Source organism: Triturus cristatus, chromosome 8, assembly GCF_964204655.1.
Source record: "Triturus cristatus chromosome 8, aTriCri1.1, whole genome shotgun sequence".
In the NCBI taxonomy this organism is placed as follows: Eukaryota; Metazoa; Chordata; class Amphibia; order Caudata; family Salamandridae; genus Triturus; species Triturus cristatus.
In genome coordinates, this window is record NC_140591.1 from 617,389,209 (window position 1) to 617,461,297 (window position 72,089).

Here is a 72,089-nt window from a genome sequence, read left to right on the forward strand (position 1 = left end):
CACTGGCCCTATGGTTACAGGTACAGTTACAGCTTCCATGTTTTTAGTTAACTCCCTAATCTTTTCAGTTAGTTCCAGAGTAGTTCTAGCTAGTTCGGCTGAATTTTCATTTTCAGTCCTAACGGGCTGTGCTATTTCAGAGTCTCTAAATTGATTATTTTTCCCTAAATCAGGTGGCGTTTGCTCAAAACTTATATTTCGCAGTGTTTCCTTTACTGGCGCACTAGGCATCAGCAATGTAGAATTTGGTTGATACGGGGGAGGATTTTTATAAAACATGTCCTCTAGCACATCATCCTCCGACTCATTCACACCATACTTATAACTTTCTGTCCCTGTATTGTTTCTCTTCTCAGTGCACTTTCTGCCACTTGTCTCTTCAGTATTTCTCAAAGGAAGCATCCCATCAGTCATGTTTGCACTCCGCCATCTCTTCATTCTGTCATCATGCCTTTCCTGCCCACACGGTCTACCAAACATGTAGTTATACCTTCTTCTACTCCGATGTCGTTACCTTTCATACATTTCTTCTTCCCATTCCGTCAAAGCCTCAAACTGAGTAGGTCTAGGTCTTGGTTCTAACCTCATCATTCTTTCTCTGAAGTTCCTTAATACAGCTAAACTAAATGAAGCACTTTCTGGAAACGCTAAGACTCCATCTTCTTTTGTATACTTTGCCCAATTATCTAACCAGATACATGGATGGTACCCATATTTTGCTACCATAAAGGATGCAGGCAATTTCGGTGGAGGAAGTATCTGTCCTTCCCTAGTGACAATTAGCTTATCCTTTCTGAATAGACTTTAAATTTTCCCAAACCATGACTTTTTCTCCTTTTCCTGTGGATCATAATACATCATTTTTTTTTCTTCTTAGTCCTGAATCACTCGACTTCTCAAATCACTTCTCTACGACTATTCTGTTGGCTGTACAATCCCAGCCCGACTCACACCAACGCACCAATCCTGCGCAACTACGTCACACTGTAATTCTCCACTCCTAGCGCGTCTCACACTAACACACCAATCCGTGACAACTTCGTCTCTCTACAGCTGGCCAATCCCAGCGCGGTCTTTCTGACATCAGCTTTTCTCGCTACTCCTGCTTCTGCTGACCCCTCCTTTACAAAATTTATCGGCAAATTTTCTTTACGTTTTTCTTCAATCAAACTCTGTTAGTAACGACATAAAAACACCACCATTGCCTGTTCCGCTAAACTAAAGAGATAGTTTTGTTCATTTACACAAGAATTCTGTATTTACAGTAGGCAGCGCGTACCTCTACCCTACCACAGAATTATTCAGTTTCGCCGATAAAGTAGCACTTCCCTCTACCTTACCCTTCTAACAAGCAAAAAGGCTAACCGTTTCTCTGGGGATAAAACACATGTGGAGACTACACTGCTCCTGAGAATTAAGGCCAGAGTTTCACGAGAGAACCTGTTGCTATTTCACTCACGCACTTTCACACAGAAATGTCCCTAACGATAACACACGACAATGTTATCAATTCGAAACCAGACAATGCGTTGTGCGACTTCACTTGCCACACATTTCACCGTGTACCTGCAGGGCATCCAGAGAATACACCGTGCGACTTCACTTGCCACACGTTTTCCCCGTGTACCTACAGGGCATCCAACTTCCTACATCCTGGAAGTCTTCAAAAACAACATAAAACACGACGCGACTCAACATAGAATGTTAGTACATAAATCAATTGTCAATCATCAATAATCAATAATCACCAAACCAATGCAATAAAACCATCAATCTGCTACCAGATAACTGCTCCAGCGGAAGAAGTCAAATTTACATATCCTCCCTGCTTCACAGACCCACAGACCCGTCATCACACTTCCCCATTTATACATGCATTCATTGGTGTGGCCCATAACACCAATACTCATACGTCTCATACGAATCTGCGCACAGGAGGGAAACAAGCGCTGGACATTTGGGGTACCTTGTTCCCTATTGGTGGAAAATTTTACATTATATACATTATATACATTAGTACCTATAGAATACTAACTTTAACCTCAAGGCACTCCACCACTTGGTCAATGGACCAATTAGTTGGACTGGTTGATGGTGATTTAGAACTAGCTAAAACACATTAAAGCTTCGGAACCTTTTGATCAATCAATACCTTGTTAAAAGAATCACAGACTCATTTTGTTAATCAATGCTTGGTTCATCTAATTAATTCACTCTCATTGGCATATTCAGAATTGTAATCAAATCGGAATTTTCAATGAATATCTTTGCCACAAATTTACATACAATTATATTTACCTAAATCTTTGGCACTGGTGACCATTTTCAGAAAACCCGTCAGCCCTGCATATATCAAAATCCCTTCTGGTAAAATCGTCCAATCAAACGCAGGTTAAGACCCAAATAAGTCCGGGAAAGTCCTTTAGCTCAGCACGACACAGTCCCAAAGGTAGTCTAGGGACCAGGCAATCGTGCTGTCAAATTCGACCCTCCTCACCATCAGTCACCAATGGAAATTTTGAACACACACACTGTACTAAATACCCCCCTTTTATATCTTTTCCACTTACTTTTAGACCAAACATGCAACAATTTTAAAGGCAGAAGTGTCCTGATTGGCTAAATCCCCCTGAATTTGCAAGAAGTGGTGATTTTCCCATGTGTGTTTGCTTCCCATGGGACGGAGTATGACATCTCCCAAAATTGACATTTTTCCTCAGGTTCTCAAGCGACAGTTCCGAAGTAACAACATGTAGAACTCCGGGTATAGGTCTCTATTGTCTTCCAGTCATTCACACTGGCTGGGTCCTGGCAATCCTCCACGTTCCTATCCTTGCCAAGGAGCACGTAGTTTTGTAGTTAGAGGTCGCCTGGAGATCTTCAGAGCCATCCGAGTCTGCGCAGTAGGCATCACGCTCAAATGACAGTGGCCACTTCCGAACTCCACTTTGAATACCGCGGCCTAGTAGGCCCGAATGCCAACTTAAGCAAAACAAACATAAAAGTAATTAATATATGGAAATGAAGATTTTACTGTTTAAACCCACACTAATCCCAATATATATTAGTATTTGCCTAGCTTATAGCAACATTGAAAGCAATAACACTCACCATTCTGCAACACTGGAAGCACAAACCATCACAAAAGCAACATAAATCATGCAATTTTCTATTTCAACACATCCTATAGTTAGTTTGCGTACCACCGTTAATCATTAAATTTATTAGCCATGCACTTAGCTTTTTAGTCCCGCGTGTATCTTGTGTTTATCAAGGTGCAAAAGTTGGTTAGTCATAACACTCCAAACGATTAATACATGTAAATATTTAGAATGATTATGTAATTAGTATTTTCATGCAAATAGATAAGGTATACAAAACATTTTTTGCTTTACCTGCTCCACCACTATCAAAAAGGCCTTTTACACACTGGAGACTTTTACTGGAAGGCTCTCATCCTCTCTTAATTGTCTGGATCTATCATAAAAATTATAATTCCTGAAGTCCAGTAAATGTGCCAATCCTAGACATTCAGGATGCCCATTATTTTTTCATGCTTCCATTATTACCTTATAACATCTCTTACAGACCCAGGCACCATCACGTAAAGGAAGATGCTTTCCCTAAGCAGGGAAAAGAAGACGGTCTTTCATACTCATCCACAACCATTTTAGTTACCATTTCCAACATGAATAGGTCTACGTTTGTGCGGTTGTACTAGCTCAAAGAAATCTCAATCAAATTGAGGGGCTTAAGGAAGAACCTAATGGATGGCAGTGCAAGACATGATATTATTTATAAAAGATATACTATTTGTTCCATTTTACTTGTTACATCCAGAGATGGTGTCATAACACTCCTAAAGCAGACCATCCTGGAGCGAGACAGATAATAAACTTATTTAAGCAATGTGTTTGGTAGCTAGGAATAGAGAAGCGAGTCAAGAAATAGGTGAAATTGTGCTACATTTGAAGCCAAGCGAAGATGGATGTATTACAGCCTCTTCCCACATCATATAGATCTTGGAATGTCCTATTGATGAACTTAATAGTTGAACGCCCGCCATCGGTAGACCACACAATGACATCAGCTGTGGTTGAATGTTATGCTTAAGAAATACATTTTGTTCAAGGAGCAATATTACCCACATCAAATTAATTGATATAGATTTTGCTCCAGAATATCTTCAGGTTATATGGTGTACCCAGTGCTATTGATGGAGCAAGGACTCGTAGAAAAGAGACTTGCTCGGATGTAATCCGCTCCTTTAACTTACTAACAAGTCACTAAAAGTTTTACGTGTAAAACTAATGCGCACCACACAAACATGCGGGTTAGTGAAGCTTTGCTTATGTGTTTAATAACGTTAACAACATGAACGAAGGACTAAAATAGCTTTTCATGGGGAATCTTTACTGCGCATGCGTCAACTGCATCTACGCAGTACGATGAGCTAAAGCTTAGATGGAAATTCTTGCGCAAGAGCAGAAGGCATTTAACATGGCGTCTTGGAGACTCGCGTGCATGACATCTGCTTTTCTGAAAAGAAAACAAGCTATTTTATTAAATGCTAATGCAGGGAAAGTATTAATAAATAAAGGGGAATAGAGTAGAGATGGGTGGTATACAGTGAAACCATTTATTTTTTAAAGTAACATTTGTCTTTCTGACTTTATAATTAGTGCACATTTGGGCCTCTCGTGTATAACTGAAGAAAGCTGAGCCATGCGATAATTGCGCATGTCTACTGAAAGTGAACCCGGAATGACGACTCTGAATTTGAACAAAAGCCAAGGTCACAAAGTGTCCTAGCCTGAGAACGGATGGTGAAAAGTTCAACGGAATAGACTTACATGTTAGACTTTTAAAAAATGTTGTAAATGAAATGTGAATGCGGGTGGGAAATAAAGTTGTGAATAAAAATTAAAGGGATGGATTTGTGAACAATGGTTTAACTGAATTAGATGACATGTAAGCATGGTGTGATGATCAGCCCCCCCTTGCCTGACCAATTAGATTTAGTATTTTTACGATATTGAAACTTTAGTGGGTGGAACATGAAGAAACAAAGGTATAATTAAGGTAGCTTTAGTTAGTTAGTTAGCGAAATTGCTGAATGCTGCAGAGCTTGTGATGCTGTCGGTGTAGCGGGTGATGCTGATGCTGGGAGAGATGGTGTGAGATGCCAATGAGGAAGCCGAATGCAGAAATTTCTATCGTAATTAAATTGGGTTAGATCAGAAGATTGCGGAAGAATCTCGAGGAAGAAGGGAGTGTCAGAGAGAGGTGCGGCGCAATCATCAGTATTCTCAAGAGGTCAACTATCCTGTCCTGAGTCCTGTCCTGAAGCCTTTGTCGCCTGACCTATCCCACGGGACCCTTACCAGCTCCTTGGCCAGGGGGTTGGTCTTCCCAGCATCCTTCGTAATTATATTTTCTCGTTATTTGCAGATGTTCTTTTCTCTCTGTCCTCTCCCTTTCTGAGCATTTGTCATTGTCTAAGTCCAAAGTATACGCTTGGTGTTTAATCAATTGAATTGTCTTTCCTGGTGATTGAGGGTGACTGTACTGTATTTTTTGAAGTGGCTCACATGCAACTTAATTTAGATGAAGACTTAAAACTTTTCCCGAGTCTGTGGTTATTTACTCTGAAGTATAGAAAAGTTAGGATTATGTTCATTATCACCATCAATTAGTTCAACTAATGGTCCATCGACCAGAGGAAAGAACTTTTTGATCTGTGAAGGGTTAGTAAAGGAATTTTAGACTAATCCTAAACCTTGTGAAAAACGTATAAAAAACCTGTCCAGCGGTTTACTCGACATTGTGTCTGTATATGGGCGCAGGTGAGTATATGGTTGTATAGTATCTGTTGTTGGGACGCCGCTGGATCAGTTTTCTGGTAGCGGAGTTATGGTTATTATTGACTAGTTTGGTGATAAATATTGATTATTGATTTATGTTTAACAAAAGAGTTAGCGTCTTTGTTGTATGTTGCCCAGAATTCCAGGGGAATGAATAGCGGGTGGTGACAGAAGCCACACTGCAATGAGGTTACTCCTCTGTTGGAATAGCACTGAGAAGCTACGCAGGGCTGGCAGTGTTAAATTAGGGACTATTTTTGTATAAAAGTAGAGTGTGAGTAATATCAGAGAGATCGCTGGTGAAACTTTGGTCTTATTTCCTAGTAAGGGTAACACTGAAGGAGGAACAGGTTCTTCTGAGTTGGAATGAAGGGTAAACAGAGGTTTTTAGTCGCAACAGAAGAGGAGCAATTCTGAGACTCCAGAATAAGTCAAAATCTATCCTTTGTTTAGTGGGACAGACAGAGTAGCGAATGTTTTTATGTTGTTATTAACGAAGAATTTAATGAAAAGTATTAAGAAATACTTTTTTGTATTACCTTATGAAGTTAATCAGTTGCTGGAGTTGTACTGACGTCACAGAGGGCCGCGCTAGGATTGGTTGAAACAGCAGGCGTGAGACAGAAGCAGATTGTAAAGGAGGGGTCAGTAGTGAGGAGTAATACTGACGTCACAAAATTCTGCACTAGCATTGATCAGACCACTAGCGTGAGCCCTGAGTCTGATTGGTTGAAAAGATAGAAGCCGCGCTAGGATTGGTCGAAAGAGAAATTGTATGTTGAATTCTGATTTGACTGCTGGTGTGAGTCGTACGGATAGTAGAGTTCAAGGGTTTTTTGGAATATTCTTTCATTTATCGTTCTTCCAGAATGTATGGAGAAAAGAGAAAAATGTTGTTAATAAAGAAAATTAAGAATTTCTTTAAGAAAGATAAGCCTGTATTGACTAGAGAGGGAATTCCTATTCTGCCACCTAAAATGCCTGCTTCCTTTATGATGATGGAAAGAGGATATCATACTTGTGTATGGTTGGAGAATTGGATACAGTATACAAAAGGTGATGGAGTGCTAGCTTTTCCAGAACATGGTACGTTTAATGGGAGAATTCCTAAGAATTTGAGGATGAGAATGAATGATTTGGAACCGAGACCTAGGTTAACCCAGTATGAGGCTTTAGCGCAATGGGAGACTGAATCATATGAATGAGAGAAATGCAGAGTTGGGAGATATAAAGGATTTTTCCCCAAATATTTGCATGAGTCACTTGAAGGTCAGATGAAGCAATGGAGACAAACTATGGTATTAGAAGGATTATGTCCAGTGTTAATGGCTGAAGAACAGTCAGGGAGCAAGTGTACGGAGAAAACAAAACACTTGAATGGGACAGGATGTGTTGAATAAGATGACAAATTGTTAGAGGATATTTTAACTAAAAATCCTCCACCGTATCAAGAAGGACCCAGTAGAGTCACCCCAAGTGCACCGGTAATGGGAACATCCTTAATACCTCAAATCTTACATGATACATCAGTTAATAGGGTGTTTCAAGATAAAGAAAAAGAAGCATTAAATAGAAATAGAGAGGAACTAATACAGAAAATAAGTCAATTGAATTTAAACCAGCATTGACAGGACTAGTAACTATAGGTCCTGTTATCCCATTATATGGAGATAAAATGAGTTGCCCAAAACCCCATGCTGTAACAACTCCTTTGAGTAATCCAAGAAAAGAGATAGTAATATCTGATGATCAGGCCAGTGAGTGCGATTCAGTCATTTCATTAATGGACCTTCCAATAAGGGAATCTTTAACTGAAATCCCGAAAAGAGCTACACCCGGTCATTCAAAAGAAAGAATGTCTATGGTACCTTTAGGAACTACAAGTTCAACAGCGGTCACTCCAGAAGATTTAGAGAGATGGGCCCAGGGAATAGAAAAACAAAGCTCAACACCCAAGATTTTAGATATTTACAAATTGAAAGTGGAGTTGGAAGAAATGATAGCTGGAAATGTGGGAATAGACAGGTTGAATCTTTACAATGAGGAGGAGTTGTTGTTTATATGTAGGAGCATAACCAGAAATGCAAAATTGTTTTATGAGAGAATGACAGAGCTTGCTTTAGAAATTGGAGTGGATATGGGGAGATCAAAATCGTAACAGAAACCCTATAGAGTGGAGTTTACTGATAAGGATTTGGAGAATATGAATGTGTCTGGTAAGAAACTAAAGATAAAAGAGTTAATGAACATTTTTCAGAAATGTGGAGACATTGACAAGTGGAGAACTAGGTGGACCAGAAAGAAGGAGGAAGCACAAGCAAAGGAAGCATCATCTGCATTCTTGTTAAAAGAATCAGAAAAGGCAGAAAGATTGTGTCCCATGAGAGAAGTTCCTGGTGGTGGATATGTTCATGTTCCATGGAGTAGACAGGATTTATTTTCATTTATAAATGATTTTCCGAGGTTAAGGGAGAAGCCTGTTGAATGGTACAAACAGGTTGAAAGATTTGTGAAAGTTTCGAAGGTTCTGTTGAAAGATCTGGATGGTCAGTTTGATATAGTGGTACCTGCTGACTTATGGAGAGAGTGTAAGATCACAGTTGACTGGCCTAGTGAAGAGTATGCTAGAGACTCGAAAACAGGAGCACCCTCAGATGAGGTGATGTAGAAATATCACCAAGTAATTAGTTTTCTGAAAGGGAAAATCCCTCCTGAAGAAACCGATTGTGTAAAGATACTCAAGAGCCAAATGAGTCTGTACATAACAGGTGTATTTGTAAAGCACATGATTACCCATAGGTGTCCTGGTGCTGAATAACAGATGTTTATTGTTACCCAATTCAATGGTACTCATTTTATCGACCTCAGATGGATGAAAGGCTGAGTGGACACGCCGGGATTTGAACCTGTGACCGTGAGGTCGAACACAGGCCCCTGCAGTGGCTGCTTTAGTCCACTGAGCCACCAGACCCGGCTACATGCATACTATGAGCGCTTATTGCAGGAGTTTAAGCAATATAGTGGTTTTGAGAACATTGGTGATAAGGATACAGGACATTTTGTGTATCAGTTTGTGTATGGTTTGAAATCAGAGATTAGTCAGATGATTTAACAGCACATGTTATGCTGGCAGAGTAAGACGATAGATGAAATTTTGAAATATGCAAAATATTGCGGAGATGACAGTGAGGCAAAGTGTAGAAAGTTAAAAGAGAAAATTATGTGGGCACAAGTGAAATTGGCAGAACAGCAGGAAAATAAATTAAATACCCAGACTGATAGTCAGGTGAAACAGCAGAATCAGAATGATCAAATGGCGAATGGTGGTAAAGTAAGAGTACGAATGAATAGAGAGGAAGCGAAGAGGAAGTTTCATTGTCATGCGTGCGGAAAGCTTGGACATTGGAAGAACGAGTGTAAGAATATTCAGAATAATACTGGGCCAAACCAAAATTTAATTCCACAGAAGCAGAATGAAGTGATTATGAATCAGCCGCATCAGGTAGTTACTCCACAGTATCAGGTGTCACCAGCTCCTATGCCAAACTTTGTGAACCCATAAAAGTACAGTACAGACGCCGGATTTCACGGAGGAAGTGGTAAGAAAAATTCTGTGGTTTCACAATATTTTTTAGAGAATAATAATAACAAAGTGGACTATTCGCAATGACGGTGCCTGAGGGGGGAGGAAGAGGAGTGCGTGCTTAGCGCATCCTTGCCGGTAGATCAGTCAGGTCCATTTATTGATGGGAAAGTGGAAGGTAGTGATATCACTTTTCTATTGGATACTGGTGCTACCCAGTCTACTGTGAGAACAACAGACATCCCAAACCTACCCCTCTCTCGGGAGAATCAATCCAAGTTGTGGGTGTTTCAAATCAACAGATTAGAACCCCAATCACAAAGCCAATGGAAGTACATATTGGAAATTTTAAAGACATGCATCGATTCGTAGTTTGTGATTCCAGTCCAGTAAATCTATTGAGAAGGGATCTACTGTGCAAAATGAATTGCACAATCTATTGTAAACCGGATGGTGTCTCTTTCCAAACCCCTGATGAGGACGTCGTATACAAAATGATGCTAGCTAAGCAAGGTACTGAGGTAGATGAGATGTTTTCATTGATTACCGAAAGTGAATTGCCAGAAGAGTTGAAAACTAGAGTAAACTCAGAAGTGTGGGATTTCACAGGAAAAGATATTGGGTTAATGGCAAATGTAGATCCAGTGAAAAGTGGCGGTGAAGGAAGGTGCAGTTTATCCAAACACACGACAATACACAAGGAGTCCAGAAGTGAAAGCAGGAGTTGCTCCAGAAATTGATCAAACAATTAAACAAGGCATTTTAAAAGAAATAATGATTAGTCCGTGTAATTCTCCAATAATAGGACTCAAAAAGCCTAGTGGAAAATACAGGACAGTGCAGGATTTGAGAAAGATTAACAAAATTGTAGTGCTTTGTTGCCTAGTAGTGCCAAATCCAGTAGTGATTCTTTATCAGATACCCTGGAATGTAGGCTGGTTTACAGTAATTGATTTGTGCCAAGCCTTTTTCTCCATTTCTTTGCACCCAGACAGCCAATATGTGTTTGCATTTAAGTTAGAAGATCGTGTCTTGGCATGGTGCAGAGTTTCTCAAGGGTATACAGAGAGTCCCTCAATTTTTAATCAAATCTTGAAAAAGTGTCTAGAAACATTGGTCATGCCCAGGAATTCAGTTCTGGTTCAGTACATTGATGACCTATTGGTGGCATCAACATCACGAGAAGATTGTGTCACTGATACAATTGCATTACTGAACCATTTGGCCGATGGAGGACACAAAGTGTCCGCAGAGAAATTGCAGTTTTGTCAGCAAGAAGTAAAATATTTAGGCCACAAAATAGAAAGAGGAGTGAGAAAAGTTACCCTAGAAAGAATAAAAAGAATAAAGCAAATGCAATTACCCCAGACGCAAAAGGAGATGAGAATGTTTCTCGGAGTAGTGGGGTATTGTAGGCAGTGGATCATAGGATTTTCCCTCCTGGCAAAACCATTGATTCAGTTGACAGGTAAGAGAGCAAAAGAACCGATTGTTTGGGATGATGAGTGCGTGGAAGCGTTTGTGAAATTGTGAAATAGTATGTGCCTTAGGCATGCTTGATTATACAAAAGAATTTGCATTGTTCTGAAGTGAGAGAGAAAGTTGTGCACTCTCAGTTTTGACACAAAGACATGGATTAAGCCGACATCCAGTAGTATATTTCTCTGCTACTTTAGATCCTGTGGCTTCAGCATTACACGGCTGCTTAAAAGCAGTAGCTGCTACTTATATGAGTCTGGAGCAAAGTGAGTCAGTTGTGATGGGACATCCAGTTAAAGTTTATGGCCCACATTCAGTTGAGATTCTTTTGACAAGAACTCGAACACAGCACCTTATCCCCAGTCGGATGACGAAGTATGAACAAGTGATTCTGGGAGCAGAAAATGTGACAGTAATAAGATGTACAATAATGAATCCTGCCTCACTATTGCCAGATCCATATTGTGAATAAGTGAAAGATGAAGTGGATCATGATTGTCTGGATGTGACTGAGATGTGTACCAAGCCCCGTCCTGACATATAGGAAGTACCCTTAAAAGAACCAGATCATGAACTATTTGTAGATGGGTCATGCTTGAGAACAGAAGGAGGAGGACTTAGTGCAGCCTATGCTATTTGTAAAATTTCTGAGGTCATTGAAGCATCCTGTTTACCGGGAGTCAAGTCTGCACAATTAGCCGAATTGGTGGCCTTAACAAAGGCATGCAAAATTGGGAAAAATTGGAGAATAACCATATTTAGTGATAGTCAATATGGTTTCGAGGTTGTGCACAACTTCGGCCAGCTCTGGATGCAGAGGGGATTTCTGACTTCTTCTGGATCTCCAATAAGAAATGGCAAAAATGTAAAAGAATTATTGGAAGCAATACAATTGCCAAAAGAAATAGCCGTGGTTAAATGTGCTGCTCACCAATCAGGAAATGACTATGTTGCGCAGGTAACAGATATGACGCCCAATTTGCTCAATATTTTGCAAGAAATAACATGGCACTCAACAGAAAGATTGAAACAAGTGAAATCAGCTGCCAACTTATGTTTTTCTCAGCTCTAGAAACATGGGATGAGGTGAGACAGTTACAGGATGAAGTTGAGGCAAAAGAAAAGGAAATCTGGATAAAGTCAGGTTGTGAAAGAAGGACAGAAGATGATGTATGGGTGTACACTGATGGCAGACCAGTCATGCCAGACTGCTTACTTTCTCAAATGGCAAAAATGTATCATGGGGACACACATGTTGGTAGGGATGCCATGATTAGACTATTCAGACAAAATTGGTATACTCCAAAGTTTAGGGTAGTCGCAGAGAGTCTTTGCCAGAGATGCTTAATTTGTCAGCAGCTAAATCCAGGCCGGAAGACAGTGGTCAGTTGGGGAAAAATTGGAAAGGCAGAAGGACCATTCGCAAGATGGCAATTAGATTTCATTGAGTTGCCTTCGTGCCAGGGATTGAAATATATACTTGTCATAGTGTGCCTGTTCTCGAGATAGGTAGAGGCGTACCCCACTAAAAGAAATGATAGCCTTACAGTTGCAAAATTACTGTTGAGGGAGTTGATACCTCCTTTTGGTTTTCCAGTCACTTTGGAATCAGATAGAGGACCTCATTTTAATAATGAGATAGTTCGATTAATCTGTGAAGCATTCAAAATTGAACAAAAACTGCACTGTGCATACCGCCCAAAGGCTTCTGGAGTCGTTGAGCAATTAAGTGGCACAATCAAGTCAAGATTAGGAAAAGTGTGTGCACCCACATCACTGAAATTTCCAGATGCATTGCCACTTGTGTTGATGGGAATCTGAAGTATTCCTGACAGAAAAACAGGATTGAATCCACATGAAATACTCATGGGAAGGGCAATGAGACAAGCAATTATTCCTGGACATAAATTGCTGAGTATAACTGATTTTTTTGTTTAATTTTGTTTATTAGATTTTAACAGTTTAGATACAGAGAAGCATAGGTTCATACATGAAATATATGTTGAAATAGACTGACATTAATGTGGCAGTAGATTATACATTAGTGGTGATCTTCAACCATAATAGCCTCTTATCATTTGTATTGTCCTGGAAGTAAATGCATATTAGGGCTCTCCGCATAGTCGAGGTGTTTTAGATATGATGTTAGTGTCGCTAGGAGCCTTGGTTTTCTGACCCCAGAGTAGGGCTGTATATCTGCTCGCCAATTTGATGAGTATAACTGATGATCTGATATTGGATTATTGCAAAGGATTGGCTGACCTAGTGCGTTCTGTCTCTCACCAGGTTGGAGAAGACGTAGTTGCCAGGCAGCCAAAACAGGCACATGATTTGAATCCTGGAGACTGCGTGGAAGTGAAGAAACACGTCAGAAAGTCGTGCTTAGCACCCAGGTGGGATAAACCCCCTCAAGTCATACTGGTCACTGCTATAGCAGTGAAGTGTGCAGGTTTACCCAATTGGATTAATGTGAGCCATACTAAAAGAGTTCCAGGCCCCACTGAAGAAGAACAACAACTAATTGAACCAGTTGAGATTGCTGAAGGCTGTGATGTCGGAGAATCTAGAGTGATAGATTCTGAAGTAATAGACGAGGAACAACTGAGCACAAGTCAGGGGAAATGATTACCAGTGATTGACATACCTCAAGTTGTTATTTAGACGAGAAGAAGAACCAGATTAGAGAAACAGGAAAGTAGTGAGGACCAGATAGTTGTAGAAGAATACGCTCTGGTAGAAGAGAACAAAGCTACCCGAAACCTTGAGCAGGACCAGACAGGGAGAGAAGAACATACTCAGGCAGAGGTGAACAGATCCATTCAAAGACCTGAGGAGGGACAGCAGGAAAAAAGAAGAACATGTTCAGGCAGCAGAAGAACAAATTGCAGTAAGACCTGAACAGGACCAGTTAGGAGATGAAGAACAAGTTTGGGCAGAAGATCAATTTGAAATAAGACCCAAACAGGGGAAGAAGAACAGGTTCAGGTGGATAAAATAACAACAATAAGACCTGAACAGGAACAGTTATCGAGTGACTCAGATCAAGAACAGATTGTGCCTAAACACTTTGAAAATAAAAGAACGTTAGAAAAAGATGAAGAGGGTGAAAGTGCAGTTCAGATTAAAAGGGTCAGAAAAGGTGACAACTGGTCAGGTGGAGTAAAAAGATTGAGATACTATCTGAGAAAAACAAGAGAAAGACCAGAGCAAGTGAATGAGGTCACTAGTCAAACTCAGTCTAAACAGTCAATTGTGAGAAACACTTGAAGAAGCCCAAGACTGAGAATTTTGAACATCAAATACAAGGGCCCTGGGTGGACTTGAATATTAGAATAATTTGAGACTTTAGATTTAAGTAAGGGATCAGAAGACGTAGATGCTACATAGATTTATGAAAGAAAATTGAGACCACCTTAAAAGCAAGAGTCTGAATTTCCAGGTGAAGAAAGACAAGAAGAGAAATCTTCTTAACTTAAAATGGCGAAAAATTAGGTCACTGAACAACCAGAAGGAAGTTTAAAACGAAGATACTGTAGAGTTTGCATATGCAGCATTTTATTAGTGATCGCAGTATGGTTATTTCTAACAGTATTGGTACCATATTTTATGATAACAAATAAGAAGAATGATGCAGATACTAATGAGAAAGCAGCTACACTAAAGGGAGATAGCGTAGAATTAGAAGCAGCAGATGAGACAGATTTACATCACACAGTATTAGATAATGATACATGTTTGAATGTTTTCACGAAATTGTTGTTTCAGTATGTAGCAATGGAGATTAGTGATTGTTATGTCTGTATGAAATTACCAACGTCAGTGTCAGAGGGAGTCACATATCACCATTTACCCTTAACATATGGTATATCATGTAGTGTACTAGCAAGTTTGTTTTATAGAACCGGAAAACATCAGTATTATTATTCAAGCTTAGATATAGTATTCTCAGAACTTCCTATTCGAAAGAACATGAATCCAGTACTTAGTAGTCAAGATGCACAGTTTATGGGTGAATTTTTCCTAACAATGAAATCAATAGACATAGTAAAGGCACACAAGACTAATTTAACATGTATATTGCGTGAAGAAGAGAAAGTGTTTTTGAATTTAGTTGTGGGAAGGAGACAGGATTTCCAAAAGAAAGCTGTTGTACAGAAAACTCATGTACCACCATGGGCTGGGAAAGAGGGAATTTACACAGCTGGCAAGGCTCATGCTGCGATGTCCCTACACTTTGTGAAGAAAGGGAAAATTTGCCCCCATAGATTAAAGACAGATTATCATAATGTATTTATTGGTTCCAGTGAATGTGAACATAACTTTCTAAATTTGGGAGGTTGGGGACTAAAAGGGGGAACTGATCCAGTATTTCCTGCGGTTTATTATATTTGTTGGAATAATGCTTATTATAAGTTACCTGCACGGTGGTACGGAAGCTGCTACTCTGGGATAATATTTCTAAAAATTTGTCATGTAAAAAGAAACACTGGAAGCAATGAAAACACTAATGGACTAACACGAAGAAAGAGAGCTAGTTTCTTAGAAATAGTAGGTGATATATTTGGTGCATTGATACCCTCAGTGGGAGTCATTCTAAATTCACACAGAATTTGCCAATTGTCGACAGTAGTTGATCGTCTCTTGACTGCTGGGGGTTTCTTAATGATAAATACAGAAATGGTTGCAATTAGGTCTATGGTTTTACAAAATCGACTTGCGCTTGATATCTTATTAGCAAAAGAGGGCGAAGTCTGTGGAATGCTGAAAGTTCAACATTGTTGCACTTACATTCCTGATAAAAGTAAGGAAATCAGAGAATATTAAGAATATTACGGAACTTCATGAAAATTTGAAACCACTGGAGGTTGATAGTGTATGGGAAAGACTAACAAAAAGTATTTCTTCGATAGGGACTTGGTTTTCTGATTTAGGGAAAAGTATTTTAGGTCAAATAATTCTTCCGATAGTTGGTATAACAATAGTAGTTTTAACAATAATGATTTTGTGCAAATGTTGCAGAAACAAAGGGAAGGGAAGCAAATATGAAGTTAATAGGAAAATAAAGAGGGAATACAATGAGATACAGATAGAGGAAATGAAAGGAAGGATATATAAAAAGATTAGAAAACAAAGATGAAAATGAGAAAGTAAAGGAGGACAATGAGAATGAAAAATATTGAAAGTTGGCATCTGGTTTGGCATCTGGTTTGGGATGGGTAATTTTGTGATGCCTCAAAAATGCCACCAGAGAGGGGATTGATGGAGCAAGGACTCGTAGAAAAGAGACTTGTAATCCGCTCCTTTAACTTACCAACAAGTTACTAAAAGTATTACATGTAAAACTAATGCGCACCACACAAACACGCGGGTTAGTGAAGCTTGCTTATGTGTTTAATAACGTTAACAACACAAACGAAGGACTAAAACCGCTTTTAATGGGGAATCTTTACTGCGCATGCGTCAACTGCATCTACGCAGTATGACGAGCTAATGCTTGGAGGGAAATTCTTGCGCATGAGCAGAAGGCATTAACATGGTGTCTTGGAGACTCGCATGCATGGCATCTACTTTGCTGAAAAGAAAACAAGCTATTTTATTAACTGCTAATGCGGGGAAAGTATTAATAAATAAAGGGGAATAGAGTAGAGATGGGTGGTATACAGTGAAACTATTTATTTTTTAAAGTAACATTTGTCTTTCTGACTTTCATCATTAGTGCACATTTGGGCCTCTCATGTATAACTGAAGTAAGCTGAGCCATGTGATAACTGCGCATGTCTACTGAAAGTGAACCCGGAACGATGACTCTCAATTTGAACAAAAGCCAAGGTCGCAAAGTGTCATAGCCTGAGAAGGGATGGTGAAAAGTTCAACGGAATAGACTTACATGTTAGACTTTTAACAAATGCTGCATATGAAATGTGAATGCGGGTGGGAAATAAAGTTGTGAATAAAAATTAAGGGGATGGATTTGTGAACAATGGTTTAACTGAATTAGATGACATTTAAGCATGGTGTGATGATCATCCTTCCTTCCCTGACCAATTAGATTTCATATTTTTATGATATTGCAACTTTAGTGGGTGGAACATGAAGAAACAAAGGTATAATTAAGGTAGCTTTAGTTAGTTAGTTAGCGAAATTGCTGAATGCTGCAGAGCTTGGGAAGCTGTCGGTGTAGCGGGTGATGCTGCTGCTGGGAGAGATGCTGTGAGATGTTGAATGCAGAAATTTCTATCCTAATTAAATTGGGTTAGATCAGAAGATCGAGGAAGAATCTCGAGGAGGAAGAGAGTGTCAGAGAGGGGTGCGGTGCAATTGTCGGTATTCTAGAGAGGTCAACTATCCTGTCCTGTGTCCTGTCCTGAAGCCTTGGGGATTGGTCTTCCACACCATCCTTGGTAATTATATTTTCTCGTTATTTGCAGATGTTCTTTTCTCTCTGTCCTCTCCAAAGTATATGCTTGGTGTTTAATCAATTGAATTTTCTTTCCTGGTGAATGAAGGTGACTGTACTGTATTTTTTTAAGTGGTTCACATGCAACTTAATTTAGATAAAGACTTAAAACTTTTCCCGAGTATGTGGTTATTTACTTCGAAGTATAGAAAAGTTAGGACTATGTTCATTATCACCATCAATTAGTTCAACTAATGGTCCATCGACCAGAGGAAAGAACTTTTTTATGTGTGAAGTGTTAGTAAAGGTATTTTAGACTAATCCTAAACCTTGTGAAAGTCGTATAAAAAACCAGTTCAGCAGTTTACTCGGCATTGTGTGTGTATATGGGCCCAGGTGAGTATATTGTAGTAGAGCATCTGTTGTTGGTACGCCGCTGGATCACTATCATAACAGATAGAGGCACATAATTTATGGGTAAGTTTGGGAAAGTATTATTACAGCAATTGGGAACTGTTACCTTTTATTCCACCAGTTACCATTGCAAATGGATGGCTTGACTCAGGCCGCTGAATAATGTTTATACTGTTTCCTCTGGAAACATCAAGAACACTGGCTTTCTATGGCAGAATTTTCTTATAACAAATCACTCCTTAGAATAGTCTCCTTTTTTGTTTGGTTTTCATCCCTCTATTTTTGCCAGCTAACTTTTAAAAGTCAATGGTGCCTTCAGTCCTGAACTTGAGGCAAACCACATCCAAGTTGCTAGGACAGACAGTGGGAGATTAGCTCAAATCTCCAATTAAACAATTGCTGACCCCCCTTGAAGTCTTTACCAACCAGGGGATCAAGTATGGTTATCTGCTTGTTTCCTATTTATTCCTGGATGCCCTATTAGGTTCACCCCCCAGTTTGTGGGTCCTTTGTCTATTTAGAATAGGGTGGGAACAAGTGCTGTGCAATTAGATCTACCTAGGAAATGGGAAACTCATGATCTCTTTAATGTATTACAGGTAAAGCCAGTACCAGGAAATCAGCCTACATTTCTGCCTCCTATCAGAGTGGAAGGCTATCCTGAATCTGAGGTGGAAGCAATCTTACATTCTCTTTTCAGAAGGGGTTGACTGCAGTCCCTCATGGTCTGGAAAGGCTATGACATGCTAGACTGTTCTTGGAAACCTGTTCATGCCCCTACTCTGCTGGATAAATTTCATATTTTTTTGCAGTTTTATATATATGGCGAACTAGATCCAAAGGTATTGGAGCGATTTACATGAGCACCGATTACATTACAAGAGGACACGTTTATTTTTGTTTTTTTAGGCCTGGAGAAAATACCTGATTTGCACAGAATCACCGGATGTTGAGCCGAAGCAGAGACTCAAACCTGGTTCCCCAGGTCCAAAGTCGGTAGCTTTGACCATTTTGCCACATCCTCTCTAGGGTTACATTGTGGTAAACCCTGGCAAGTAGAACTGTGGGGTTTGGGGGTGGGAAGGAGTTAGTGAGATCGAAGGTAGATAACACACACATCAGAGAGAGCAGGAGGTGAACACACACATCTAAAAATAAAAGGATAAGGTGTTGCCTTAGTATTGAAGGGGTTGTCGTTCCCTGACCAGTCTCAGAACAGTGTCAGTAACTCTATAATTCAGTAGACAGGACACAATGGGCCGCACCGGCGTTACCCGGCGGAAGCCGCTATCCAGTGATCTAGTAGCGTGCTTCACAATGAAGATTGGTGATAAGGCTTTCCCGAAGAGGGAGCGGAGCATGGTCTCCACATAAGCTTTCATTTTGTCCATGGTGGTGGATTCCAGTATACCAAGGCTGCAAAGGTTATTACAGCAGGACTATACTTCCAAGTCTTCATTCTTGTTTTTTCTGACCTCCAGGGCCTTTGCCATTTGTAAGAGGCGATAGTTGGTCGTCGACTGAGTGTCATCAGTGTTGATACCGAATAGAAAGGTGATCCATGTGAACCTCATCCCTGTTCAGCTTCTCCTTCATATGATCAATCCTTGTTGTAAGTGTATCAATTTTGAGTCTATTATGTGGAGCCTGTTTTGAACATCAAGGAGTATGGTTTTGATGTCCGGTTCTGGTTTATCACCAGGGGGTGTCGGCACCATCTTAGCTTGGCTCTCAAGGTCGGACTTCATCATCCTGGTGTGATGCCTAGTATCAAAGGACAGCTTAGGTTGCTTGTTATCATGCTTCTCCATAATGGGAAAACAGTGGTTTCCCCTCACAGTCTAGTCTTGGTGTAACCTAGGTGACACAGTGGGTGTCTCAGATGGATAGCCACCAGATCCCGCCACTCACCAGCACCAAGGTCCCAGTGCAGAGGGACATAAGGAGACCCAGCATTCCGCCACGAATGCGGTGGAGCTGTGCAGAGCTGACACTGTAGGCCTCTCATGTTTGTGCTTGCAGTCTGTGGGAGCCCAAGTGTAAAATATTCAGCCTCAGCCCACAAGCGCTTTAATGGTTAGGTTTGGTGGGTGTCCCGCTGATCACAAGCCCTAGTGGGGGGGGTCTATAAGTGGTGTGGTTTGTAGTCACATCATACAGCCGGCATTAAATAAAGCATGCTCAGACGCACTCTCTTGCCCGCTGTTCTCTGCTTATGGCACTCACCGTTGCAGAGTCCGATCTAGCACAAGCTCTGTGGCCGCGTGGTCTCTGCACCACAGTCTTGCTGCCGAGGCCCCCAAACACAGACTGAGGCCCAGGGTAGACACCACAGAGCAGAGGACTCGATGCCAGCTCAGATGTTCAAGCTGGGCAGGAACTCATGCATCTCACAGGCACGCAAGCACCGAGTTGCAGCCATTCCTCAATGCCTTCTCGTTCCTCTCTGGCGTATGCCATATGAACCTGCTTCACAGAAGGCAAAGGGAAATGCTGTTGAGTTCAGGCAACCATTTCACTGGCGCTGCTGCACCCTGTATGAGGAGAGTGTTGGGGAATTTATTCCTCGGCCGACAGACAGAGCCTCATTAGATGGTGGCCATCTTGCTGCCGGGATCTCTGGCACCCCCAAAATGTGAACTTCTTAGTTCAGTACATTATTGACTAGCTTTATATATTTTAAAATTCAGTTGACTGAATTCCCCCTTTTAACACTCTAAATCATTAGTGCAAGATTGGATGTTTAGAATTCTGAATATTGGGTGCAGCAGTGTTTCCTAGTTGTGAGCACTTATGTTTTACCTTTGCACTGTTACTATTGCACTACTGGAGTTTTGCAGAGCAGTTCCCTGCCTGTTTATGAGTCACTCTAGTTGCGGTCTGGGGTGGGACTATGTCCCTCAGACTCCTTTGGCAGGCGGGGCCTAGGAGCCAAGGGCAAAGAAGGCGATGTGCTTTAAAAGCACAGACAGGTCCTGCAGTGCAGGTTTTGCAGAGTGGTTCCCTGCCCATTTTTGAGTGACTCTGATGTTGGTCTGGGGTGGGACTACTTCCTCCAGACTCATTTGGCAGATGGGGCCCAGGAGTGAAGGGCAAAGGAGGCGACTCACTTTAAAAGCACAAAACGAGTCCCGCAGTATGAGTTTTGCAGAGCGGTTTCCTGCCCATTTCTTAGTGACTCAGGTGGCAGTATGGGGTGAGACTACACCCCCCCAGACTCCTTTGGCAGGTAGGGCCCAAGAGCGAAGAGCTAAGGAGGCGAGGTGCGAAGACCGGACCGAGACGGGCACCTCTTAACTGGTCATAGCCCGACAGAGGCCAGGCCCTTTCTCTTGGCTCTTTGACCCGGTTTCCTGGACCTGGTCTGCCAACCCAAGGCGAAGGTTCTTGTAAGCTGCTTTCTGACTTTAGTGTTTCCGCTTCCGGTGCCGAGAGGTCGTGGGTGAGCCAAACCGCAGCGCGCAGCAGTGAGCAGCAGCAGCCGGAGAGCCGCGTGAACCGCGTGAGCCGGTGAGGCGGCGATCTGCAGACGCCAGTGATCTGCACATGCTGGTGATATGCCGGTGACCAACGCGACCCACGCTGAGTCAGCCATGGAGGCGGTGGGCCACGGGAGTCGTGCCGTACGAGCCGCGGAGCCGGTGGGCAGCCGGAGCCCCGTTGCATGAACCGCGGAGCTGCAGCAGCAGCGTTGGAGGTGCCCAAGGCGAGCGGTGAGTAGGCAAGGTAGGTGCGGCTGATGAGTTGTGCTGTGCTGTGTCTTGCGACCTCATTGCACCAGACCCACAGCGTTAGAAGGAAGGCATTTGACTGCATCTGAATGGCAGAGTTGAGGCGGAGTACAGCCTGAGTGGACGAGCGGCCTGGCAGTGGCCTCACAGCCCCATCAGTTTGTAATCTGTCGTCGCCTGCCCCACAGCTTCTGAAGGGCAGAGCGGACAGAGAGCAAGCCTTTGGCCCTGCTGCGAGGATAGTGAGGACTATGAGGACTGTCAGCATACACTGAGTTCTGGAGTGCTCGAGAGTCCCCCGTCTATATTCTGCAGGGAGCCCATCGCTACTCCCGGAACTCCAGGCACTTCCGGACTTTGAGGACAACAGAAACAGCAGGGAGAGCAAGTCAATTTGGGAGAGAGAGAGCGCAGCAGCTGTTGGTAGCGGCTGCTTAGTGAGTGCCCAAGTGAGTCTGCAGAAGCGGCCCAACTAGGTTGGGTGCAGCTTGCGGCTCCCCAGAGTGCCCTGCTCTACGGCCGTCCTCTCCTGTCCACTGCCACCTGTTCATTGTCATCTGTCCATTTCTATTGCCATCCACATCTTGCGCTTTTTTCGCAAGAGACCACTGTCACATACTACAATCCACAGTGATAACGGGCACCGCAAGATGGCTCATAAACAATTGAGATCACAAATAATCTTCATGAAAAGATTGGGAACGGAACAAGCAATGCGAAGGAGTGCCGGGAAGCCGGCCCGACTAGGAAACTCTCGAGTGAACCCTGGAATAACTAAATATTTTTCAAAACAAAGTACAAAGGAACAGGGGAAACACAAAGCGAACAACAAAAAGTGTTGAAAGAAGATGATGAAAAGAACATAGCGGACACTAAAAACTTCACTCAAAATCAGAAAAGATTTGAGGAAGATCTAACTGATAACTCTAGAATCTTGGAATTATTAATTAGTAACTCTACAAGCTTTGAACCAGCAAATTCAGTAGTACAACAAGCACAGCAAACTCTAGAATTCGATGTCATCTGTCCAGACATTAACATCAAGGACTTTTTCTGCCAGGATGCACCAAAGGAGCCACCGATAATCCAGAACAGTACCCCACAAAAAACATTTGACCCAGAAGGGTCCCTTTCTCATTCACCAGATTTTTCACTTTTAAGGACCATGGAATCATGAAACTAATATACTCCGGTGTCTAAAGCCCTATTTACACTACAAATAATTTTGAAATCGGTACTTTCCCATCTTGGGAACATTTTTGAAAACTCTGACCAGATGACACCAAATTAGGAATGTTAAAATACCTAGAGGAAAAAAAAGGAGGAAACAACAATTAAAAACACTACCACCAGCAGTAAATGGAGAAGTACCAAATGCGGAAAACCTCCTTAAATCAAAAGTCTTCCTATCAACAGGAGATCTTACTCTGCTGAAGAAAGAAGCAGCGACTCAAACGGGTCGGAGTACACAACAAGCAAATAAGGGATCACAAGACCCCAATCACATTTACTCCCTTAGAAAACTTTTCAAAGAAACTAACAAGCTTGATACTCATCAGTCGGTCACCGGATATTATCCAATTTTCACCCACCAAAAAGCAAAAACACTATCAAATCTGAACGACACTCCAATATCCAAACAAAAAGTAGTAGAAACCTCTACAATTCCGTCCGTAGTCTCCCTTGGCCCAGGAAGATCCAAAAAAGAAAGGAAACTAAATAAGATCAATCAGAAAAGGACAAAGAGAAGGGTGACAAGAAGGTTCGCAAAGCAGAAGGCCCGGAAGACAGGTACCTTTCCCTCCTTCCTCAAGTCCCCAGAAATAGAAGAAAGACTAGAAACAGTACAATATCTGTCAGAAAAGGGGCAGAACTCTTCAATCAAAGAACAAAGGCTAAATCCCAATCAACTCAATCCAATGGCCCTAAGTTTTTCAGCTATAGAGACTGGAATAAAGTCGCCGGCACAAAAGGACATCCCATTAAGGAACCTATCTATAGGGAAGACGTCTATTCAGTCTCAGAAGACTCAACCATGTTGTCTGGTAATCACAGATCTATTCCCCTCGGGCGATGTCCCGCTCAACCGAGAGAGAATAACAAATCTACTTCAGAAGATACAGCCGTTACAGTCTCTATCAAGAAACAAAATAAAATTAGTAGTTTTCCTAGAAAGCTATAAAACTACGATGGCCGTCTTAGAATTCTGGTCTCCAGTGATACTAGGAATAATATTAAAGGAAACTCTACATAAATACGGATTTGACTTAGCACCAGTAACAATTTATGAAACCCAAAGATTTGAGAATCTCGAGGTAATTAATAAAATTGAAAATCAGCACTTGCTCCAAAGGCAAAGTGGCATAAATAACCCTCCAAATTTCTTTAAAGCAAATATATCCGTTCAAAAACGAATGGAGAAAGGAGAAGCTGCAGCACAAACACACAAAAGAAGGAAATTACAACTAATGAAAATACATGGGCATGGATTGCAGAGAATCTAAACAGAAACAAACCGGGTAAGGAAAATAACCGCCCTTTTTAACAATGGCTTGACCATCTCTATCTGGAATATAGCTGGAAAAACACAGGAGAAATTAGCGCTAATTACGGAAGACCGAACAGGGATTGTGGCCTTACAAGAAACTTGGTCAACAACAACTTTTGAACACCGTGAATATTTTGTGTATGACATACCTGCAGAACCGGTCGATTGGGGGCACGCGAAAGGTGGGATAGCAGTTCTTCTTAACGAAGACTTTAATTGGGACCAAGAAACTATCCCACTGTGTTTAAAGAACGTTCAATGTATCAAGGTCAAATTCGGGATCGACCCTCTGGAAACCTCGAATATCCTCCTCATCTTTAATGTCTATATCCCCCCTGGTTTTAAAATGGATGAACTAGCGATATAAATATTCGAGGGAGTAGAAAAGGTGGTAGAAGGACAAGGCTTTCTGACAGTTTTCCTGACAGGTGACTTCAATGGGAAAATATCTAACGACTTACTTGAAAAATGGGTTAATGGCAAAAAAAAAGGATCCTTGGCAATCCCAATTCCTCAGTTTCCCACAGGAAGTAAAGCAGATAAAAGAGGGAAAATTCTATTATCCTCACTTCCATTCCTGAATGGAGTAATATTAAATGGCAGTATAGAAGGAGATATTCCGGCATCCTCCACAAGAAAAGACAATCTCAATTCCTCAACCCTTGATTATATGATCTGTAGTCTGGATTTGTTCGCATCAGCCTCACACTTAAACATTAATTTCGTGTCAGGAAGTGATAATGCAATTTTACATTTAACAACAGAATTGAGACTAAAACCTACATCTCCAGGCCAAGGGCGGCTGCTATGGAACTCGAGTACAATTAGCAAAATTATCTCTGCAATCGAGATGGCACTACCATTACAGACTAACCACTCAATACATCTGATAACAAACTTTGAAGCAGTCACCAATAAATTGGTACAATCTTTGCAGGATAATCTAAAAAAACGAAGGCCAAGATCGGAAAAAAACAAAAGACGGAACCTAGATACAACTGCAACGGAATTAAATAAACTAACAAGGGTACAATTCCTTCAATTCTCTGAAATAAAACAACGCAAAATTAACAACTTAAAAAACCGTCGCAGGAGAGAAAAGGAAAAAAATACAGGATAAAAAATTGGTGGAAATACAGATAGCAGCAAAACAGAATAGTAAACATTCCTACTGAAATATAATCGCCAAAGCAACAGGCACAAAAAAATCACTATATGCTATCCCAATCCCCCCACCAGAATGGGAAATGTACTTAACCAACTTATATAAATTAAATGAGAGGACAGAAAGTTCAACTCTAATGACAAGTAAGCCAGGAGGAAACACTTTTGATAATGGAGCCCTATCTTCTCCCTCTAATTGAACATTCTATAAAAAAGGCAAGAACCTTGGGAGCAACAGGACCGGACCAAATTCCAATTAAGTTCCTCCAAAGCAACCCCAAAGAATGGAGCAAGTTCTTAGCTCCCCTTTGTTTCCATAGCTTTGATACTGGGGAAATTCCAAAATCTTGGAAGGGGAGCATTGTAATTCCAATTTTTAAGAAGGGCTCCAGGCTCCTCCCCTGCAATTACCGGCAGATAGCTCTCCCGGAGGCAACTGGGAAAATGTTCGCGTTTGCAGGAAGGAAACAGTATGTTAAATACAACTGGACTTTAGGGGGAAAACCGCTGGAAGTTGTAAAGGAATACACACACCTAGGGAGAATTTTTTCACAATCTTTGCAAAACTTGCCTTACCTGCAGAATTTGAGTCGTAAAGTTGATGTCCACGTGGGGGCACTTCTACAACTGGTCAAAGGCACTTTTCTTCTCTTCTTCAAGTATATAGCTCTAAGATCCCTCCAGCACTATCATATGCACTCGAATATATTACAATAGATGCATCTGGATCTGAAAGAAGGGAACATCCTCCAAAAACTAACCAAGACGTCACAAGCTGTAACGGAACAAGTTCTTCGTCTTGAACTCTCATAAGTCAGTTCTTACACCAGAGGCATCGCTAATATTATAAAATGGGCATATAATCGCATCTATGCGGAACAAGGAACCCTACGATCCTTATTAAAAATAGAGACATTTGAACAAGGATCGCCGAGATATGTATTTTGTAGGAATGTATCTATCGCTTTTAAAATATCAAATGTTAATATGGATCTGCTGCAATCTTGGACTCCCGCTCATTTGAAGCTTTTTTTAAATCATTTAACACCAAGGTTAAGCTTCGATCTTGACATCCAACACTGCTCCAAATTGCCATTGTATAAAACATATGCTGAAGCTATTGTATGTAAGATAATGCAGCAGTATATTCATTTTTAATTTAAAGCATGGAGTCAGGCGAAGCATTATACTACTCCGTCTTGGGATACTTCCTTTAAAATCATTCCCCTTTAAGTGGTTCCCAAAAGAAAAAGCTAGTAGTTACTGTGATCTGTGTAATGGTGGGGTGCAAGACTCGAAATATGTGTTATTCGCTTGTCTAAATCTGACTGTTGTGGAAGCTAGAAAGAAGTTTATACAATCAATTCAAACAAAATGTAAAATTAAATTGGTTCAGAACCAGATTTCTCTTTGTATGGCACTGCCTAATGAGTTTGTGTGTTACAATATGTATACATTTTTAAAATCTTTTTTAACTTTGTACTAGAATGATATTTTATTATTTTAAAATTAATTTTATGTTTTAAATATTTGTTGTTCTCAGTTGAGAACTAAATCAAATAAACTTTTTAGGGCCCTCTGTGTGGGCTGGGAACGGGGAAAAGGAAAGCCGCTTCTGCAGTCGCTCTGGGCACTCATGCTCAACCTCAGACAACCATTGCCAGTTTTTGGGTGCGGGCAGTGGACGTCATATCGAATGAAATAAAGCTGGCTGAATGGCAGCTTTCCCTTACAGCGGAGGACCTTTCTCTGTCTATGTGTGGTATTGTAGGAAGTATATCCTCAAGGAGGTATTCCAGGAACCTCAATGCAAGAAGAAAGATGCAGGGTCATGTTGCTGGAGACTCATCTTTATTGCAGGAGATGCACATAGTACGAGCACCGGTTACAGAATGGCCACAACCGTTACACACCGTAACTTTATTAATACCCAAGACTTTCCAATGTAAGCATTCTCTCCACGAGAACGGAGATAACTTGAAACACCATAAGATGACCATGGGCGTGATAAACGTCACACTCATGCTCACGAGAACACACAAGCTGAATAAAACTTGTGTGCACTCAACACAACTTCCTCCCTTAAAACAAAGAAAAACAAACAACAATGAGAAAAGGAAATGGAGTGCATATAATGATGGATTCAACACATGACATAATCTTGAAAACGCATAGGAGGATGACGAGAGCGTATGCCACTCTGGTGAGCAAAAAAACAATGGATTTAGGCCCAGATCTCTGTACTGGGGTGAATGTATGACATTGTTCTGCATTCTGTCCATCAACTGTTGTTTTTGCATATGCCTCATTAAGGGACAGCACTAAGGGCCAGATGTACGACCATTGGATTTTGCGACTCGCAATTTGCAACAAATTGCGAGTCGCAAAATCCAATGTACAACAGTGTCTCAGACACTATTTGTGATTCCCAATGAGGTCGCAAATTGCATGCCTCATGAATATTAAATGAGGCTGTCGCAATCTCCGACCCCATTGGGAATGGCTGGCACTCCCAGGGATGGTGGCCTGATGGGGTCAGCAGACCACCATGTCCGAGGCTGCTTTGTCAATAAAGCAGTTTTTTTTAAAAAAACGCAGCTCGTTTTCCTTAAAGGAAAACAGGATGCATGTAAAAAATAAAAATGAAACTTTTCAGTTTCATTTTCTAAGGGCAGGCAGTGGTCCCTGGGACCACTGCCTGCTTCTAAAAAATATTTGCGCATGCATTCCCAAAGGAAAGGAGAAGGGGTCCCCTGGGGACCCCTTCCCGTTTGCAAGTGCCTTACCACCCTTCCGAGAAGGGTTGTAAACTGCGAGTGTTTTGTGACCCCAATTGCGGTCACAAAACATTCATACATGGGTTCTGGACTTGCTATTAGGAAGGGATGCCCTTTGCACGCCCCTTCCTAATAGCGAGTCACTAACCCTATTTTGCGAGTCGCTAATTGATTAGCAACTCGCAAAATAGGGTTAGTAAATTGGGCTGACTGATTTTGCGGTCACAAAGGGGCTGAAATCCCCTTTGCGAACGTAAAAAAAATGGCTGTACATCTGGCCCTAAGTTCTGGGAGGTAATCAATCATCCATTTTTCTGATCATGAAACCCCCAATGTGGAAGCCCTGATCCCTGAAGCTCAGTGGGTGACCCACTTCACAGGAGTATTCCAACCTATCAAGAGATAGCTGCAGTATAATAATGATTTAAGTAGATCTCCCTCTTTAGACCTAGTCTAAGTGCCCTTAAACACGCCTATTTAGTTAACTGAGGTAGTTACGGCTATTAATCAGTCCACCCCAGGGAAAGCCCCTGGCACTGATGGGGTTCCAGTTGACCTTTTTAAATCGAATATACACTTATGGGGTCCAGTCCTAACAAATGTGTTAAGGAGTGCCATGGAGGGCAAACTCCCTGGGTCCCGGAGAGCTGCCATTTTAGTTCATATCTTTAAAAAGGGGGATAAATCATCGCCAGCTTGCTATAGGCCTATCTCCCTTATTGATTCCACTGCAAAAATTCTGGGGCATGTCATTTTCGTCTGCTTAGAGACCTGGCCAGAAGAGAATAAAGTCTTATGCCGCAAAGTTAGGATTCAGGCAAGTAGAACAAACATTAACTCCATCTTACTACAAGCAAATACGTGTAGACAAAAGCAGACCCATTCACATGGCATTCGTTGATCTATTGAGCGCTTTTGATTTAGTTAACAGGGATAAACTATGGGAAATAATGCAGAAGTTGGGGTTGAACCAGAACGCCTCACCCTACTAAAACATTTGCATTCTGATCTGAAAGTCTCAGGACAATATGGCCCACAGTCACAAATAGAGTCCCTAAGAGGAGTAAGACAGGAATGCGTATTAGCCACATTCCTTTTCTTGGTCTACATAAATGGAATAACCAAACATCCATTACGGTTGGGTAAGGTCCTGCTAACGATGAGAAAGTGATCAGTACCCATACTTTTATACACAGACAATGCGGTACTGATTGCCCGAATGCCAAATGGACTCCAAAGGCTGTTAGATCATTTTATGGATTATATGGAGGGTTAGGGTTTAAAAGTGAACCAGTCAAAATCCAATACAATGACATGTGGGCCACTACGCACTAAAACCAAGCACTTTAGAATGGGGGCAACACTCCTTAAAAGGACAAGCAATTTTAGTTACTTGGGAATACGTTTTAGTTCTCCCTGAGGTGGAAATGACATCTCCATACAACAAATGGGGAGGAACATGGAACCATTTTCATTTTGCACGGATTTTAAAACATAAAATATTAGTGGAGATGAAAGCCCGGTATAGGACGAAATGCATCTCGGTTGCTCTATATGGAGCAGGGTGTGCGGGTACCAAAAAGTGGATGCACTCCAACGCATAGAACATGGCGTCACACGCAGGTTGCTCGTAGTCCCTAAAAATACTGCAAATTTCGTTTGCCAGGAGGAGTTGAACTTCTCTTTTATAGGGGATCAGCTAAGAATTGCCACACACCTCTTTAGGATTAAATGTTGGAAGAATCCAGAGGCGGGTTTGGTGAGAGTGTGAATGTCAGATTGCTTATCACTAGAAAATGTAAACAGAATACGGTGCTTGATGTATTTAAAATCATGTTTTCAAAAATCGGTCTAATAGAAATATTTACACACCCGCAATGGATTGGGGCAGATGCTAAGGAGCTTGCAAAACGTTGTCACACAGAGGCCTGTTTAGATGAGATATTACGGAGTGTTTTGAAAAAGAAGACTTTTATTTACAAGTATCAATGGTTCAAAATGTTGAACTATACCTGTTATTGATAGAGAACCCAACTTATCGATCTTATTTAACGTATTTTAGATAGAGTTTAATTCATTCTAAAGTTGCTTTTCCAATACAATGTGCATGGCAGCATGAATTACCCCCATGTCACTGTAATAATGTCACAAAGCAGAGCACTTGTCACTTTACCTTATTCTGTCCTTTATATTCAGGTCCAAGAGTCGCTTTCCTGGCACCATTGTTGTGTCAGACCGAGATTAGGCAACATTTGACAGCAATGGAGTTTAAAAAAACATAATATTCAATAGATATATACCATGCAGTCTTAAATTTTATTATGAGTGCGCATAAAATTAGAAAACGTTATGCGCTTGTAACCCTCTAATTGTGTTTTTATGTAAAACTTTTTGCATTATGATGAATTTTTTTAAATCATTAAGAGCAAATTTAGAATGACATCAAAGATAATGTTTTATTGATGTGATAGTCTAATGACCATTTTAACAGTTTGTATTGTTTGTTCTGGAAGTTTTAATATGCTTTATGCCAAAACGCCAAAAAAAGATGGATTCGACTGACTGACTACTTTGTCTCCCGTACCAGTACGCTTTCAATGGAACCAAACCAAACCTCAGTCGCATTAACTAACTTTTTCACTTCAATGCAAACAGTTGTTTCAAGTATATCGGTATATTGCATGGATCTTTTGAAGCAAGTTATGATTATCAAAAAGGAGAACAGTGAGAATTGGCAATCAAGAACAGTTTACGTTTAATTAAACAATAATGGCCAGGGATAGTAGCCACATCTCTTATAGTTGCATGCTGGAATTCAATTTGCATAAGGTACATGGCATGCATTACACTGTACAGTGAGTGCAATAAAAGGAAAGCTCGTCCCCCCCCCCCTTAAGGCAGGAAATACTGATACAGAGGGTCATAAATTGATTGTTTAGATGCTTGATCCCACTTTGATAGAAAGGGCCATAAATACCAACTGGAGGTCACATTCTGAGGTGGTCCAGATAGCCAGGTGTGTCATGTGTGTAATATAGGGTGACGCTTACTACTAGACATTGTTTGGGCTTTATCTGATGAATGGAACTGACCGGCTGCTCTGGTATCGTGTCCTTGGGCCAAATGCAGGCCTTCTGCTGTGTATTTATATGTGGTTGTTGGGCGGCGTTAAGGAATAAGTCACTTCATTTTCTGAGTTTAAGGACCGGCTTAGAGAACCCCCTTTTCTCTGAATTTAAAATGGCACGAAGAATAGGATGGGTAGATCCCTCAGTTAAGTCATTTAGTGGTGATAGTGTTGTGTTAACTTTCAGTTCCCCCCTCTTAGTTTAAACAATCCTAGAGAAAATAATAGGCCTCGCAACCCCAATGATATACACATTCTTCCATTGGGCTATTTTTACAAACCACCGAATTTCCTTAAACCCCGAGGTCCCTTCCATATGGGAGGCAACTTCAGGGGTATGGGGGAGCCAAGATTCTTGGTCCCAGTAAATAACCGCTTCGGCGCCTTGCGCTCACTGGAGGATATTGACTGACTGGTTACAGGGAGTTTGGCATTCCGTAATCCTGTAGAGGATGGTTTTGGTGTGGGAGAACTTCTGGCTTGCCTAGGGTGGGAAACGCTGGTCCTGTTTCCATTTCTACTAACGTATGTGATAGTAATGAGGTCCAAAGAGCGATAATTGTGGAGGCTAACATTTTGGCTGAACCCTTGGACACCTTAAATGTTCCTTTTCCATCTAGTAGCATAAGAGAGGATCCAATTGGAACAGTTTCAGTTAATTGTTCCGTGAGTGGCAAATTCGCCCTTTGTAATATTCTCTCTTGGAACATTTCTGGTATTTCTTCAAAGTTAACTAGCCACCTGTGGAGAGAATTTATTAGTCATTCTGAGATGTTGAGTCTCCAGGAAACATGGGCAAAGGAACCGGTCCACTTGAATGGATATAGGACATACCAATTGTTAGACTCGGGGATCTCTGATTGGCGCAAGGATGTCCTTGTGTCAAGCAGGGACCCTCTCCTCCACGTCAGGGCAAAGGATAACCCCTTTTGGAATGACCCTTGCTCACCCTCCAGGTGCGTGGCGTGAGCAGCCAAGGCGATTCTTCAGGCGTTGTTGGTTAAGCAATTATAATCATACACACAGTAAACACATCAATCCCCCCAGAAACGGACACCAGGCTTAGGTATGTGAAAATACGCTCCTTTATATAAAAATAGTTATCTCAATATGCAGACTTATCACAAGACTAGTAACGTTGTTTGGATGCCACCAGGTTATAAAGCAGGCAAGCAGTTCTTTAAGCGGGTACTTCTTTAGTCTTTTACCAATGTCACTTGAGGGATTCCAGTCTTGACTTACTTCAGGCCTACCGCGGCTCACGCATCTGTCGTGGGCGCGCCTGCGCTGTGCACAGCTCTTCCCGGCAGCTCCGGGGTGGCGGGAGGTGAGACGGGCGGGCGGTGCGGTGAGGATAACGGGGAAATAAGGCGGTGCGGGCCCCGAGCCCGATACTGGAACTCCTTTAGTGATGTGGAGAGTCGGCACAGGTAGGTGCGACTCTCAGCTTGGGAAGTGTTCTTGGGTCCTCAATCAGCGGGTGTGGGCAGGTAGGCAGGCGCGGCCAGCGACCCTTAGCACGGCGGTGCAGGGGGGTCTCCACAGCGGAGGCGGCGCGGCCTGGGGGTGTTCCAAGGATAACGAAGCGGGGTCACAGGGCACGGTCCGTGCAGCTGGTGACCCGGCGAAGATCACGATCGTTGGAAGGATTCCGGCGGGAGGGGTGACAGCGCTTTCAGCGCGCTCCAGTGGCAGGCGGTGACAGGGGTGCAGGCAACCTAGCCCGGGGACAGAGAGCGGCTCCGGACGGAGCGGGGCTCTCACGGGGTTGAGGCAGGCAAGCTCCTGAGTGTCATGGCCCTAGGAGGGGCGATGAAGGGCGCAGTCTCTTTCCAGCGGGATGCACACACGGCTCGAATTGGAGGACGAGCAAAAGCACAGAGAACCCACTGGTCCTAGGGTTCAGTTCAGGGGGCAAGCTCAGATCAAGCCCTTGGAGAATGTTCAAGCACAAAGCAGCAAAGTCTTTTCAGCAAGTCTTTTCCTCTCCTTTCTCAGCAAGGCAAGCAGCAGGCCAGTCCTTCCAGCGTCTTCTTCTCCTCCTAGTCAGGCAGAGGTCCTTCGTGGTAAAACAGGATTCTGATTTCTTAGGAGCCAGGCTCCTACTTTTATACAGTGATTCTTTTGTTCTTTAGCGCCAGGGGGCCTGGGCCTGGCCCAGTCCAGTTCTGGAGCACTTTGTTAGGGTGACTCTGCTCTTTCCTTTCAGCAGCAGGGCAGAGACATCAGCCGCTCCACAGGGGGCGGAGCCGGCTTTGTGGTGGCAGAGCACAGGTCTATTCAAGAGTCAAGGTGTACTCCTCCCACCCATCCTGGTGTAATCTCTCTACCCACCACCTGGCAGCCAACCTGTCTCTGGGGCTTCCCCAACCCTGCTCCTTACTGTTGCTAGGCAGAACACACACACACAGCAGAGGCGGACTGAAATGGCCAGGTCAGTAAATACTAACTTTCTAAAAGTAGTATTTACAAACCCAGGATATTAAAATAAACTTGACTACAAGAAGTATTTTATTATTCTGAGTTCAGGCATACTAAACTTGACATTCTACCATGCTCTCTGAGTCCACTGGGGTCACAGCGTGTAGTGACTCCAGCAGCCCATTCTGGCCTATGGAGAGCAGGTAGCCTACAATAGTGAAAAACGAAAATGGCTGTAATTCACTACTAAGACATGCCACACACATCAGGGCATGTCCTACCTTATGCCTACAATGCACCCTGCCCTTGGGGTGGCTAATATGTAGGTAAGGGAAGGTTTAGGGACTGGCAAGTGGGGGCACTTGTGCAGTCAGCGCGACAGTCCCAGACCGCACGCAGGGTCTGCGGTGGCAGACCCTAGACACATTTTACAAGGCCGCTTTCTGTGGGTGGTGCAACCAGCGCTGCAAGCCCACCAGCAGCATTGGCATTCACAAGCCCTGACACCCCTGGTGCACTTTACTGGGGACTGACAGTAAATCCAATAAACCAATCATGAACATCAATTACAGGTACACTTTACCTAGGGAGCACTTGCACTGCGGCACGGATTAGCCGTGGCGCAGTGCCCTGAGCGGACAACACCAGCAAAACATCGAGGCACACCATCAAAAAAGTGGAAGGGAAACTCATGCCAAGGTGCCAGGTCTAACACGTGTCCCCTCCAGCTGAAATGTGGGGAGAACTACCCTTGCCCAGGGGGTTCCTCATCACTAAGGAGGAAATACCTGGACAGACCGTCAGCGTTGGCGTGATCTGTACCAGGGCGGTGTTACACCGTAAAGTCCATACCCTGTAGGGATATGGACCACCTCAACAGCTTTGGGTTCTCACCCCTCATTTGCATCAACCATCTGAGGGGCCTGTGGTCTGTCTGAACCCGGAAGTGAGACCCAAACAAGTAGGGTCTTAGCTTCTTCAGCGCCCAGACCACAGCAAATGCTTCTCGCTCAATTGCACTCCACCTACTTTCCCGGGGAAGTAACCTCCTGCTGATGAAGGCTACGGGTTGGTCCCAGCCCTCCTCAGTCATCTGTGAGAGAACAGCCCCTACACCATGCTCTGAAGCGTCTGTCTGCACTAGGAATTCCTTGGAGAAGTCAGGGGCCAAGAGCACGGGTGCCGTGCACATGGCAGTCTTCAGGGTGTCGAAAGCTTTCTGACAGGTGTCAGTCCAGATCACGTTCCTGGGCTGCTTCTTGGAAGTCAGCTCTGTCAAGGGGGCAACAATCGTTCCATAGCCCTTGACAAACCTCCTGTAGTACCCAGTGAGCCCCAGGAAGGCCCTCACTGCGGTCTGCGTCTTGGGGGGTCCCCAAGCCAGGATGGTCTCAATTTTGGCTTGCAAGGGTGCCACCTTGCCACTCCCCACTTGGTGTCCCAAGTACACCACGGAACCCTGCCCGATCTGGCACTTGCTTGCCTTGATCGTGAGGCCTGCTCGGCGCAGAGCCATCAACACTTCCCAGAGGTGGCGCAGGTGTTCGGGCCAGGTGGCACTGAACACTGCGATGTCATCCAGGTAGGCGGCACTGAACTCATCCAGCCCAACCAGTACCTGGTTGACCAACCTCTGAAAGGTGGCAGGGGCATTCTTCATTCCAAATGGCATGACTCGGAACTGGAAGTGCCCATCTGGTGTAGAGAATGCTGACCTCTCTTTGGCACCTTCGGTCAAGGTGATCTGCCAGTACCCAGACGTTAAATCAAACGTGCTGAGGAACCGGGCAGCCCCTAGCCGATCAATGAGCTCATCAGCTCTGGGGATGGGGTGCGCGTCAGTCTTAGTTACTGAATTGAGTCCTCTGTAGTCCACACAGAACCGGGGTTCCTCTGCTGGCTGTACAAACAAAACCCGTGTTGGTGTGCTCCCTACCTGTGGCGCTCTTTGGAGGACCGGGGGAGTCTTGGCTGCTGCGCTCTCCCTCCCTGCCTGCAGCGCTTCTCCTCGCAGGACTACAGCACCCAGGCTCCTGTGCTGTTACTTCCGGTGGCGGAGGCGGACACTCTGCATTTTCGCGCCAGAAGGCGCTTTAAAAAGATCACCGCCCTCGGCAGAGCGGGTTCCTCTGCTGGCTGTACAAACAAAACCCGTGTTGGTGTGCTCCCTAACTGTGGCGCTCTTTGGAGGACCGGGGGAGTCTTGGCTGCTGCGCTCTCCCTCCCTGCCTGCAGCGCTTCTCCTCGCAGGACTACAGCACCCAGGCTCCTGTGCTGTTACTTTCGGTGGCGGAGGCGGACACTCTGCATTTTCGCGCCAGAAGGCGCTTTAAAAAGATCACCGCCCACCGCGTCGCGGGACCGCGCGCGGGCTAAGCCCGGGCAAAAGGGCGGGCCCTCTGTGGCCCTCAGAGGCCGGAGGAGACCGGACTGGACCCGTCCCCCTGGTCAAATCGTGCACGATACGAACTTAGCGCACAGTAAGTCGTATGATTATATTATTGTTAAGGTATCGGGTTTTCAAGTGCATAACATGTCCTCGCCAGTGCAGAGCCCGATAACATCAGTGGCTAACAGAGTAGGGCCTTTATTGAATGGAACCCTGGATAATTATATTGTCAGAACATCAACCGGAGGCACGACAGAACGTATGCTTGTAGAGCGCAGGGCTGAACGTCGACGTTCCATTGAAAAAATTAAGAATAGGGTATTGCCGGAGTCTAACCCTGCAGCTATTGTTATTAATGAGACAGCTTAAGATGTTATAAATGATACCCTATCTACAGAAGGTGTACCCTTCTTGTTGAGAGACTGTGAAGTGCCCCATACCAGTCCCATTGGAACAGACATTCCAACTTCACTAACTTCACCACATAATACTCTTTGCATTTCTAACACTGCTGAAGTTTTGATTTCTGTGTCACCCACTCCTTTGAAGATAGCACGACAAAGGCCTAAGAAACCTACACAATCTACAAAGCATGGCCCACCCCCTACCAAAAGGAGACGTAAAAGGATGGAGCCTAATAAACAGAAGCTGAGTTCCACTGACTTTGGGAAAAAGATTACCCCCTCTGGCATCAATGTTACAACTGCTGTAGCTCTCACGGAAGTAATTGGAACAGCAAATGCTTCTAATTCAATGTTGACTTCTGCATACCCAGTGGGGGAGCATGGTACTCAATCTAGCCTGGAGGACATTGGGCCTAAACCTATATTTAACAGTAGCCTCTTGGATAGTATTGAGATCATTATGCGAACCTACACCTTAGCTATAGTGGAAAGATTGGAAAGTATGGAGAACAGGCTGGGGAAAATAGAAGTAGAACTGGGAAGGAAGAGTAAACAAACAAGTCAAAATAATAACCCAGACCTTAAACTGGCTTCAGCCTCTTCCTTAGAGGATAATCCTGATAATAATTCCCGGTCATTGTCTATCGAACCTGTATTAACATCAAATACAATTCCAAATAATTTCACCCCAGATGTCCCATCTTCCAGTAGACATCCTCTGAACGGGATAGCTCTTCCCCCTAAACGTGCTCATAATAATTTTACCATCAATATGCTTAATGCTCCGGTGAGCACCGCAATAGAAAAACCTGTTTGCTATCCAACAATCTCTGATAATAAATCTCTCAGAGATCAGGGTAGTTGTCTGAATAAAATAATGAGAACAGAGGAGGGAGCCCTTAGGCAGACCCGGGGGGAACAGATTAGGCGACCACTACCGGATCTTCCCCCAGAGGCTATACCATACGTAGTGATCCTCACAGGGGTGCCTGAGCTTTCAATGAACAAGAGAGAGAGTGTTTCCCAATTAAAGAATAAAATAACTCACTGGCTGACATTACATAGACCAATTGCCAGTAACATAGATGGCAAAATTATACATGTACGCCGTCTTCAGTGGTTGGGTGGAAGACCTAAAGACATTGGGGGGGATGTGGTTACAGTCAATTTCAGAGATCAGAACGTAGTACGATATATCCTGAATTGGCCCCAGACAAATTCTAATAGTAGTATTTTTCCTCGCCCTTTGACTTACTTTTACCCAAGATCTGCAGTATTCCCACATCAACCTGCCCATGATTATTCTTTCCCCATCATAAACTTCCCCTTCATGCCGAAAAATATGAACCCAGCCCACGTCCATTATGCAGCCCCGGTCGCAGAGACGCCGGGCTGGAATTTAGTACCTACCAGGCCAGGTGCAACTGTACATATGAGCTCGGATTACCCAGTGCCATTCACTCCGCTGGAGATGACAAATAGGTTTGACACCTTCAGCGGTCTGGATGCCTGTGGTTGAAGCTTACAGTTAGGAGGGGTGGAGACAGTGGGTGTACACTTTCCGAATAAGGGCGGCTTGGATGAGGTTTTGGATGGGAACGTACCCACTGCGCCAAGTATATCTGTGGGAGTTATAAATGCTGATCAACCAAATCAGGTACAAGAACCCACTACCACTGAGGTAGTAATTGATAAAGAGATCGGTGATGCTTGTAATGTGAGTTTAGTCTCTTGGAACATAGCAGGCCTGGCTGACAAATTATGTGATTCCGCCTGGCTCGCATTTGCTAAAAAACATGCAATTATATGCCTCCAAGAGACATGGATGGAAGGAAATAATGCCTTCATTGAAGGATACCAAAGCTTCCTTAGCCCAGCAACCCCCTCAGTTAGTGGTAGAGCGAAAGGGGGTCTTGCCATCTTTATTAATTTGGCTCTTTCTTGTAACATAATTAGCCAACAAAATGTAAATCGTAACATTCAAATGATTGTACTGAAGAGAGGCAAATATGCTTCAACTTTAGTTAACTTTTATAACGCTATATCCAGCGAAGGGGAGTGTAATATATTATCACTGAATGCAATGCTGAATGATGGACCAGGCATATTGCCACGTAACGTATTGATTGCAGGAGACTTTAATGTACATCCCTGCGGTAACCCCCGTGATACCCCTATGGGATCCCTGGGGTGTAACCGTATGGATGGTTTCCACTTTGATCATACTAGGCGTGGATTACATTTAAATGATTTGCTAAATGAAGATAATCTGGTTGTAGCTATGTCATTGGTTCCTGAGACCAAAATCCACGAAGTCCCAACATTTAAAGGCTCAGCCCTTGGATCATTTATAGACCATATATTATTATCTGCCGATTTCGTTAACCAGGCATCTAGTTTTACCATCCAAACTAGCATCTACAGCGATCATAACCCCCTTACTATCAAATTGAATGGGGGCGTTTTCGAACAGCGAAAACACCGTAAAGATGCAGGAATTTTAAAATGTGTAAATGACAAACGACGTCTGAAATGGCAGTTAGTAAATCAAGAAAATCTCTATAACGAAATAAATAAGACATGTGGCAGAGATTTAGCGGACTGTGTATCAACACTTACGTCCTCAGAGCAAACTCTAGTTATTTTTGAAGGTGTAGTTACAACAGTAGGGTCAATGTTATCAGTTTCAGTGAAGGGACAAGTCAAAACCAGTCCCAAATGGTTTGATCATACATGCTCCTTGGCAAGTAGAAACTTAAGAAATGCGCTAAAAACTAAACCCAGAGACCCATGTCTAATTAAAAATCTCCGACTGATATATAAAAAAACCCTTAACAAACGGAAAAATGAAATAAAAGCCCACACCTGGGAGTCTTTACTTGACCCCTCGGTTTTGGGTAATAGCAGTAAATTCTGGGAAATCGTCAACAAACCCTTGTTTGACAACCCGAATGACTCTGCTTTAGGTACTAATATCTCAGAGGCAGATTGGGTCACTCATTTTAGTGTAATTTTTAAAAGCGATGAACAACAGTCAGCATCTGATTTTTTATTACCAATGGTGAACTTTCCATTTTTTTCAGTCAATGAAGTAGAAAAGGCTATTCAAGGGCTAACTGGAAATAAGGCACCAGGCCCGGATGGTCTGCCTCCAGATCTTTTTAAATCTCGTACCTCACTATGGGCTCCTGTTCTCACAAAGGTGATAAACGCAGCTGCTATCTCCGGCTGCCCAAAATCCTGGGGACAATCAACCATAGTTCCCGTGTTTAAAAAGGGTGACCGGAGCAGTCCGCTATGCTACAGGCCAATATCCTTAATTAACTCGGTAGCAAAAGTGGTAGGGGGAGTAATTCTAAACAGGTTAATAACATGGGCGAATGAGAATAACGCTATATCCCCAATACAATATGGCTTCAGACCTGGCCACTCAACAATAACCCAATGTCTGAACCTATATTTGATTTTAGGCAAATATACCTTGGCCCGACAGGGAACCATTCATATGGCTTTTATGGACCTATCGTCTGCTTTCGATTGCGTGGATAGAGGTAAACTTTGGGACATCATGCTAAGGCTGGGCGTCGAGCAGTACTTAATTCATTTCTTGGCTGACTTGCACTCAGATACAAGAGCTAATGTCCGTTACACTCAAGACCTGAAAGTGACAGGTGACATTAGAATTAATCGGGGAGTCCGCCAGGGGTGTATATTAGCACCATTTTTGTTCAACTTGTATATTAATGAGCTGGAGGATTTCCTGATAAGAACAGGTGCTGATTATCCGTATGTCGCCAGAAAGGGCGTCCCAGTTCTGCTCTACGCGGACGATGCTGTCCTTATTTCAAGGACAGCAATTGGTCTTCAGTTACTTCTTAACTCATTCTATGATTTTATGAAGTCCCGAGGCTTAAGCATCAACAACTCAAAGTCTTATGTTATGAAAATAGGCCATGGATCGCGAAAACCTAATTCTTTCACCATCAATGGGGAAAACATTCCAAACTCTAAAACCTTCTCATATCTTGGGGTCCTCCTCGATGACCAATTATCCTGGGCCCCGGCTGTCGCCAAAAAGAAGGGCGTGGTAACACGCGTCAACACAGCCATACTTGGCTTTGCTAGAAAAATGGGCAACAGTCCGGTGGCTGCTCTGCTTAAATTATATCAAGCTAAGAGCGTTGCCACTGCCTGTTATGGTAGTGAGCTCTGGGGTTATAGCCAGACGCACGACCTGGAGGTCGCAGAAAATGATTTTTTGAAGAAGGTCTTGAGGCTGCCAAGGGGAACTGGAAACTTTTCGGTACACAAGGAACTATGTGTACCTTTTCTCAGTGATAGAATAGCAGCAAATCCCCTTTTATGTTGGCTGAATTCCTGGCTAAACAACAATATACCTCTTACTCATAATATATTAAAAGAAGCCTTAACTTGGGATGGCAGGTTCAAGGTTCCGTGGCTAAGATATATTAATGACCGTCTCACTGAAATGGGACGGCCAGATCTGTTCTCATCCCCTAACTCCATAACTAAAGCTGACGTTATCTTTGTGAAAAAAACATTCATGTCCTCTAGGTATCTTGCCAGGGAGAAGAGAGAACTGATGAAAGTCAGCGTTAGGAACCATGCCCTACTTAGAACAGGTTTATGTATGGAACCATACCTATCCTGGCCCATGTCCGGTTATGACCGTTATTTATTGACACGGTTCCGTTTTGACCTATTTCACCTCCTGTTGGCAATACCGAGAGGGGCCCATCGAGGTCAAGTGCTACCTGCTTGCGGCTGCGACGGGAAGTCTCCGCAAGATTTGGTGCACTTTTTATTTATTTTCCCTTATTATACAGTACCGCGGAAGTTATTTTTAAAGCCTTGTTTAAAAAATCTAAACTTCACACAGACTAAACCAGCTGTTTACTACCTTCAACTCCTGACTGGTGACTGCACTTTGTTTATATGCAGTTTTCTGAAATTAGCTATCACCTTCAGGAATAGTATGGAGGGCTAACTATGCTGCCACCATCATTGTACTTTTTAATCATTTTATCTTGAATATTTATACATTTCTTTTAAATCCTGTTTATGCTGTCTGCTGCTCTAGTTTCACAATGATTTCGTAACTTATTTTGTCTCTCAAACATTCTGTCTTATAAAGGTTTTGGATGATTTGTTTTTAACTGTTCACATATGAAAAATGTTTATATCTATATGTTTGTGAAATGAACTTTTATGATTGTAAAGAACACAATCGAATAAAGATTTTGACTTGACTTGACTTGAGTTCAGGTGTGGCTCCCGGCGCAGCAGCTTTGGGGACCAAGACCACGGGGCTGGACCAAGGACTGCTGGAGGACTCAACCACCCCTAACGCAAGCATTTTGGAGACCTCCTCCTTGATGCAAGCTCTGACCCTGTCAGTTACCCTGTAAGCCTTGTGCTTCACAGGTAAGCTGTCTCCTGTGTCCACATCATGGACGCACCAATCTGTGACACCAGGAACCAGGGAGAACCTATCCGGAAATTGCCCCAACAAGTGGCGGCAATCTTCCTGTTGTTCGGGCGTCAGGGTGGGTGAGAGGTTAACTCCATCCACTGACCCATCTTTCTCAGAGGCTACTAAGAGGTCAGGAAGAGGCTCAGTCTCCTCTTCCATTCCATCATCAGTGGCCAGCAGCATGCCCACTTCGGTCCTCTCTAAGTGGGGCTTAAGGCGGTTCACATGTAGGACCCTCAAAGGGTTCCTGGGAGACTGCATGTCCACCAAGTAGGTGATAGGACTTTTGCGCTCCACAACCTCAAATGGACCTGCCCACTTATCCTGAAGTGCACAAGGCTCCACTGGGGCCAAGACCCACACCTTTTGTCCAGGTTGAAGCTCTACCAGAGTGGCATTCCGGTCGTACCACCGCTTCATCTCCTCCTGGCTGGCTTCCAGATTTGCCTCAGCAAGTTGCCTGAAACACCTAGTCTGGTTTCTGAAGGCCAGCATGTAACTGTATACGTTCTGGGGAGGTTTCCTGGGAGATTGCTCCCAGCCTTCCTTTACCAAACTCAGAGGTCCTCTTACCGGGTGACCATACAGAAGCTCAAAGGGGCTGAACCCTAGAGACTTCTGTGGCACCTCTCGGTAAGCAAAGAGCAGGCATGGCAAGAGGACGTCCCACTTACGCCTCATTGGACCGTCTAGGCCCATGATCATGCCTTTGAGGGTTCGGTTGAATCTCTCAACCAACCCATTTCCTTGGGGGTGGTAAGGAGTGGTGAGCTTGTAAGTTACCCCACACTCCTTCCACAGGGATTTCATATATGTGGATATGAAATTGGTCCCCCTGTCGCTCACCACCTCTAGAGGGAATCCCACTCTCGAGAAAATTCCCATCAGTGCCCGTCCCACCACGGGGGCCGTCACTGTCCTCAGAGGGATGGCTTCAGGGTACCGGGTGGCATGATCCACCAAGACCAGGATGAACCTGTTGCCCAGGGCTGTCTTGGGGTCCAGAGGCCCCACAATATCAATACCCACTCGCTGGAATGGCGTACCGACCACGGGGAAGGGTTGCAGAGGAGCCTTGTGCTTCCCTCCACTCTTACCACTTGCCTGGCAAGTCTGACAGGTTCTGCAGTAGGAATCTGAATTCTTGTGCATTTGGGGCCAGTAAAAGTGGGTGACAAGCCTGTCATAGGTCTTGTCCATCCCCAAATGTCCTGCTAAAGGCACATCATGAGCCAGCCCCAGTAGGAAGGTTCTGAACTTCTGGGGTACCACCAGCACACGGGCTGACCCAGGTTCAGCAGCCTTAGGCTCTGAATACAGGAGGTCACTCTCCCAGTACACGTAGTGTGTTTTGGCCTGAACACCATTGGCCTGGTCTGCAGCCTGCTGCCGCATACCCACGAGAGAAGGGCATTCTTTCTGCTCCCTGCAGAATTCCTCCCTGGAGGGGCCTCCTTCTTGCTGCCAATGGGTCAGCTCAGGCAGGTCCCCCAGTTCGGCAATCTGTTCCCCGGTAGGCTCCAGAGCATCCCCCTCAGGGTCTGCTTCCTCCTGGGCCGTGGGAACTTCGGGGGCCGGTTTCCCACGCCTCCTGCGCCTTCTCCCTAAGGCCGGTTCCTGGACCTCTCCCTCAGGCTCCAGGACCCTCTCAACACCCCTACTGGCTGCCATGGACCGGGTGGTCACGCACGCCCAGTCGGGTAGACCCACCATCCTCAGATGCGTGGTCTTCTCCACCTTTTCCCAAGGGGAGCTCTCCAGGTCGTTCCCTAGCAGACAGTCTACAGGCATGTCAGTTCTCACAGCGACTTGTAGAGTACCAGAGACCTCCCCCCACTCAAAGGGAACTTGAGCCATTGGACAACGACTCTCTATGTTGTCAGCATTGACAACCCTACAGTAGGCATTGGGTACAATCTGCTCTTGAGACACCAGGTGTTGCCTCACCGAGGTCACGCTGGCTCCTGTATCTCTAAGAGCCTCAACCTTCTTTCCATTGATGGTCACTACTTGCCCATATTTCTTAGTGTTAGAGGGTAAGTAGGTTTCAGGGACCATCTCACTGTCTCCTAGCGAGACTAGGGTCATATGCGCAGGACCCCCACCCCCCTGGACTGCTACCTCCTCCCCAAAATTAACATGAGCTACTTGCCGGGGTGGAGCACCTGTGGGTGCTGTCTTACCAAACAGGCGACACTTAGGATCAGAGGCAATGTGACCCGGGTCACCACACCTGTAACAATTGAAGGGCCCCTTTGGAACAGGCCTACCTGTCGGGGCCCCGTTCTGCTGCGGGGGTGGGGGAGGCTGAGAACCCTTCTGCTGGTTCCCTTGGGAATTACTTTGGGGGCCTTTTTGGAACCCCTTCTGTTTACCCCTGTCCCCCCCACTCTTCTGCTGGGGACCCTGCCCACCTTTGGCGGAGTCTCCCACTTGACCCTTGTGGACCCTGGTGCTGAGCCAGCGGTCCGCCTCCTCAGCAAGCTTCCTCGGGTTGGACAGCTTGCTATCAATCAGGTGCTGGCGTAGCTCAGGAAAACATTGACTGGACAAGTGCTCCCATGCAATTAAATCAAGCAACCCTTGATGATCACTCACCTTGCTACCCTTCACCCAACCATCCAGTGCTCTGCAGAAAAAAGTTACATACTCCACATACGTACTCTCAGGGATCTTCTTAGTCTCCCTGAACCTCTGTCTATATAGCTCAGGAGTTAACCCATACCTGGTCATTAAAGCTTCCTTCATATGGGGGTATGAGGCTTGGAGATCTAAGGGTAAATCTAACAGTGTGTCACGCCCTTCAGCAAGGAACCTTCCCCACAACCCCGCTCCCCAGTCTTTCTCAGGGACCCGGTGTGAAGACATGGCCACCTCATAGGCTCTAAACCACTGCCCTATGTCATCCTTTCTAAAATACTCCTTTACTACATCTTTGGGGATGTACACCTTGGACTCTACCTGCACCGGCGGAGTGCTGCCATCAGAAGGAGCGGTGTCCAAACTTTTCGCCTTCAGCTCCAACTCCTTCAATCTTATATCATGATCCATTTGGCGTTGTTGTGCCTCCAAGGCCAACTTCTGCTTTTCCATTTCCATCTGTCCTGCCAACTTTGCCATCTCCATTGCATGCGCCCTGTCTGCTGCCCTGTCTGCCAGCTCCTCTGGCGACAGGACTCTGCTGGGCTCTCCCAGATTGTCGGGTGGAACGATGTCCCCAGCATTCTGTGGGTCTCTTGACTCCTTCCAGGCTCTCAACGCCTTGGTGTACTGGACCTTCCTCTTGAATCCAGCATGGGGCACTCGGAGTTTTACACTGTAGCCTTTCAATTGCTCTGCTGTGTATCCCTCCAGTTCCTCCCAATCCACCTCATCTATTCCAGAAATCACAGAGAGTGCTCTTCCAGCAGGGAGTGAGCCAGGCATGGCTGACGCAATGGTCGATGTCTCAACAAAGTTCAGAAAATGAAAACCTGTGGCTGCGTTACTTGGTCTGCTCTCACTATCTGGTGATTAATAATTCACTGTATGCAAATTACAAATGCAAATCCGAAATCCCAGCCGCTGCCAACAATGTTAGACTCGGGGATCTCTGATTGGCGCAAGGATGTCCTTGTGTCAAGCAGGGACCCTCTCCTCCACGTCAGGGCAAAGGATAACCCCTTTTGGAATGACCCTTGCTCACCCTCTAGGTGCGTGGCGTGAGCAGCCAAGGCGATTCTTCAGGCGTTGTTGGTTAAGCAATTATAATCATACACACAGTAAACACATCAATCCCCCCAGAAACGGACACCAGGCTTAGGTATGTGAAAATACGCTCCTTTATATAAAAATAGTTATCTCCATATGCAGACTTATCACAAGACTAGTAACGTTGTTTGGATGCTGTAGGAGAGTAGGGTCTGCTTTCTATGTTCACCCCCACTTTTTGCTTTTGCTTTACTGGTTTTCGACTTAGATGTGGCTGTGGGCCTGCTAACCAGACCCACAGCCCTGCTGTTCTCTCTCTAAATTGATACTATGTACTTTAGGTGCATAACCCATTTGGATAGGATCACCTTATTGGCCCCTGTACAGTGTACCTTAGGTACCCAGGGCATAGGTGTACCCTAGGCCTACCAGGGGCTGCAGCATGTATTATGCCACCCCTGGCCTGGCCTTCCATTATGACACAACTGGCTGATCACTAAGCTGGGGCAAGGTTGTGTAATCACTCCTTGCTTAGGTGTAGTATTCCTATACCTAACTTACATATAGACACATGTGTACCTATCAGCCACTCCTATGGCAGGACTTAACAATCCTGGAGGCAGAGTGCTTGGTAACATGTGAGATGGTGCTCTAGCATGAGCTGAGCCTGTCTGCAGCTTTCGGAACCATGTCCTTATAGCTGTTCTATGATATAGCCTACCATATACTCTTAAAGTGCCTTATAATCTTAAACGGTTATGGTAACTATGGTTTGGCTTTATCAAAACATGTCGTGTAAGGTGTCTAACACTTTGGAATAATACCCCCATCCCATTTCTGGGGATGAGGATATTATCCCTCCCTTCTAGAGGGAGAAGACATGTTGTAACCTGCTTACCCGGTTAAGGTTAACCAGAGCCCCAGCATCACAAAATGGATGCTGCTGCCACAGACACGAGTCTGACCTCCTGCTGCTGGGAGTGATCCCGGCAAGGGAGGCTTGGACAATAGGTTTCCTGCCTTGGGAGGTGCGAGCACCACCCCAGACAGGCCTTAGTGTATTGGGGCAGGGAGGGATGAAAAGAATGAGACATGCCTGGGGCACACAAGGTGTCCCGTGCATAGTCCAGTTCAAACCGGTGCTGGGGCACTCCAGCCCCAGTCCTGGTGCGAAACTGGACAAAGGGAAGGGGGTGTAACCACCCCCCTCCCAGGTCCCACCCATAAGGCGTGACCTAGCAGGTAACCCAGCCCCCCAGATTAGTATAAGAGTGGTAGCTGGGCCCCAGGAGATTAGATTATCCTGAACCTGCAACTTGAACAGAAACTCTGGACCTTCGACATTCGACGAAAGAAGAAGACTGAAGAATCTCCCTTGTGGCCAAGGAGTGGCTACCCTGTGCAAACAGGCACCATCAAGAGACTACCCTTTGCTTTGCTGAAGTTCTACGAGGGACCGACTGCAGAGCCCGACCAGAGCCTTGACTTCCAGACTTCTCCGACCCTGATCCACATCCACAGCCGAGCTGAGATCCGTGGAGGCGACGAGAGACGTGGGACCGGCTACCTGGGAAAAGTGGCTAGTATCTTCCAGCGCAGCTTCTGAGGCACCCTCGAAGTTGTGCACCGGGGATTGAGAAGCCCCAACCCCAAGCACCATCTGCACCGAAGATCAGCCCCCCCACACTCCACGAGTCCTGCGTGGGGCCCTTCTGCATTTTCCTGCTTGCCGCGTCTGTCCGGTTGCTTGCCCGTTGGCTAGTGGCCTTTGTGACGACGCATCCAGAAATCTTCACCGCTGGTTTGGCTCCTCCAGACTGGCTCCCGCTTCCTTGCAAAAGAGAAGCACCCCAGACCTTCCTGGTCTGCATCAGAAGCAAGTCCTCCGTTCTTCGTGGGTTCCGCTTGCCAAGGCTTGGTGAGTCCTAGTCCAACTTCTGTAGGAGAGTAGGGTCTGCTTTCTATGTTCACCCCCACTTTTTGCTTTTGCTTTACTGGTTTTCGACTTAGATGTGGCTGTGGGCCTGCTAACCAGACCCACAGCCCTGCTGTTCTCTCTCTAAATTGATACTATGTACTTTAGGTGCATAACCCATTTGGATAGGATCACCTTATTGGCCCCTGTACAGTGTACCTTAGGTACCCAGGGCATAGGTGTACCCTAGGCCTACCAGGGGCTGCAGCATGTATTATGCCACCCCTGGCCTGGCCTTCCATTATGACACAACTGGCTGATCACTCAGCTGGGGCAAGGTTGTGTAATCACTCCTTGCTTAGGTGTAGTATTCCTATACCTAACTTACATATAGACACATGTGTACCTATCAGCCACTCCTATGGCAGGACTTAACAATCCTGGAGGCAGAGTGCTTGGTAACATGTGAGATGGTGCTCTAGCATGAGCTGAGCCTGTCTGCAGCTTTCGGAACCATGTCCTTATAGCTGTTCTATGATATAGCCTACCATATACTCTTAAAGTGCCTTATAATCTTAAACGGTTATGGTAACTATGGTTTGGCTTTATCAAAACATGTCGTGTAAGGTGTCTAACACTTTGGAATAATACCCCCATCCCATTTCTGGGGATGAGGATATTATCCCTCCCTTCTAGAGGGAGAAGACATGTTGTAACCTGCTTACCCGGTTAAGGTTAACCAGAGCCCCAGCATCACAAAATGGATGCTGCTGCCACAGACACGAGTCTGACCTCCTGCTGCTGGGAGTGATCCCGGCAAGGGAGGCTTGGACAATAGGTTTCCTGCCTTGGGAGGTGTGAGCACCACCCCAGACAGGCCTTAGTGTATTGGGGCAGGGAGGGATGAAAAGAATGAGACATGCCTGGGGCACACAAGGTGTCCCGTGCATAGTCCAGTTCAAACCGGTGCTGGGGCACTCCAGCCCCAGTCCTGGTGCGAAACTGGACAAAGGGAAGGGGGTGTAACCACCCCCCTCCCAGGTCCCACCCATAAGGCGTGACCTAGCAGGTAACCCAGCCCCCCAGATTAGTATAAGAGTGGTAGCTGGGCCCCAGGAGATTAGATTATCCTGAACCTGCAACTTGAACAGAAACTCTGGACCTTCGACATTCGACGAAAGAAGAAGACTGAAGAATCTCCCTTGTGGCCATGGAGTGGCTACCCTGTGCAAACAGGCACCATCAAGAGACTACCCTTTGCTTTGCTGAAGTTCTACGAGGGACCGACTGCAGAGCCCGACCAGAGCCTTGACTTCCAGACTTCTCCGACCCTGATCCACATCCACAGCCGAGCTGAGATCCGTGGAGGCGACGAGAGACGTGGGACCGGCTACCTGGGAAAAGTGGCTAGTATCTTCCAGCGCAGCTTCTGAGGCACCCTCGAAGTTGTGCACCGGGGATTGAGAAGCCCCAACCCCAAGCACCATCTGCACCGAAGATCAGCCCCCCCACACTCCACGAGTCCTGCGTGGGGCCCTTCTGCATTTTCCTGCTTGCCGTGTCTGTCCGGTTGCTTGCCCGTTGGCTAGTGGCCTTTGTGACGACGCATCCAGAAATCTTCACCGCTGGTTTGGCTCCTCCAGACTGGCTCCCGCTTCCTTGCAAACGAGAAGCACCCCAGACCTTCCTGGTCTGCACCAGAAGCAAGTCCTCCGTTCTTCATGGGTTCCGCTTGCCAAGGCTTGGTGAGTCCTAGTCCAACTTCGACGCCGCCGACAGCAAGAGCCTTCGTGGGACAGCTCGCCTCCTGGTCCTGGTCGTCCTCGACGTTCCCTGGTCCTCGTGGCTGCAGCGACAAGCTTCACCTTCACCTGCAATCTTCACGACATCGCCTGGTTCCTTCCTGGTTCCACGTGGTCACTGGCTAGTGACCTTGACTCTGTCCCTTCTGCTTGCAGGTCTCCTTTCTTCTTGATCCCAGCCTTGGGATCCACCGGACACTCTTCACTGACTGCCTGTCAGCAACTTTCCTTCAGGCATCCATAGAAGTCCACGACGAAACCCGACGCAAGTTCACACCTATGCACCCGCAGCCTGTGGGCTAGGTAACTTGGGTACTTCGGTGCTCACAAGGGTAGTGACTATCCTAGGGTCTAGTTTCCGAGTCTCGACTCTCTAGCTGCTTCAGAAGTGTCCTTAAACTGTTAATTGCTAACAACTACTATTTCTATCGACTTTTACGCATTACGCGTGAGTGTTTCCACTCTGCACCTGAATCCCGTGGGCCTCCCACTTCCTAACTGTTGCTAGTGTAGTGTAGCCCCAGCGATTCCCTAGGCCTAGGCCTATCCTATTTCCGTGACAGTGGTCCTTATACCACTTACTTAGTATATGGTTTGCGTGGCCCCTAGGGCCTAACTGTATTACTTACCTGTGTGACTTAATGTATGCTTAAATAAGACTGTGTTGTACTTACCTCTAATCTAATAAAGAGTGCTGAGGGTTTGACTAGAATAAATACACTTTATTTTATATATATATCTGTTGTGGTGTCCTTTAATTTGGTATTCAAGGGATTATATATGGTATCACAGCTGGCTTCACATGCCATTCAGAGTTTAGCCTAAGACTGCTCTTGTCCATGCTACCACTAGGATAGCTGGTCTATAAGGTTGACTTTACAACCAATCACCATAAGGGTATTTGGACTGATATAAGGTGTACACTAGAACTAGTGACATCATACATCAGGCCAACTTCTCACAGATGCCACCAGGTTATAAAGCAGGCAAGCAGTTCTTTAAGCGGGTACTTCTTTAGTCTTTTACCAATGTCACTTGAGGGATTCCAGTCTTGACTTACTTCAGGCCTACCGCGGCTCACGCATCTGTTGTGGGCGCGCCTGCGCTGTGCACAGCTCTTCCCGGCAGCTCCGGGGCGGCGGTGGTGAGACGGGCGGGCGGTGCGGTGAGGATAACGGTGAAATAAGGCGGTGCGGGCCCCGAGCCCGATACTGGAACTCCTTTAGTGATGTGGAGAGTCGGCACAGGTCGGTGCGACTCTCAGCTTGGGAAGTGTTCTTGGGTCCTCAATCAGCGGGTGTGGGCAGGTAGGCAGGCGCGGCCAGTGACCCTTAGCACGGCGGTGCAGGGGGGTCTCCACAGCGGAGGCGGCGCGGCTTGGGGGTGTTCCAAGGATAACCAAGCGGGGTCACAGGGCACGGTCCGTGCAGCTGGTGACCCGGCGAAGATCACGATCGTTGGAAGGATTCCGGCGGGAGGGGTGACAGCGCTTTCAGCGCGCTCCAGTGGCAGGCGGTGACAGGGGTGCAGGCAACCTAGCCCGGGGACAGAGAGCAGCTCCGGACGGAGCGGGGCTCTCACGGGGTTGAGGCAGGCAAGCTCCTGAGTGTCACGGCCCTAGGAGGGGCGATGAAGGGCGCAGTCTCTTTCCAGCGGGATGCACACACGGCTCGAATTGGAGGACGAGCAAAAGCACAGAGAACCCACTGGTCCTGGGGTTCAGTTCAGGGGGCAAGCTCAGATCAAGCCCTTGGAGAATATTCAAGCACAAAGCAGCAAAGTCTTTTCAGCAAGTCTTTTCCTCTCCTTTCTCAGCAAGGCAAGCAGCAGGCCAGTCCTTCCAGCGTCTTCTTCTCCTCCTGGTCAGGCAGAGGTCCTTCGTGGTAAAACAGAATTCTGATTTCTTAGGAGCCAGGCTCCTACTTTTATACAGTGATTCTTTTGTTCTTTAGCGCCAGGAGGCCTGGGCCTGGCCCAGTCCAGTTCTGGAGCACTTTGTTAGGGTGACTCTGCTCTTTCCTTTCAGCAGCAGGGCAGAGACATCAGCCGCTCCACAGGGGGCAGAGCCGGCTTTGTGGTGGCAGAGCACAGGTCTATTCAAGAGTCAAGGTGTACTCCTCCCACCCATCCTGGTGTAATCTCTCTACCCACCACCTGGCAGCCAACCTGCCTCTGGGGATTCCCCAACCCTGCTCCTTACTGTTGCTAGGCAGAACACACACACACAGCAGAGGCGGACTGAAATGGCCAGGTCAGTAAATACTAACTTTCTAAAAGTAGTATTTACAAACCCAGGATATTAAAATAAACTTGACTACAAGAAGTATTTTATTATTCTGAGTTCAGGCATACTAAACTTGACATTCTACCATGCTCTCTGAGTCCACTGGGGTCACAGCGTGTAGTGACTCCAGCAGCCCATTCTGGCCTATGGAGAGCAGGTAGCCTTCAATAGTGAAAAACGAAAATGGCTGTAATTCACTACTAAGACATGCCACACACATCAGGGCATGTCCTACCTTATGCCTACAATGCACCCTGCCCTTGGGCCTACCAGAGGGGTGGCTAATATGTAGGTAAGGGAAGGTTTAGGGACTGGCAAGTGGGGGCACTTGCGCAGTCAGCGCGACAGTCCCAGACCGCACGCAGGGTCTGCGGTGGCAGACCCTAGACACATTTTACAAGGCCGCTTTCTGTGGGTGGCGCAACCAGCGCTGCAAGCCCACCAGCAGCATTGGCATTCACAAGCCCTGGCACCCCTGGTGCACTTTACTGGGGACTGACAGTAAATCCAATAAACCAATCATGAACATCAATTACAGATACACTTTACCTAGGGAGCACTTGCACTGCGGCACAGATTAGCCATGGCGCAGTGCCCTGAGCGGACAACACCAGCAAAACATCGAGGCACACCATCAAAAAAGTGGAAGGGAAACTCACGCCAAGGTGCCAGGTCTAACACCAATGTCCAGCAGTCGATAGTTTGAGTGGTAGGGCTAAGGGTGGTCTCTGCACATATATATCGAACAGTATTAATACCACAAAGATAACAACGCTTGCTAATGATAATTACTATCAAGTAGTTAAATTGGACCTAGATCCCTAGCACTCCATAGTTATCACTAAATTTTACAATAATATTCCTCCCGATAATGTGAGAGTCTTTATCCTAAATATGATGAATTTGTTGAAAAACGTTGTTAGGAGCAAGGTGAAAGATATAATGGTGATACTTGCTGGAGATTTTAATTGTACACTATATATGAATTTGTGGGGACAAAGTATGCGAAGCTCTGAAAGATGATGGGGCATGTTTGTCTCATTTTCGGCATTCAGTTCTGAGGGAACAACTTAACGAACTTATTTTCTCCCTTGATCGAGGATTTGTCAATGAAATGTGCCCAGTTTCTGCTCCTATGCCCTGGACTTTTAATGCCAGGGGTCTTTGCTCTACTATCGACTATGTTTTAATTTCGAATAGTCATGTAAACAGCCTCCATTCTTTTTATGTTTCTGATAATTCCCTTAGTCATCATTTCCCTCTCTGCCTGGCGATTTTACTACAGTCTAATACAACCCTAAGACCCAAAAAGAATAATCAACTGCTAGAAAATATAGCTTTAAGGAGTACTAATGGGTATTCCCTTTGTTGGACTATGGTGGATCCAGCAGCAATGGTCAAAACATTGGTGGGTAAATGTAATTTAGATATAGAGACATGCCTGAGTGAAACAGCTACCTCAGAAAATATTCTAGCTTCATTGCGGGGAATATCTAATGCCGGCAAAGAGTCTCTAACTAAGCGTAAAAGCACCATGGGTCCTCATAATGGCTGGTTCGATTCTAGGTGCACCCAAGCTTATTCCCGCCTGAAACAGGAGTTACATAAAATTCTTAGAAGTAAAATTGATGTAAAGCTGGCCAGAGGTGCATATAAACTAGCAATCAGGGATAGAAAGGCCACACTAAAGAACGAGGCGTGGGATGCACTACACTCGGCCTCAATAGCTAAGGATAGTGTGGCTTTTTGGAAAGCTATTAGGGCTCCTATTCTGTCCAGAGAGGTGGGCCCGTCACTTGAAATAGCAATAACCGAGGAGCAATGGATTAAGCATTTTACAAAAGTGTACCTTGGCGAGGGAAATTTAGACATGACTGATAGTTGTGTCCAGGATGTTTGTCATTTGGTAATTCCCCCCCAACCGAAGGCACTCTTGTTTACGTTGGATGAGGAAGAGCGGACTCTTTCTGTTAGTAAGGGAGGTAAGGCTCCCGGACCAGATGGGGTCCCAGTAGATTTGTATAAATCTAATATTTCTCTCTGGGGCCCTCTTTTAACATAGGTGCTAAACGCTAGTTGTAGCGCAGCCTTTCCACTCACATGGGTGCAATCAACCATTGTGCCCATTTTTAAAAAGGGGGACAGGCAGGACCCGGCGTGTTACAGGCCAATTTTCCTACTGGACACCATAACAAAAGCAGTGGGCAGAGTAATATTGGAACGCCTCCAGGAATGGGTGGAGGAAAACTCTGTTCTATCAGACCTGCAATATGGTTTTCGAATCGGAGTAGGGACTGTGGAGCAGGGTTTGATCCTGTATCACCTGGTAGGCAAATACACAAGGGCCAAGAAGGGGAACCTCTTTCTAGCATTTGTTGACCTTATGGCCGCATTTCACTGCGTTGTTCACAACAAACTCTGGTCAATTTTAGGTGAGATGGGGGTTGATATAGAGATTATTTATTTTCTTAAACGTTTTTATTGTGATGCCAATGCCTGTGTGCACTGTTGTGCGTAGGGTGAAAGCACGGCCCCCTTTCCTATAAGAAGTGGAGTCAGGCAAGGTTGCTTCTTGCCCCGTTTCTTTTTAATCTATATATAAACGGTTTGGGGGAGGCTCTCTTAAATGATAATCATGTCTTCCTCTAAGTGGCGGGATGACTTATACCTGCTCTTTTGTATGCAGATGATGCGGTACTGATGTCTCGCACACAAGTAGGACTCCAGAGGATACTTGACAGTTTCACCAATTTTATGAATGATCTAGGTCTAAGAGTTAATTCCTCCAAGACCTTTATTATGCGTTGCGGCACTGACATCACAAAATGTAAAGATATGTTTGTGGCAGGACAGAAGATCGAGGCTACTAAGAAATGTTCTTATCTGGGAATCCTTTTTGCCCATAATGATTCCTGGACACACGCTGTGTCTGCGAAAACATTGACGTTATTACGTACTACTTCTGCCCTCAGTACATTCGCTAAAAAATTAGGTAAAAGACCACCTGAGGAGTTCATTAAGACCTACAAAGCAAAATGTGTTTCAGCGGCAGTTTATGGGACTGGGTTCTGTGGTCCAGTTGATCTGCTTCCCATCCAAAGAGTTGAAAATTCTTTCCTAAAATATATTTTATCCGTCCCGAATGGTACTCCTGCTCGTATATGTCATGCGGAAATAGGCCTCCCTTTTATTTCTGATATAATCAAGCTTGAGCCTGTGCTGTTATGGCACAGACTCTGGACTAAGGAAGAAGCAAAATTAAATAGAGACATTCTTCAGGATGTTTTGAAATTGGATGGGACCCTGAGGATCCCATGGATAAGCCAAGTCCTCAATTTCCTTCAAGATTTCGACCATTTAGAATACTTTACTAATCCCTGTGTCATTAGGAAAATAACTAGGAAGTAATTAAAACTAGAGGGCTTGTCATTGTTCGATTCTGCCAGATTGTCATCTGAAATAGTAAAACCCACTGTCCTACACAACCAGTTGATTTTAATTACTTTTAATATTCAACCTTATCTTACTTTTGTGTCTAGAGATTATGATCTGTTCCTCCTCACTCGATTTCGCTTAGGGGCTTTTCACAGATTAGTCACTTCCTAAAGTGAATGACTGGTCTCATGGCCTCCAGCTGTGCCCCTGCGATAACATTTCTGAACAAACCACGATACATGTCATTCTCTTTTGCAGATTTTATTCCAATGCTAGGAGCATGTGGTTAGCCCCTGTGCTAGGAGCATGTGGTTAGTCCCTGTGTTAAAATGGTTCGGGCTTCGTCAATGCCGACCTGCTTTTCTGGCATTACAACAATTAGACAATGTGCATAGTGTTTTTAGGACGGTAATTTTCTTGAAAAAAGTCCTGAGTTAAAGAAAGCAAATGCTTATTTAGTCCTTTTTAATCTATCGATAGTTCCATTAGCTCAATAATGTGTTATTTTAATAAACTTATGTAAATTAACTTTTATATGAATTTTTCTTAACGCATGGAATCTTGTTGTCAGTATATTGCAATTGTGCTTTTTTGACTGTCTGTTTACAATCGAATAAAGCTTTCTTTTGATTTGATTTGATTTGAGTGTGTGCATCTAACTCGTTTCTTTAGGAATTATGGGCCACATGTAAGACCGCCAGATTTTGCAAGATCATAATTCCATCGTTTTGCAACTTGCAATAAGGAAGTCGCAAAATCCGATGTACCAATGTGTCTCAGACACATTTAGCATTTCCTAATAGGGGTCGCAGTTGACCTACCTCATGAATATTGGTAAGGTAGGTCAACTGCGACCCATTGGAAATCGCTAAAATCACAGGGATTGTTGCCTGCTGTCTGGGGTTTCTTTTAAATAAAGATACTTTAATTTTTTTAAATGAAGCCCATTTTTCTTAAAGGAAAACGGGATGTATTTCAAAAAGAAAAATTAAACGTTTCATTTTCATTTGTTGAGAGTAGGCTGTGGGCTTTGGGATCACGGCTGCTCTTAAAAAACGTTTTTGTTACCATTCACAAAGGGGAAGGGTCCCCTGGGGACCCCTTCCTGTTTGTGAATGGCTTACCACCTACTTGAAGTAGGCAGTAAACTGCGAAGGTTTTGCGCCCACATTCCAGATACAAAACATTCATACATCCCCCTGCGACTCGATATTAGGAAGGGGCACCCTTTACACGCCTCTTCCTAATACCAACTCGCAAACCCTATATTTTGCGAATCGGAAATAGGATACAGATGGTTAGTACATGCCAAAAGGCTCTTAAGTGGTCACAAATGGCCCGATTCTCTATTTGCAACTGCTAAAATTTGTCGTACATGGGGCCCTAAATCCTGAACCATATGTAATTTACTGCTGAAATCCTCCAGGTGTGTTTTAGGTTGTTACATATCCACTCCACCATAGGAAACGCAAGAGGTGAACAGAGTGCAGCTGTGTTATGTTGATCTAGTAAAGGGTCACTCTGAAACCATACCGGTTGTTTTATGGTGAATTTGGGTAGCTTGGACAATAGTTGTTCTGTGGTGTGCTGGACTCCTAAAAGGGGGACCTTTCTATAAATTGATCTGATGCTAATAGATCATAAATCTTTAATGCCCACTTTGCATGTGATTTATTGCAGAGATCTTTTATGTCCACGTCCATAGACAAGAATTTTGCTTGTTTTGATAAAGCCTTTGCCATGTGTTTACTTGCAATAAACCTCCTATTCAGCCTTGGCGTCCAGATCTTGTAGTGAGGGTTTAAATTAATTCTTCCAGGGGGCTGACTCCTTTGTTATGGACTGCCACAAATATTTAAAGGAATTTGAACCGGCCTCTTTTAATTTAGCACAGAATTATAGAAATATTGCCTTAAAGCTAAGACCTTGCCATATTAGATTAAATTCCAGGCGTATTTGAAGCGGTTGATAGCGGTTACATTGGGCTTTTTCAAGCCAGGTGATGAGTTTACGATACAATAGTTTTGTGTGTCATTGTCGCGATCAGTGTACTTCCAATTACCTGGCATAAGGCAGATGTATCTAGGCCCTCATATTTTTCAATACTCCTTGAAATGCATGGTTGGCCCGAACATTTTAGCTCTTTCAGGTGCACTTGAGTGCGTCCACTTTCAGTGATCCAGACTCCTAAGTATTTGTATGATGACACCCTCTCTCTCCTTTGACCTTTTCCTAGAACTAGCATCGATTTGTCTAGTTTACAGCCAAAGATTTGAATCTTGGATTTAGTGATGTTATTTTTGATGTTGCTGAAATCACAACATGAGACTAAGGCGAGTGCATCCAGTGACCTTTGTAACTCAATAGCTGTCTGGTATGATTTAACAGTGTCATCAGCATACTGTAGAGCTTGCATTTTTAGTCCTGCCAGCATCGGGGGAAGGCTCTTGCTGAGTCAAATGCTTACTTATATCGGCAAAGTAAAGGTTGAAAGATAGTGTGCTAGGGTGAAGCCTTGTTTTAGACCTCTGCTGGTGAATATTTTCAGTTGTTTACCATTTTGCTGCTAATTTAATGTTGACACAGGTGCCTGTCTAGAGGCGGCATGGTCGATGAAGGTAACATGTAGGGATCTTCCCTTCTTCAACATTGATCCACCAGTAGGGATAAACATAGAACGTTGTTGTCTTCAATCCTACTGTCTCTAGAACCCTGGAATGCAGGTATCAAATTGTTCTCCGATGTCTACTGTTTCAACTCTTTGTGTAATATTTTGACAGCCCTTCCCCTAGATGTCGAGATGGGTGAATAAGTGAAAGTTGTCTGATGCACTGAAGGAGCCCTTTTTAGGTCTCGCCTGACCCAGCGCATGCGCTGGTCTGGCGAGACTTATTAAGAGGGCTCCAAAAAGTGCTACCAGGCCAGCCTAGAGCTACAGTGCATGTGCGCGGGCGCTCGCGCCGCATTTTACTGCGATTACTTTCACTTTCGGCCGCACGGCCGCTTTGCATAGCCAATAGGTCTCGCTTTTGGGACCTTATAAGTATTTAGTTACGCAACTGTTGCATGGCTAAACACTTATAAGGTCCCAAAGGCGAGACCTATTGGCTATGCCAATGCTTGTTATGTTTTGGCACCAAAAGGGAGTCCCTCAATCTCTTTGGGATACTGTTGGAATCCCGGCACGTCTTGAAAAGGAGAAGTAATGTTGATGGCCATTAGATTTGGGTTAGCTTAAATATGGAGATCAGGGGACCCACTGAAACGGGTGGAATTGATGCTGTTCTCCACCCCTCGCAGTGTAAGGGCCACCTCTGCACTTTTTCCAGTGCCGGCGAATTCCAGAGTATTTGTTGCATCCTCATCTGGCTTTTTTCTCATTGCTGTCTATCTGCAACTTTTTAATATATCTTGACCAGTTAGCTGGAGAGATATTTATGGATGACAATTGGGTTACTTCTATGGAAGCTGATTGATCAGGTTCCAGAACTCCCTAGAGTCTTTTGACTTCACTGCTTCATATAGCTTCTCCTCTAATAATTTCTTTCCCCAAAATTTTTCTTCCTGTATCAGGTGCCTAATTCCTTTAATTTCCCCATTCCTGCTTTATTTTCCTTGTTGAACTTCTTAGAATCTCAAGACCTTATTTAGTATAGTTTTCAGAACCTCAGGCGCAAAAGGTTTTGGTGTGGCTAAACCTCCCAGTGAATTATCAGTGATGTAGTCAGGAACTGTACCCAAAGATGGATAGTGGAATGTCTCATTTTTCCCATCAATCAGATGGTCCTCCAAGTATCCATTCACTAAAATGGTGCACAATTCAGGTTTTGGGGTTTGCCATCAGATTCTTTCAAGTGGTCCAACTCAACCTATTTACCCAGTTGTTTAAGCGGCCCCACTGTGCCGCCATGAAGATAAAGGACACTTTTCAGCATGGTGTAATCACTGTCCAAATTAGGAATTACTTTAAATACACTGATTTGATGAAAGTGTGCAACGGAAACTCATGTGTAGTCCAGTGGAAATTGAATTACTTAGGAACTATATTAGTCTCTCCAAACACATTTTTCATTCCTACCTTCTAAAACTACCAACTCATGGGAGGTCTTCACTCTAAAGCTGACACAATACTTCCAAGTTCATATTCCTTCTAAGATGATGAAAGTGAAAAATTGGTTTGTGGCTTGAATAGGGGTCACCCCCCCTCCCTTTCAACCAAAAGCCACAATCCCCGCCAGGGTGAACCACAAAAGTCACAAAATTAACCTGTGCTTAACCCTCTGGTAGCAGGACACAAAAGCAGTCATGTTTTACTTAGAATCAACGTGTAAACTATTTATACAGCACACAAACAATAATACAGTGAAAACACCACACAATAAAAATCCCACACAAATGTAGTAGAATAGAGTGAAATGTAATACATCATTTGACACCAAAATGACAAAAATCGAATCAGTAGAAACGGAGATGTGCAATTTTAAACATTTGATTGAAAATAGTGCCTAGAAGCGCTAAGCGCCAACTGTGGTTATCTCGTCACGCCAGACTGGGACAAAGTCACAAGTTCATGCCAACCACGATGGAGTGTGATACAGATACAGGGACCAAGTTAGGCTTCCTGAACAAGAGTGCCTTAAATCCTAGTTGTGGAGCATTGTTAGATCCTGCGGCAAGGATTTGTTGCACACCGACTAGTTCCGAAGGAGTTGTGCGGCTTTCAATGTGGATCCTTTCGTCATGTCGAGGATGCCAAAGACGAGGGGCTTGCAATGCGAAGTCCTACACTGAAGATGCATCACACACCGACTGGTTCCGAAGGATTTGCAGGGCTTGCAATGTGTAGTCCTGCTTCGTTTTTGCGTGATCCTGCGGCAAGGATGTGTCACACACAGGTTGGTTCCAAAAGAGTTGCGTGGCTTGCAATGCAGAGTTCTGCATCATCATTGAGGGTTGCATAGTTGAGGGCTTGCAAGGCGAAGTCCCGCGTCGAAGATGCATTGTGCACTGGCTGGTTCCGAAAGTGTTGCAGGGCTTACGAGGCAGATTTCTGCACCGTTGTTGAGGATGCTGTTGACGAGGGCCTTGCAATACAAAGTCCTGCGACAAGGATGTGCCGCAGAGCGGCATTTCTGGGGATACTGTGGGCTGCGATGCGAATTCCTGCATCCGGGATGTGTCCCGCAATGGCGGTTCTGAAGTGGAGCTGTGCGAAGTGTCACGCTACATCGGTTCTGCCTACAGGACCACAGCTGGGCTGGCAGAGCACCTCCATGTCCACTTCCAAGGGTTAAGTTCTATGGTGGTTTAGTTGCTGGGTTCAAGATTGATGGAGCCTTTTCTGTCCTTGAGGCTTCTGATCAGGAGGCCAGCCAACTGGCCCTTGGAGTCACTCCGGTGGTCCTGGGTTCAAGATGTGGGCCCAGTCCTTCACTCAGGCAGCTGGGCAACAGAGTAGCAGTCCTTCTGGCAGAGCAGCACAGAAGTTCTTCTGAGTCTTTCACAGGTCCAGAGGTATACTGAAGAGAGTATCTGAGGGTTCCCCTTTTTATATATGGTGTCTTATTTGAAGTAGGAGAAGTTTCTAAAGAATTCCTTTTGAAGTGCCTGAAGTTCCTGACTCTCATGCCTTGGCTCCAAACTGACTGCATGAACAATGCAAAGGTGACAAGTCTTTTGCGTGAAGGCAGAGCACAGCCTATTAAGCTGCTAGTGGGGATGTGTCCAGCTCTTCCCACCCCATCCTGCCAGTTGATGGCCCTTCCAAGCACACCTAATCCCTCTGTGTGGCGGTCTGGGTGGAATAAGCAAAGTCTATCTGCCAACTACACCAAATTATGTTACCCAGGAGAAGCTGCAAGCACCAAATAGTTTCGGGGAGGAATATGTCAACTTTCTAAAAGTGGCATTTTCAAAATTATAATTTACAATCTGACTTTACTGTTAAAGAGGATTGTTAATTGCAATTTCTCAGACACCAAACACTAAATGCTTACCTGTTCCCAATCACAGTTGCCACTTATTACATGTAATAAGACATCTCAATGTCATTCTATTGGAGAGGTAGGCCTCACAGTAGTGAAAAACAAATTTAAGGGTTTTCACTACCAGATGTCCAACCTTTTAATTACAATGCACCCTGCCCTATGGGCTACCTAAGGCCTACCTTACGGGTGACTTGTATGCAATAAAGGGGGAGTTTAAGGCTTGGTAAGGGGGTTATATTTTGCAAGTCGAAGTGGCAGTTTAAAACTACATTCAGGATGCAATGGCAGAACTGGGACACATTTTAAGGAGTTATTTAAGTGGGTGGCACAATAAGTGCTGCAAGCCCACTAGTAGCATTTAATTTCTCGAAGAATCTGTAAAATACGTGGGCCCGAGAACCATGGATACGTCATGAAAAATAAGACATCGTCTGCATATAATGCTATACGATCTAGTTGTGATCTTGAACCGGATCTTGGCGAACCCATATCGCCAGGGGTTCTACCCCCTAGGCGAATAGGAGCGGGGACACGGGGCAGCCCTGTCGTGTGCCGCGGCTGATGGGAAAAAAGGGAGAACGATGACCTGCAATATGCACTGAGGCCATAGGTTCTGTATAAAGCAGGCGTACGTATGCCAGAAAACGTGGGCCGAAGTTACTCGACTCCAGAAGCTGGAATAAATACTCCCAGCTCAGGGAGTCAAAGGCCTTGTCTATATCGGTGAGTAGTATGGCTGCAGGGCATCCCAGCTCCGGGCCAATGCCATAGCTTTATGGACCCAGCGAATGTTATGGCGGGTGGCTCGGTGTGCATAAAACCAGATTGATCCCGGTGGATCAGATCTTGAATGCAGGTCCGCAGGCGATCTGCTAGAACCAATTTCACCATGTTTAGGGGAGTTACCACAAGCACTTTAGCAGTGGTTAGCAGTGGTAAAGTCCTACGGCCAACAAAAATAATTCATCAAAAATAGGAGGGGTGTAGGCAAATAATTATGGGGTGACCCTGCAGAAAGGGCTAAATCCAATAATTATCAAGGTTACTTTTCACAACTTTGAGATATCCTGGCTTACTATCCACAGTTAAATTCTCATACAAGACGAGTGTTTTTTAGTTCCTTAAAAATTAGTAAATCACCACCAATTCTTAAACTTTCCCTCAATCCTGATCTCCCAGTCAATTATCGTCCAGTGTCTAACCTATCTTAGTTAGGGAAACAATTAAATATTATGTTGCCAACCAGCTGAATGATTACATCGACAAGGAACAACATCTTGCACCTCTGCATTGCAGCTTCTGACCCAGAAATAGTATTGAGATAGCACCACTAATAATGGATGATATTCACCGCATTCATGATGGTGGAAACTCGATTGTCCTTTTGGACCTCTTAATTTGACAGACGACGAGGGAAAATTAATTATTTATGTAATTTTCCCTCGTTGTCGTCTGTCGAAATCCCCCCACCCGGCCCCACCCCTCTTACCTGCATGGGCGGCAGTTGCCTCTCACACAAATGTAAGCTGAACTTTTAACTTCCTGTATCCCTTGAAACAAGATGACTTCTCTCCCACATTGATGCCAACAAAAAAGTATTTCACTTTTACCCTGGATTCTTCGCATTCTCTTTTTCCTCACATCAACAATGTAGCCAAGGGTAAACGACCAAAATATAGAATCCAAAATATAGACAGGACAGAATATCGACACTAAAATATAGATAGCACAGAATATCGAATTATAAAAATATAGATAGGACAGAATATCGAAATTGGGGTATGAAATATCGATTTCCATAATATCGAATTTAAAAATATAGATTTTCATAATATCGATTTTTTTTAATGTTATGTATAGTAGTATATGTGTTAAAATTATGTATTATTTTTGTAATGTATGTTTAATTTTTTTTAAGTAATGAATGTTATGTAATTTAATTTTTGCGTAATTTAATTCCGTAGCGGGTTGTGGGTTTATAGGGGAATAGGGTGGGAAGTAATTTAATTATAGTAAATTAAATAATAATTTTTATTTATATGTATTGATAATTAATTGATTGATAATTAATTATTAATTGGTAATTCATTTTTATTAATTGATAATTAATTTTAATTAATTCATTAATTGATAATTATATTAATTTTATTTTTTATTATTAGGAGTGGGTTGTGGGTTTATAGGGGAATTGGGTGGGAAGTAATTTAATTGTAATAAAATAAATATTAATTTGTATTTATGTGTATTGATAATTAATTGATAATTAATTATTAATTGGTAATTTGTATTAATTGCTAATTCATTTTTATTAATTGCTATTTCATTTTTATTAATTGCTAATTCATTTTTATTAATTGATTAATTGATAATGTTAATTGTATTTTTTATTATTGGGAGTGGGTTGTGGGTTTATAGGGGAATTGGGTGAGAAGTAAATTAATTGTAATAAAGTAAATATTATTTTTTATTTATATGTATTGATATTTAATTGATAATTAATTATTAATTGGTAATTACATTTTATTAATTGGATTTTTTTTTTCCAATGCTAATTAATTTTTATTAATTGGTAATTACTTTTTGATTAACTTTTTTATTGGTATTGATAATTAATGTAATCTTATTTTAATATTAAATCATTACTTTCCCTACTGTTGCACTCTCAGGAGTGGGAATAGTCATTTTTACCCTCCCGCTATCCAACGCTTTCCATACTGTTGCACTCACTGGAGTGGGAATAGTAATTTTTACCCTCCCGCTATCCAACGCTTTCCCTACTGTTGCACTCACTGGAGTGGGAATAGTAATTTTTACCTTCCCGCTATCCAACGCTTTCCCTACTGTTGCACTCTCTGGAGTGGGAATAGTAATTTTTACCCTCCCGCTATCCAACGCTTTCCCTACTGTTGCACTCTTTGGAGTGGGAATAGTAATTTTTACCCTCCTGCTATCCAACGCTTTCCCTACTGTTGCACTCACTGGAGTGAGAATAGTAATTTTTACCCCTACGCTATCCAACATTTTCCCTACTGTTACACTCACTGGAGTGGGAATAGTAATTTTTACCCCTACGCTATCCAACGCTTTCCCTACTGTTGCACTCACTGGAGTGGGAATCATAATTTTTACCCCTACGCTATCCAATGCTTTCCCTACTGTTGCACTCACTGGAGTGGGAATAGTAATTTTTACCTTCCCGCTATCCAATGCTTTCCCTACTGTTGCACTCTCTGGAGTGGGAATAGTAATTTTTACCCTCCCGCTATCCAATGCGTTCCCTACTGTTGCACTCACTGGAGTGGGAATAGTAATTTTTACCCTCCCACTATCCAACGCTTTCCCTACTGTTGCACTCTTTGGAGTGGGAATAGTAATTTTTACCCCTACGCTATACAACATTTTCCCTACTGTTGCACTCACTGGTGTGGAAATAGTAATTTTTACCCTCCTGCTATCCAACGCTTTCCCTACTGTTGCACTCACTGGAGTGGGAATAGTAATTTTTACCCCCACGCTAGCCAACGCTTTCCCTACTGTTGCACTCACTGGTGTTGGAATAGTAATTTTTCCCTTCCCGCTATCCAACAATTTCCCTACTGTTGCACTCTTTGGAGTGGGAATAGTAATTTTTACCGCTACGCTATCCAACGTTTTCCCTAGTGTTGCACTCACTGGAGTGGGAATAGTAATTTTCACGCTCTCACTATCCAACAAAATCTCTACTTTTTTTTACATTACCTTTATTATTTTACATTTTAAGCTTTTTTATATTATTTTAAGTATGTTTTATTTAATTGTTTTTAATATTTAATTACTTTTATATAATTTTTAATACATTTAAAAAAAAATATATTTTAGCTAACTATATTTTAACATTCTATATTTTGGAATCGATATTTTAGTACTTACCTGTTTGTAGATAGGGATTCTATATTCTGTACTTCTATATTTTGGAGTCGATATTTTGGGCATTCTATATTATGTCCCTCGATATTTAGTCACTGAACCGTAGCCAAGCATACCAAGTAAATGCGTTCAGGTGCTAGTGCATTACATGAAAAAGGTAAGTAAATAAACTGTTATAATGCATTGTAATGTTGGGTTGAAAAAGTGTAGTGCCTTAGAAGTAAAAATGCATTTCTTTATTTCTTTAAAGCACTTATGTCTAACACATTCAAATTTTAATTCATACTAGTTTTTAATGATTGTTGGAGAATTTTAGTCCTGCTTGCATAATTTGGAATAAATGTACTCTAGTATTCACTTAAACAGAGGAAGGACACGAATTGCTGTTATGGACATATGCCTCATTTCATGGCATATCCCAATTTAAGTTGAGGCAAAACCCCACAGCCAGAAATAACATGACCAACTTATTCTACTTGCAGTTTTCTGTAATCTCATTTCTCTTTGTGCAGGGTCAACCCTTCCCTCCTCAAAGTACTTAGGTTTTTTTTCAAACCCACAATCATTTTCTTCATGTAGGTATGTCACTTTCATCTTAAAAGTCAGTTATACCTTTTTTTCTTGTTTAAAACAGTGCTACAGAAGGTGATGGCAAAACAATGCAGTGGATGCCAGGCCCAAATTCTTTTTTTTTTTAAATGGAAGGCATCTTAGGGATGCAACATATGCAGCTGTGCCTGCTTCCATCCTGCAACTTATGCCCTTACCTAACTCTGAAGAGTCCGCCAGATGTGTCTCCTACTATCCACGTCCAAGATCCCCAGGGAGATATGACAGGTTCTTGACCTGGGCAAGTGTCCTCGCAGTGTTTTTTTTCTTGTTATTCTTACCTCAACTATTCCCTCATGCAGCCTCTGACAACCACCATCAGAGCTCCTACTCTGGCAGCGTTTTCTGAGTTCTCACACAAGACTAAATCAAGTCTTGAGGGAATAGAGTGAGTGCATTCAAGTGCAGTTTGATTTAATCTGCACTGGAGCCCGCTGCCTTCCCTTTTGCTTTCTGCTTTGTTCTAGAATAGTTCTCCTATTTTAGCACCCTCCAGACTTAAGTTGCATGAGTATCTGCAAGCCAAACTACTTATTTTGAGTCTTTTGGCTATCATCTGGATCTCACTAGGATCTTGAAACTCAAGGATGACAACATCATTACCTTGAACACGAAAAAGAAAACAACCTACAACATGATGACGTTGTTGTAATACGCCCTCATAATCACCCTTCCTGCCTTTCCTCTCCCTTTTCTTTCCTTGCCAATCTCTCCCCACCACTCTAACCCAGTTGGTACTTACCATTCCTTTGAATCTTCAGTTGAAGCTCACAGTAGAATGTTCAGAGAATCTTGCCTGTCAGTTGGTGCTTGAGGATTAATGAGAATAAACACATTTTTCTCTACTACCGTGTCATCACTACTTAACATTTTGGCGACGGTTCACGCTGCGCTGGGGGCAGCCATTGATCATCTCCCCTATTTCTGCATCACCAACCAGAAGTTAAGTATCCTGATGAACAATTCTACATTACATTTATGATTATCTACGGATGTATAAGAAGATACTGAGCAGTTCAAGATTCCTTCCAGTGATCCATATGGTGAGTCTGCTCACTTGTTGTGTGTCTCTTCTCTTTAATGCTGGAGAGCGTCGCTACCTTTGTCCTGTTTGGCTCTTGCAGCTTGGTGCTTACTGCTTTCTTCTGTCAGATTGTTACATATTCTGTAAATTGCTGTCAAGTTGTTGACACGCCACCATTGAGGGGACGCCTGTTACCAGTGTGCTTCGCTTTCGAATTGACTGCCAGCAGCAATTTCCGCTGACTGGCACAGCTATTCTGCTTTGTGGTGACTTTTGTGCTTGAGTGTCACTCCTCGCCACGATCACGGCCAGCAGTTTTAGGAGACGCCTGCTTGTCATTTTGCTTCACCTCTGTCTCGGCTGCTGGCAGCACCCTCGTTTGGGCGATTTTATGCAGGTGTGTTGGTGATTATCCTTTCCCTCTTTGCGGAAATATCGCCCCCAAGCGCAGTGTCTGTTCCTGTCCGGTGGAGAGACACCCGTCTTTTCTCCACCCGACACAAGACGTTGTGCTGAGGCGCGCGTCCATCGCTTCTCTGCGTCACACAACTCAGTGTGGTGAAGCCTTTTGCGGCGACGTCTCCCTGTTGTCAGCGCCCCCGCTGTTGACCGCTTTGTTTTCCCTTCAGGCAGTTTCATGTGGCGGGGCTTCTTCTTCTATTCTTGAGGCGACTGCGCAGTGAGCTGGAGCCGCCTTTTCCCCTCCTGCCGCCTAACATCCGGATTCTCCTCAGCGACGCCCTCACAGATCTTGTTTCATCGGCTCAGAGGAAAATTAACCATTTGGTTGCCTATCAATCGCTGATAGGCATAGCTTCTTTCACCAGTGAATTTTTCTTTTTCAGTTAACCCTGGGCTATAATTGACTAACAGTTATTTCTACTTGTGCTTTCTGCTCTGCATGAACTATACTTTTTCTATTGACAATACTGCTTTGTTTTATTTTTTCATGTTTAATTGCCTGTCAATCGCTGAGGGGCACAGCTATTACCATCTATGTAAATGTGTAATTATTTACTGTGAGGAATTCTCTCTTAAAAAAAAAAGAAAAACACATTTTTATTCAAATTTTATGCCATCTTAGGTGTTAGCTTTTGTGGTGTACCACATAGAATACGTATATTAGTAATTACTTAATTCCTGGTTACCCGACTGCTCCCACATATGATCCACTCAGTGCACAGGGATCAGGCGGGATTCATCCCGACAAGGAACACCGCCATCAATGTGAGGCGCCTGCTTCGCATATTGGAAGCGGACTCTTCTCCGAGGGCGTCTGCTGCCATTTTATCGGTCGATATCGAAAAAGCTTTCAACAGCCTAGAATGGCCTTACTTATTTCAGGTCATGCGTAGCTTTGGCGATACTTTTGTGGCTTGGATGGCGTTGTTATAAATGTTCCACCACTCAGTTTAAAACGGGAGGGTTGATTTCAGATGCCTGTGCAGTGAGCCGAGGGACGCAGCAGGGGTGTCCGCTCTCCCCTCTGTTGTTTGCCCTGGCCATGGAGCCTCTAGCGGCCCAGGCTCAGACAGGGTAGTGATATCCGGGACTTTGTGTGCAGGCCTCACTCACTACATCGCACTCTATGCCGATGACCTACTCATGTTCCTAGCAAATACGGTTGATGCCCTCAACAGTGCGAAGCGCTTACTCCAAGATCTTGAGGGGGTTGCAGGACTCAAGGTGAATTGGGCGAAGTCCTGCCTGTTCCTCACTGCCCCATCGGATGGGGGCCCTCTAATTGCTGATGGGGTGCAGTGGGAGTACCATTGCTTGGTGTATGTGGGAACCCATATTTATAATACGCAGGTCGACCTCTTGGAGGGTAATGATGTGGGCGAGCCATCCAGGGCCTTAAAAAAGTAACTTGGAATTCTGGGGGACCTTGCCCCTTTCGGTGGCCGGACGGGTAGCCCTTCTTAAAATGGTAGCCCTCCCTAGGCTCCTGTATGATTTTCGAACCCTATCAATCAATCAAGCAATCAGAACATTTGTAAAGTGCGCTACTTACCTGTGAAGGTTTCAAGGCCCTGAGGGGGGGATGCTGCTACTGCTCGAATAGCCAGGTCTTGAGAAGTCTTCTGAACGCGAGGTGGGAGAACGATCTGCCGCCGGAGGTCGCTCTTCGGATGTGGGGGACTGTGGCGAGGGAGCGGTCGGCGGAGCGGAGCTGGCAGTTGGGGGTGTAGAAGCTGAGTCGTTTGTTGAGGTGTGCTGGTCCGATGTTGTGGAGTGCCTTGTGTGCGTGGGTGAGGAGCTTGAAGGTCATCCTCTTGTTGACGGGGAGCCAGTGCAGGTCTCTCAGGTGGGGTGTGATGTGGCTGCGGTGAGGGATTTTGAGAATCAGGCGAGCAGAGGCGTTTTGAATGCGCTGGAGTCGTTTCAGGAGTTTGGCCGAGGCTCCTGCGTAGAGGGCGTTTCCGTAGTCCAACCTGCTGCTGACGAGGGCCTGGGTGACTGTTCTTCTTGTTTTGGTGGGGATCCACCTGTAGATCTTGCGGAGCATGCGGAGGGTGTTGAAGCAGGAGGATGAGACGGCGTTGACCTGCTTTGTCATGGAGAGAGTAGAGTCGAGGATGAACCCTAAGTTGCGTGCGTGGTTGGTGGGTGTTGGAGTTGTTCCCAGTGCGGCCGGCCACCGGGAGTCCTCCCAGGCCGAGGGGGTGAAGCCGAGGATGAGGACTTCCGTCTTGTCCGAGTTTAGCTTCAGTCGGCTGTTCTTCATCCACTCAGCGATGGCTTTCATTCCTTTTTGGAGGTTGGTTTTGGTGGTGAGAGGGTCCTTGGTGAGGGAGAGGATCAGCTGGGTGTCATCGGCGTAGGAGATGATGTTGAGGTCATGCAGTCGGGTGACGTGGGCGAGCGGTGCCTTGTAGATGTTGAACAATGTTGGGCTGAGGGATGAGCCCTGGGGTACGCCGCAGATGATCTCGGTGGCTTCGGAGCAGAAAGGGGGAGGCGGACGCTCTGCCGGATAGGAAGGAGGTGGTCCAGTCCAGAGCCTTGTCTTGGATCCCAGCACCGTAGAGGTGTGTGCGTAGGGTGCGGTGGCAGACAGAGTCGAAGGCGGCTGACAGGTCCAGGAGGATGAAGGCCGCGGTTTCTCCGTTGTCAAGCAGGGCCCTGATGTCATTGGTGGTGGCGATGAGGGCAGTTTCGGTGCTGTGGTTGCTGCGGAACCCGGACTGGGATGGGTCCAGGATACTGTTCTCCTCAAGATAGCAGGTCAGCTGTCTGTTGACAGTCTTCTCGATGACCTTCGCCAGAAACGGGAGCAGGGAGATGGGCCGGAAGTTCTTGTGGTCCTGGGGGTCAGCCTTGGGTTTCTTGAGTAAGGCTTTGATCTCGGCGTGCTTCCAGCTCTCCGGGAAGGTCGCTGTCTCGAAGGAGATGTTGATGGCTTTCCGGAGATGGGGTGCGATGGTGGTGCTGGCTTTGTTGAAGATGTGGTGTGGGCATGGGTCTGATGGAGATCCGGAGTGGATGGTGTTCATGATTTTGATGGTGTCGTCGCCGTTTATGTTGGTCCAGGCGAGCAGGGGGTCGGTGCGGAAGGTGGCGGTGGGGATGGAGGTCTCGGTGGTTGTCGGGGCGGTCGTGGCATTGAAGCTGTTGTGGATGTCATAGATCTTACGATGGAAGAAGGTGGCTAGGGAGTCGCACAGGTCTTGCGAAGGTGGGATGTCGTTGCTGTTGGAGCTGGGGTTAGAGAGTTCCTTCACGATGTTGAAGAGCTCTTTGCTGTTGTGTGCGTTGTTATCCAGGCGGTCTTTGAAGGAGGCCCTTTTGGCAGATCTGATGAGGTGGTGGTGTCTGCGGGTGGCGTTCTTGTGGGCTGCGTAGCTGTCCGGTGTCTGTTCACGGTGCCGTTTCTTCTCTAGCTTTCGGCAGGTTTGCTTGGAGGCCTGGAGGTCTTCAGTGAACCAGCTGGCTTTCTTGCTGGTGTGTCTGTTGGAGGGTTTCTTGAACGGGGCGAGGGTGTTGGCGCAGTCGTCGATCCATTATCTTAGGTTGGGGGCGGCAGGGTCGGTGGTGTTGGTGGGTGGGCTGCAGGCGTGAATGGTGGTGTCAGGAATCACGGAAGGTTTCCTCCTCCTTCTGCTTCCGTGGCTTCTATGCTCTCATCGCAAACTCTGAAAGCAGTCAATCCTTTGAGTTGGAGTGCTTGTTGGCATCGTAGAAATTCCAACATGGCTGCCGACTTGCTGCAATAGCTTATTGCTGTTAGCAGTCTAGTCTTGCAGTGAATGACAGTTGGTGAGGTGTGCTCTAACATTCCATGGTGCACTTCACTGAAGATTCCTCAGGAGCAGCACCTGTTTCTTGCGTCGAGAAAGCTAGTCAGGGTAGAAGCGCCAAACTCGGGGTTAGTTCCGTCGGTTTAATAATCTCAGGTTAGTGTGAAATTTCAAGGAGTAATTTAAGTTTTCTGAATGAGTATTGAAATTCAAAAATTTACATTGAGAAAAGCCTGAATATTGACAACCTCTGTTTACAGAAATAATATCAGGGAATAACTATAATTAATTTAAATCCTTCTGGTGAAGAGAATCAGAGTTTAATTAAAAAAAGAAAAACTGAAGTGGAAACATTGGGAAGAAACGCGGGCGACTGCCTTCATTTCACCACATTTATAAATAAACCGACACAGTGATAATTTGCTAAAACCTTTAAGCACACAGGCACTGAGGCTTCGTGCCATAGTTCGGAAGAAGCAATTTCGACGCACGAGTGAATTACTTCACATTCTCCTCGCGTGTTGACTGGTATTCTGATTTATGAGAAAGAATTGAGCAAGCCTAAAAATAATGCTTTCTCTTTCAAATAATTACCTACCACAAACAATTAAGACGCGCAAGTGAAATTATTCACTTCGGCCTCGCGTGTATAATTGTAATTCCAGCAGTACAGAAAGAAACGAGCAAGCTAAAAATAAACGCTCTATTCGCTAAAATAAAACCACCAGCTGGCAAATATTAGAACGCGTTCTGATATTACAATCACTTAGCGGCAAGTCAAGCGAAGGTCAACAACACTCTCGCTTCGCCTTAAGTTCGTTAAAATATCAAATTAAGACAACGGACATAGCCAGTCCGTCTAACATCAAAATTACCTTCTCAAGTGGGTAAAATCCATGATAACATTGGGAGTCACATTCAACACCAGAAAAAAAAAAAAAAACTAAGAATAGTTCCCCAAAGACTGCTAAGACAATATACAGGAACTATATTACCAATTAGACTCCAATCATTTTAAAACAACTCAGTAACTATCCAGTGAGTATACTAGCGAAGGAAATAAAACGCAATTTACAGAATTGAACTAAATAAGAAAGTACACTTACCTTGTCTTCTAATTTTCATAGAGCGGCGAATACATAGCATTCCTGTGAGGATAGAACAACTAGAGTTAACACTTCTCTTCAGACATATTCAACACAAAGAGAAGTAGAAGAGGGGCAAACCAAAAAACACTTCCTGGTAAGATAAGTTATCTTAGATTCAAAATGCAAGTAAGTTGTAAATGTTTCGCCATTTAACTTCATGATTATGTCTGCAGCTGTCACACCTGTGAGGAAGGAGGTTCGTGCTGAATCGCAGTTTTTTGGAGCTGTCTCTTCTCTGTCCCATCCCCTTTCCCCC